Raw genomic sequence first — 55,184 nt, forward strand, 5'->3', positions numbered from 1 at the left:
TATAAGTTATTAGGATTAATATCTCAATAAATTTTCAATAATCTCTTAATAATCTCATGATTATTACAGGATTATTACGCGCACAGATCCGTTCATATGACAACTATTCTTTAAAAAAAAATGAAATTAAGTTTCCATTACATTTAATGACGATTCGCTTTTTCTCGCCTACTTTAAATGAATGACGACGGATGAACTTTAAGGTTGTTAGTTAATTTGTATATAATATTTATGAAATATGTTCAGCCCCCCGTGGTTGGGGACCGGAGACAGTGTGCCCACGTATTTTAATTAAATTTGCTAATAAATAATGTAATATAAAATATGGTGCTACATACTTACCATATAATTCTCATCATTTATATATCTAATGCATAAATTTTAATATTTAATTAAAAAATCATTATCACATGTTCATGAATAAATTTATTCTAATAAAGTGTTATAAATATAAATTTAAAAATTTTGATGTTGGATATGTAAATATATAAGAATTGTTTAAATAAAAAACTCTATTAAAAATATTTGAGTTGCGCAATTGAATATATCATAAGTATAAGAGATTATTATTTGATTTGATAAGAAACAAAGTTTATAAAGTACAAAATATGTCATTAGTTGTTGGTGGCAACATATTTATGATGGTGCATGTACATTAAAAATGTGTTAGCATGAATCGCAAGGACATCCCACGAATTGTGGAAGTGATGGCGTAGCCTTGCTAGACTTGTCAAGGATGGTCGAGGACCATAAACTCAGTCGGCAAACACCCAATGTAACGAAAAAAAGTATAGTTCGGACGGATAAAGGATAAATAATCCCCTGAGGAATCTCCTTGCTAGATCTAGTCAGACAAAACAGGCTCCATCCAGCCCAAATAGACCAAGGACGTGAAAACACATTCTCCAGTTTCGGAGCGGCAGACAGAAACCCTCAGCGAGCAACTGCTGGAGGGATGCCCGACCTCACTACCACCCGGCTTAATAGTAGCCCGGCTTGATAAACTCTTAGCTTGATAGACACCCGACCACATTCAAGGAACTCAGGGCAAAATTTATAAATAGTTTGAAATAACTCTCGTATCTAAAAATCTTAAGGGTACTGTTTGTAATTGTATAAGAACCTATCACTATAAATATGGTGTCCCTTTAATGAAGACCAGCAGACTGTGGAGCCAAAATCGCCTGAATGTATCTGAAAAATCTAAGATTGTTAGCCGTGGCGCCAAGATCGCCTGACTGAGCTGAGGCTGAAGACCAATAGACCGTGGTGCAAAGAACACCCAACTTCACTTGGAAATTTGAAGTCTGCTAGTCGTGGCGCCAAAATCGCCTGGCTGAGCAGACATTGAAGACGAATAGACCGTGGCGTCAAGATCGTCCGAATGTACATGAAAAATTAAAGATTGTCAGTTGATGCACCAAGAATGTTGGTTGAGCAGAGGTGACGAGCAGCAGACCATGCGCCAAGATCGCCCGGTTACACCTGGAAAGTTAAAGACTGCTAGTTGTGGCGCCAAGATCGCTTGTCTGAGCAAAAGCTGAAGAATAGCAGACTACGCCAAAGATCACCTGGCTACACCTGGAAAGTTCAAGACTGCTAGTCGTGGAGTCAAGGTCACCTGACTGAGCAGAAGTTGAAGGCCAACAATTCGTGGCGCCAATATCGCCCGACTGCACCTGGAAATTTGAAGATTGTTAACCATGGAACCAAGACTGCCCAGCTGAATAGAGGCTGAAGACCAACAGTGTGGTGCCAAGATAGCTCGGTTGCACCTGAGAAAATTGAAGACTGTTAGTCGTGGAGCCAAGATCGCCAGGTCAAACAGAGGTCAAAGACCGGTAGACCACTCTGCCTCATAAGATCACAACAATGAGATATTCTGATCCAAACTGATTTCATGAACCTCGACCATAAAACAAGACGATACAACAGGATAGTGTTGCAAAACTCGCAACCTACTCAACCCATACATTCACATGTCCACAAATTATCTCAGCTAGAGAGGAGTCGGACGTAAAACAAAATAATAATAATAATAATACGTTGAAAATGAGATGCGAGAAAACTTTCCTTTTCATTTCCTAAAAAAACAAAAGTACTCCCCTTCTACATGAGTATTCATCGGGCCGACTTAGCCGGACGACGTTAAACAAATAATAATAATAATAATAAAGAGGAAAAAGAAAGAGAAGGTAAATAGTTAAACATGTGCATTCATGCAACAAATTTAGACAGCCACAGGCCTATTACGACTGTCGATTCTCAGTCCCCTCGGACTTATCCACTGCATTGTCGTCAGAATCTAAGAAGAGTAAAGCAAGGTTATTCATATCACCCCAACACCTTGGCCTCAAATTCTTGGTTATTAGCTGTCAAAATGGCAATGGTTTGCTCAAGTTCCCCAACTTTAACCTCTAATTCCTGGGTTGAATCTTTTAATCTTTTTTGCATGCACCTGTGCTTTAATTTTACCTACCTTTTTCCTTTAGATACCTTGACCATCATCTGACTGACTGACTTCCTTTTCTTTTCCTCATGTATCAGAGCCTTTGCGTGGTAGTGAGACACAGAGAGGGCGAAGCTGTTGCATCTATCTAATGTTTCGCACAACTTAGGAAAGACATACCCGCCAAAATAGAATTTAGGCTATTTGAGCACATCTCCTCGACCAAATAGCCAGGAAGGTTGTTCCCTCTCTAAAAGTAAGGCCACTGAACCAATTTTGTTGGGCGCCAATCATCAGATACCTGCCCCCGAACTCCCAAAGACATTGCTTGTCTATCCATCCAAGGAATCCAACTCGGAGGTGATCCCTCAGTCTCGGGTAAAGGAGAAAGTGGTGTCAGTTCCTCTTCTTTGAACCCTTTCCATTACCCCAATCGACCTTCTTCAGAATTTTCTCCTCAGAAACACGGTGACCTCTAGAAGCTGGAATGCCTCGCTGAGCGACATACCTCTCCCACGGGTTGATGTATGCAACGCGCGTCCCCCCTTTCTCATCTTTCCTAGTCAGTCATATGCAACTCCTGAGTCCCCCAAAGTTTGTGATAAAGTCTCACGACATTCAGCCAAGGTGTTTGCGGAAACCCCCAAAAAGTTAAAAAAAAAAAGGATGGGAAATAAAATATGAGAGGAAGGGTGAAAAAGATGCAATTTTTTTAGCAGGCTTCAGCGTCAGGCTTTCTTGAATTTTTTTCTCAGGCATGTGGTGGGTTTGTCTCTCCCCATAGGATTCTTTGCCTTGGGTCTCCTCTCCCCTGCCTTCACCGCTTCCATCCTCCCTTTCTTCTTCTCGTCTGACTCCTCTTAAAGGCTCTAGGTCATGTCCCTAGAAATACAGGGCCACATGAGCATGTTGACAATATCTCAATCTGTGAATTGATAAATGGAGAGCTCTCTTCCTCAGATCATTTGTGTGAACACAAATATGATATAGTAGCAACTTCAGCGTCGCCACTTCTTTGGTGATTGGTTGGACACAAATCCCCTAGTCGAGGCGGGATGTAGCAATCACAAACTTAGACCCAGTTCTTCAGCTTGTTCTCGACCCCGACCATACGAAGCTTAAGGTCATACAAGAACAATGTACAACCATCACAGTCGACCATGAAAAAAAAAATGAGAATAACTCGATCGACCAAGGTATTTCAACTCGCTGCATGTAAATGACAAAGGTCATTATGATGGCAAATAGAGTTCAGTGTGATTTGAGCAGGGATGATACTGTAACTACTGAGAATTGACCTCTTCTCACTGCAAAATGATTGCCACAGCTAGGGTTGTTAAAAAAACTCATTGACACGAACAACTCATGTTCGCCTCGTTAAATGAGCCAAACAAAAACAATTTTCTTAAGCTTGATTATAAACGAGCCGAACATGAACAACTCTTTGTTCGCTCGTGCTCGGCTCATTTTAGCTCGCAATAAAAAAATCATATAATTATTTATATAATAATATATCATATATATATTTATTTATATCTAAATTTAAATCGCAACTCTGTAGTAATGTGGTTATGTGTATCCTTTTGCATATATTTGGTCTAAGATCGAATCCAACACTCTACATCTATTTTTTCCAATTAACTTTAACTAGTCAATTTTGAGTTGAACACAATCCAAATACGAACACACTATTTACGAGCAAATTTCAAGCATGATCCAATCTCAAACATGAGCAATTTTGAACAAGCCGAACAAGAGCCAAGCCTGAGCTTGCTCAAGCTGGGCTCTTTTACAGCCCTAACCACAACCCGTATCTGAATTGGTCGATGTAAACAACCAAGTTATCTCAATAATTTACTGATAAGCTTTCCCATTTAATAGTCACATGAAGTGTGACATCCAGGTCAAAGGTAAGCAGCTTGTATAGGGTTATCATTTACCTATTCCAAACAATGATCAACACGATAGAAGAGTTGACACTAAAAAATTTAGATGAATACCAAGGAAGATCACACGAACAGAATGAAAGAAATGATACCATAAGAAGAAATGAATCATACAAGGAACTAAAATCTTTTATTGACTAACTTATAAAATACAGACGAAGTTGAAATGCCACGAGGACTGTGCAGTCTTTTCATTGCATCAATGTAGGAGAAAAATGTTAAATCAAAATTCAAATATCAATGAACCAATAAAAATAAATATTAACATAAATATTAAAATATTGAACGACAAAATGAGACATACATGTGCATGTTAGTTTGCAAGGTAAAACACATTTACATTTAGGCCAACCATTCACAATTGTTCAACCGGAAAGAAAAAAAATTACAAAATTGTCAACCATTGTCTCAGCCAAGACATACCGCAACTGGGACAGCCGTATGAACATTAATTTTCTCCGTATCCTAACCTTATCTTCCCTATTCGTTTCAGAACACAAACGGAGAAGTGAAATCTGCTCCCATATGTTAATGAATTCGGCTCTCAAACACGACAACTCCTCTTGCAAGGCAGCCTAACGAACCCGAACAGCTGTCAGCTCCTCCACCAACCACTCTATTTGCACGTCACGAGGAAATACACACTCTTGAGTAAATGAAATCAGAAATAAACCAAATGGTTGTAAGACATTGGTTATTCTCACTAGACTCACTAACTCACCACAGAGTGGCCCTACAGAGCTCATGGGATCCTGACGATTCCAGAACCCATAACGACCCCAAAGTTCGAGATCTCCCGCTCAGTAGGAGGTGGAGTCTTGGAGCCCTCACCAGAGGACAGATCCATCATTCAGTACAGATCAAAGGTGGTGAAGGAGAACACTTTTCCTCCGATGTCGTTCCTCACCAACAAAAGTTGACAAGCAAGACAAGTGGGCCTGATCAACATCTCTGAAGGTAAAAGGCCCGGGGCTGACTCTCGACCTTACACCTTCCTCAAAAATTGAATAATGGGAGAAGAAGCATTCTGATAGTCCTGATCAACATCTAGAGGATCACTTCCCAAGACACGATGTTTTTTTTTCTGGGAACCAGCCTCCTCCACCAGATAACTCTCTATGAAGCAGCCGTTGTTTGAATTGGAAGATCCTACTTCCACCACAAGGTCAAGAGCTTTTAAATCATTGATGGTACATTTTCTGGACTATTTGTTCTTAGATCTTGACCTCGCCCTCTTCTTTATGGTCTGAAAAAGAGAAGCATAAGCATCCTTGACAACTGACTTAGAGAGTTTCCTGCCCTCCATGCTCTGCGTGTTAAAGTTGTGGAAGACAAATCTGAAAAAACACCCAAAAGATAAGTACTCACGCCACATATATATATGATGTTTTTTTACACGAAAATCAAGAAGTAATTACTTATTATGCATTTAGTAGTCATGAATAACACAAATGTGGTTCAAAAATTAGATTTCTTTGTCTTTATCGCAGTTGTCGCGATCAAGGAGCAAGAAAACCAGAGAATTTTAATATGTACATAAAAAATATGTCAGCACAAATCACAAAGACAACACATGAATAACAGAAGTGATGGCGTAGCCACGCTGGACCTAATATGGAAGGTTCAGGACCACAAACTCAACAGACAAAACCCCAACATACCAGGAAGAAAGTACAGCTCATACAAATAAAGGGTAAATCATTCCTTGAGAAATACCCTCGCCAAAGCCAGTCAAATGAACCAGGCTCCAACTAGCCCAGATAAACCAAGACATGAAAACGCATCCTCCAGTTCTGGAGCAGCTGACAGGAACCCTCAACTTGGGCTGTCAGAAAAGCCCGTCGTTTGTGAACAACTCGTGTTCGACTCGATAAGTAGTTCATGTTCGATTCGTTCGTTAAACAAGTGAATCAAACACGAACAAGTTTCTTTAGTTTGAATTACAAACGAACCCAACACAAACAAGAAGTTGTTTGATCATATTCAGTTCCTTCTAATTCGAAATAAATAATTTGTTAAAAATTAATATGATCATAAAATTTTATAGTAAAAAAATATGATATATTTTATAAGAAAATTTTAAATAAAAATTTTATTAAATTATTATAAAAAATTTTAATTCTAAATTATCTGAAATTGATCTCCACCATTTTTTTGATAATTTTTTAACAAATAATTAAATTTATTTTTTTAAAAATTTTTTTATCTCATTTCGAACCGAACACGAGTAATTCGAATTAAATTCATAAAAATCGAACCGAACAAGAACACACATTTCATAAACAATTTCGAACATGAGTCTTCAAACAGATTTAATTTCAAACGAACCAAATACAAACATGAGCTTTGTTCGCTCATGTTTTGTTCGTTTACACCCCTACCCTCAACGAGCAACCGCATGGACATATGACTGACCTCACTACCGCCTTGCTTGATAACCGCTCGGCTTGATGGCCGCCCAGCCCAATGACCGCCCCGCCCATCCAAGGAACCCAATAGCAATATTTATAAATAGCCTGAAATACCGTATCTACGAATCTCAAGGGTACAATATGTAATTGTATAATAATGGATCCCTATAAATAGATGATCCCTTTCATGAATAAGGGTTATGCAATGTTATGGGTCAACGCTGTGCTATCTCTCTCACCCACTCTCTCTTTCGATCTCAAGTACTCTATTCCTTAAATGTGTCCCTCTGACAAATCTGAATTCAATGGTGCACATAATGAGCATAAGTGCTTCATAAACGTAACGTACCTACAAATCCATCATGAAATGATGGTTAGAGCTTTACCTTTCGAATAAAAAATTCTTAGAGGAGAATATAGGTTGATTATCACAAAATAGATTATTTATTAACCAAGATTTGGCTTGATGAATATCATCATCAGAATGAGGTCATAACTCATCATATTTTCCATTAATATTTGAAAAAATAAATTTCTCTGCCAAACTTGAACAACCAAACAAATACTTATTTAACAAATTCTCACACCAAAATTTCTTACATTTTAACCTCATCTCTCCATGGAGGATCAATCAAATGGTGAACTTCTAGCATTTGTACTTTGGTGAAGAGGGGCAGTTAATAACCCTTAACATTCATCTTTAGAATAAAGGAAAACAAATATAGGGATGATTCTTTTGACCTGACTTTTCTTCATAATCTCCACAAATTGACTAGCCATAAGAAATGCCAAACATTTTCATCGCAAAATTATACCTTTATCAATCTAAAATTCTGACTTTTGTTAAGCTATTATTCATGTATGGTCCTGTACCATAACGGTCTAGGAAAAATGAGGAATTAGGTCTTTATTATAATAATATATTAGCAAAGTTTGCGCAGCGTACTCAAATCAGTTGGTCGGGCATCTGCTTGTCAGTTGCAAGTCACCTCTGGTCTAGGGGTTGATTCTCCCTGTGTAAGGTGTGGCACCCGAATTATAGGCGCATGAGAGATGATCGGAGCTTGTATCATCTATATATATATATATATATATATATGATACGAAAGATTGAATTTAGACGAACAAGATTTGAAGCCCTTTCTGCCAAGCCAAAATTTTGTAGCCTTATTCAGAACTGATTGGATTAGACCATTGATGACCTCATAACACAAGTCAAAGTTGTCCACCACTGAAATTTCAACAGCCTGCAACTCCATTAACAGAGCTTTTCTGAAGACCACATAATGAAATTTTGCATTCACACTGATGCTGTTAGAAAGAAGACCGTTGGGAAGGAAGATTCACGTGTATACCACTCAATTCCTATGTATTTACATATCGACACCTAAACTTCAATTTTTATATATTTATCACCTTATATGTGCATGAAAATAAGTATTTCATATTTTAAAAGTTAAAATGATGTTATTTTGATGGTATATGAAAGATTTAGGTGGCATAAACGCTTTAAAAGCAAAGTATATGTTTTAAATATGTAAAATATAGGAATTGGGGGTTATATATGTAGCCTCTTCTAAACTTCCTTATACTGTCATTCAATTGCAAATTTTCTAAGCCATACTGAAGCTGAGCAGTGCTGAAATGTGCAGCAGACAAGAACAATTGTCTGAAACTCTTGAAAAAAGCCCAACCTTATTGATAAATAAAACAATCTTATACCAAATTCATTAATTCATGAAAGACATAAGCAGTCTAAAATGCTTGATATCTTTGGATATAACTGATAACCTTACAAAAACTGATAAAACATGTGATGAAAACATTGAGATTCTAAGAGTGATTTTTCTCAACCAGAGATGGTTTGTTCGTCTTGTTCTTGTTCGTTAATCCAAGTTGCTATGGCTAGAGTGTGGCGTCCGCCGCCGGCGACAAGCTTCACGAACCATCGGCCATTGCTGTCGCCGCTGCATTCGGGAGGGGGTAGGTTTATCGGTACTTCCATGGGGTGACCGGTGGTAACCTTACGGCCATATCCCAGTCGGCCATGGTCTCCACGCCCAAACTAAAGAAAAAAAGGATGATAAATTAGTTGAAGGTATCGAAATTAATGGAGATCGGAGTTTGGAAATTAGAAACATTTTTTTTTTCATGTGCTGTGAAACATGAAAATATGACACTAAATAGGACACAATGGAGAAAAATGATTCATGTAGCCGACCCCACGTAGTGGGATTAAGGCTTTGTTGTTGTTGTTGTGCTGTGAAACATGATTAGAGATATTGTAGTATTTGATGCATGAAGAATAAAGCACTTAATGTGCTTAAATTCATCCCGATTCCATCTGTAGTTCAAAAATCTTACAAACCAATAATAAAGACTACCATGGGAGAATTTTTTATTTATTTTGTACCGATGAAATGCCAAATGCCTTTTTTTTTTGGGGTGGGGGTTGGGGAGGATTTACATACACTCAACAAAATTTCTATTTATTTACATATCTAATATCAGATCAAAAATATCACAATCATGATATTTTTAAAAGTTAAATACACGTTTTTATGCACATTTTTACAACACCAATATGTTATCAATGTAAATATCAAACTTTGGGTGTTAGGCATATAAATACATAAGAATTATATGATGTCTGTAAAGTTCCCTTTTTGTAGCAAGATATACAAACATACCACTTAATTCCTAACTATTGACTTAGATGGCCCCTAAACTTCAATTTTTCACATATATGATACCTTACCTATGCATAAAAGACGTATTTCACATTGTAAAAGTTAAAATAGTGATATTTTTTATGTAATATGACATATTTGGGTAATATAAATGTAAAATTTATAATTCAGGAGTTAGGTATCTAAATACAGAAGAATTGGGTGGTAAGCAAGTAAATGCCCCTTCTTTTAATTCTTCTGAAAGTGTTCCCAAGCCTGGCTGGTGCCAAACATAAAGTTTGCTACAGATCAACAAAGCTTCATATATACCAAACGATGGTTAAATTTATAATTTCTAAGCCATGTGGGAAATGCTAGAAATATAAAACTCACCGAAAACATTCTCCCATCACGAGTCAATGCAACAGAATGGGTTCCTCCGCAGGACATCTGTGTAGATCCATCATAGTTAGCGTAACTAGTCCAAAGTTTCTTGTAGAATGACTAGCACAGAAAAGCAAGCGAGTGGAACAAGATTTGCCTATAATTTGATCTTCCATGCATCTTGCATTTAACTGGGGTTGATTGATATAAAGATGACAGCGAATTTGACCCAGCTTCCAAATCAAAATTTTTCATTTTAGTATGACCTTAAACTTGACTCATACATATATATATATATAATACATATATATATATACATATATATATCTATATATGTATATATATATATGTATATATTAAAAAAGGAAATTGATATTTGGCAGGGGCCCAAATATCGATTTCTCATGCGCTTTTTGGTCCCATGATGAGAACCCGCGCCATGTGCCTAAGATTTCAGAGCCCTCGCACTATGGTGCGATCGAAACCTTGACCTGAGGGGACCTACAGTGACCCCACCACCAACAGGCCAAGGCTTGCAGCACAAACTTGACTCATATATATATAAATATAATTTGAGAAATATACATAAAAATTTAGTTTAGATGAAACTATTCCTCATGCATGATTGGACTACCTGTTTAGGCTCATTGCCTAAAGAAATTGGTTTAAAAGGGCAAGGAGGAGCAGGAAAGCCAAATCCATAAAACTAGCAATTTTCACCATAAAAATTTCATCATCCACAGCTAATAAAAAGAGAGCAAATTCTAAATGATCAATTCTACAGTACTATAACTTTTTCGAATTATGTTCGAACATTGCCCAAATCTTGCTCAACGGTCCTCAATCTTGCAAGAACATTACTAAAATCTTACTTGAACCATTCTTGAATCTTAACGAAAATTTTAAGAATTATCATATTAACGAAAATTTTGAGTATTTGCTTAAAATCATAATTGGAAAAATATATTAGGGTTATTTTATAATTCAAAAACAAAAACACATAAATTGTTTTTAGTGAAAACAAACAACTGAAACATTAGTAACAAAAAAAAATAAATATTTGATTTAAAAAAATCATATTTATAAATTTTAAATCAGGATGTAAATATACTTTTGTGGAATGTAAGATCCTTTCATGTATTATAAAATATATATTTATATTTTGCTAGACAACAAAATAATAGTAAGAAAAATTATGAACAAATCTTTTTCCAAAGTAAAAGAAATTGTTTTGCAATATAAATTATATCATTCAAGTCATTTAAATTTAATTTATTTAGTATATTTCTGTAATAATAAGAATATAAAATAATAATAATGATTATTATTATTATCTGAAAAAAAATATATTGTAGGAAATGAGGTCTCCTTTGAGTGAGATCGCACCGTTGATGGCTGAGAAAATATTTTGTCCAGACACTGCACGTGGACAATCAATCACTGGCGGCCACGTCGCCATACACATTAATTAGCGGTGGGCGACGTGGCCACCGATGATTGACAATATTTTTTCGCTCATGGGAGCGTTAAGATGAGGATTTTTCCCGTCTTATTTCATTCGAACTCACGCACACAAAGAGTGAAGGAGAGTACAAGAGAGACGGGGGGAAAGTGAGAGCGAGAGAGTGAGGTAGAGGAAGAAGAAAAGGTGACGAATGAAGTGTTTGGGGAAGAGGAAGAAGGAGAAGGAGGAGGTTACCTGTAATTAAGCCAAAGAGATAGGAGGAGGGAGCTCGTGCGGCATTTTTATGCATGTAGACGGCTAGAGCAGCCCTACCCGAGCAAAGAAGAGGGAGGGAGAGGCAATCGTCCCTAACCGAGCCGTAGAAGGGAAATAAGAGCTTGTGCGGCTTGTTGGAAGCTCGATCGAGAGCTGGAAGAGGAAGGAGGTGGGGGGTTCTCCCTCTCATGCAACTCATCAAGAAAGGAGGAGGCAAGCCATCCAACTTGTGTGGGTTGCAGAGGAAGGAGGTGAAGGAGGAGGTGAAGGAGGGGCTTGAGCGGATGTTTGAGCCTCGACCGAGAACTGAGCGAGGAAGAAAAGGGGATTACAAAAGCTTGAGTGTGAGAGCTCTGCATGTGTGAGGAGTGCACGATACTGTTGAGGTGGATAATATATTTTTATTTTGCAATAGTTCCATTTATTTATGCATGTTTTTACTATTCCAACTTTTATTTCTTTTAAAATGCAATGCTTCTTTTTAAATATTGAATGCAAGTTTTCTTTTAAAGTTTAAATGCAAGATAAAATGAATAAAATATGATATATGCATGCATATGAGAGTCACCCCTAGATGGTACTAGTAGGGGAATGCATTTTACCCGTGCACGAAATGAAAATGAAAATGAAAATTAAAATGGAAATAGAGATGGAAATGACTGCCTACCTTTATGGTGGATTGAAAAAAATTAAACTTGTATTTTTATAAAGTAACGTTTAAACGACGACTCTCAATTATGAAGTGTAACCTAAATAAATGAAGGGAAATGAAATTTGTTTTATTTATTGCTCTCTTTTACTGCACAGTTTTTACTGTCATCACACTTTTACAAAGATATTTAAAAATGAGAATTATTGTAATTAAGAACATTTACCTAATGACTGGTTTTAACTCAAACCATAGTTGTTAACATTTTTACAGGAAAACTGGTTGTAGATTAGATGTACTCTAGGAAACATGTATACAAACATCGTGGAGCGCAAGCTCACAAGTATTGTAATTTAGTTCATTTTTTATTTAAGTGTAAACTTTTAAATATGAACAATCAATTGTAAGAATATATTTTATGAATTAGAATGACTCTTTTGTAATCTGGATTTTATTTTTGTGATGAAATAAAACTGTTAGATAGATTTTCTCCATCCGATCGTTAGCTGCCGCCCTGGGATTTCCAAGCTCATCGGGTCAGGTCGTGACAAAAGTGGTATTAGAGCCCAGTTAGAGATAGTAAAGAAGTGATCATAAAAGAGCAATTAGGAAAAACAGTAATATTTATTAAGATAGTTAAAAAAAGTGATTAAATGTTTATGTTAATAATTTAAAATTATGTTTTCTCATGACAATTGATTTCGATCCGGAGGTTACAAATAAAAATGATAGAGATGTAAGAGTGTTAATTATCAGGATCAAATGACTCTAACACATACTGATACTCCATCTAGTGGTGCTAGCGTCTCTATGAAAGCGCTTACTCAGATGATGGTCGTGGTTACACGACTTATTCAGAGTTCTCAAACCCAGGCTAGTGGAAGTGGCCAGCTCAGCTAGATAAAAATCTGAAGTTGTTCCAGGACATGCGACCACCACTATTCTCAAGAGCAGGAGGGTCAATTGAAGCGGAGAACTGGTTGTTGAGGTAGAAAAAATCATTGAGGGTTTTTCATGTCCTCAAGAGAAGAAGGTCACATTAGCTACTTTTGCTTTGAAAGTGGGAGTTGAGAGGTGGTGGCAGGGCCAACTTCAACAGAAGTTTGGCGGACGACCCAAAAGTCAAATATAGCGGGAGGACTTTGTGAAGATTTTTTGTGATTAGTTCATTCCCCTTTCAGCCAGGAGTCAGATGCAGGATCGGTTCATCAGACTAGTGTAGGACGACCAATCCCTTATGCAATATGAGGCTGAATCTATGATGTTATCCAGCTATGCGCCTCAGTTGATCCCAAATGCCGAAGAAAAGTGTCACCGATTTCTCACTAGATTGAAGGATGTCATTCGATAGCCTTTAATTCCTGTTGACATTGAGCATTACTCAGTTCTTGTGGAGAGAGCGAAGAGGATAGAGATTGATTTAATGGCTACGCAGAGGCGTAGAGATTTTCAAAAGAGGAAGATGAGATGACAAACCAAGATCGGGACATACCACCCAATCTAGACAGTCTAGTATGAAGAAGTCTCGACCCAGTCGCAACGAAGCTAGTAGTGGAACTGGCAGTAGTAGCAGCAGTATGATTACTTGTGCCAAGTGTGGAAGGGACATAGAGAAGAGTGTTTGTCGGGCACCAACACATGTTTCTGGTGCCATCAGCCTGGAATATGGCGAGGTCATGCCCTACCTTAGGACAGAGACCTCAGGTTGATGTCAGGGCTAGTGTTCTGCCTACTTAGAGGACTTTTGGAAAGCGGAGGACAGTGGAGTCGGCAGGATCAGCTTCAGCTCTGAGTCAAACCCGTCAGAATGTGCAGCCACGAGTATATGCACTGACTCGACAGAAAGCAAAGGATTCATCTGACGTCATTACAGGTATTTATTTATTTTAACAGATTTGTCAAATCTTTATTTATATTGCGAGACTCATTTTTTGCTTAGTATGGGTTTTATATTTATTCAAAACAATTTGGTCTGAACCTTATTTGATACTGGAGCATCTCATTCATTTTTCTCTGAAGAGTTTGTGAAGTCTGAAGGATTGGAAGCTTTTAGAATGCTCGATGCCTTAAGTTCTTCTACCTAATGGGTCTCGCATAATGGCTGATGGAAGCTGTTGTGTGAATCTGACCATCTGCGATAGAAGCTTCAAGGCGAATTTGGTAGTACTGCCACTTACCGAGTTCGAAGTGATTCTAAGGATGGATTGGTTATCCAATCATTTCACAAATATTGATTGCTCTAAAAAGATAGTTAAATTAAGCATCCCTGGAAAAAAAAATAATTCAAGTTTGTGGGTAATTGAGAAATCATGTCTATGATGATATCCAATTTAAATACATGCAAATTGTTAGCAAGAGGGTATCAAGGCTTTTTAGCTCAATTCATCGATATTATGAAAGAACCAAAGAAGTTAAAGGATACGCCGCTGATGGTGAAGGAGTATCCAGAAGTCTTCTTAGATGATTTTTCAGGTTTGTCTCCAAGAAAAGAGAGATTTTTCAATCGATTTAATACCACGTGCAAAACCAGTGGCGAAAGCACCTTATAGAATGACAATCAAGGAGCTTCAAGAGTTGAAGATCCACTACAGAACTTATTGGAGAAGGGGTTCATCAGGCCAAGCACTTCCTATTGGAGAGCTCTAGTGCTTTTTATTAAGAAAAAAGAAGGGAGTTTAAGGCTATGCATTATTACTGAGAATTAAACAAGCTCACAATCAAGAACAAGTATCCTTTGTCAAGGATCGATGATCTTTTGATCAGTTAGAAGGAGCTTCGGTGTTTTTCAGGATTGATCTGCGCTCAGGTTATCACCAATTGAGAATTAAATAAGATGATATCACAAAAACAGCTTTCAACACCAGATATAGGCATCATGAATTTGTTGTAATGCCTTTTGGGTTGTCAAACATACCTACAATCTTTATGGACCTGATCAACAGAATATTCAAACCATTTTTGGATAGATTTGTGATAGTCTTCATCGATGACATTAATCTATTACAGTGATGAGATTCATCATGCAGATCATCTTCATACTGTTCTGTAGACGCTAAAGAACCAATTTTATTCTAAGTTGTCAAAGTGTGATTTCTAGTTGAGGAGCATAGCATTTTTGGGGAGTATCATTAGTAGTGAAGGTATCACAGTGGATCAGATTAAGGTTAAAGCTATAACTGATTGGCCCAAACCAACCACTGTTACAGAAGTTCGAAGTTTCTTGGGTCTAGCTGGTTATTACAGGAGATTCGTTGAAGGGTTCTTGCAAATCGCAATGTCTTTGTCCACATAGACTCAGAAGGCGGCGAAATTTGAATGGACGTATCGCTTTGAGGAAGCTTTCCAAAATTTGATGATGTGTTTGATGACAACTCCAGTTTTAACTATCCCCTCAGGAGTAGAAGGCTTCCAATTCTATAGTGATGCATTTTTAAGAGGACTTGGGTGTGTTCTTATGCAATATGGGAATGTAATTGCTTATGTCTCTAGACAATTGAAGAGTCATGAGAAAAATTATCCGACACATGATTTGAAACTTGCAGCAGTTGTATTTGCTTGGAAGATATGTGAGCATTATTTGTATGGTGTCAGGTGTAAAGTGTTCACTGATCACTAAAGTTTGAAGTATATTTTCACACGAAGAGAGCTGAATTTGAGGCAAAGGAGATCACTGCAGCTATCAAGGATTATGATCGGGATAGACAATATCACCTAGAGAAAGCAAATGTTGTAGCAAATACGCTAAGCAGGAAGGAAAGTGACAGTGCTAACTGGGTAATTACATAGCAAGAAGAACTGATTAAAGATGTGGAGCGTTTACAATTATCAATAGTGGCGCCAAATGATGAAAGTTTTTTTCTGAATATAAAGCCAAAGCGCCCATGGGCGTTTACAGAAAAGGGGAGCCTTTGCGCTTCCTTTGGGCGCTCAAGCGCCCATTTTTTGCGCAGACAAAGCAGTCGATGCTTAAGCGCCGGCCTTGGGTACTCAAGCACCCGGCTTGCTAGGTGTGATCCCAAGAGCTTGGCGCTTAGGCGCCCAAACTTGGCGCCTAAGCGCCAGTGCAATTTCTCCGCTTTCTAGGTTTTTAAATCAATTTTGAGCAGTGTAATGATGCTTTGCGTGTAGGTTTTCCTTCGATGTTATTCAACAAGTTCCTAATGAAGGAGAAAAGAGTTAGAGATCAAGATTTATAGAATCTTGGCATGTTCTTTTCGCGTAGGATCGAAAGGAAAGATTGTAGAGCGTCCTGTAAATTTCTTCGTTTGAGTGGGGAGAAGAAACCTATGTGAGTTCTTTATAAAACTAACTAATTTTCATAGTGAATTTATGGCGGTATGACTCCATAGTTTTTCCAGTTCTTGGGTTTTCCCACGTAAATTCTCGAATGTTTTTTTGGTTGTTTTGATTTTACTTCTATGCTTAAATTTGTTTCTCCAGTATTCTCGAATCCCGTGATCCTATTCCGTTGTGCCATTGAGAATTGTTTAGAGGATTCTCAACAAAACTAGTATCAGAGGAGGGCTTGATTTGAGTGGAAGCAATGGTCAAAGAAGCAAGGTTCAAAGTGAAGAAATTCAATGGGATGAACTTCGCTTTCTAGAAGATGCAGGTGGAGGATTTACTGTATCAGAAAAAAATTGTACTTTCCACTACAAGGAATCATAAAAAAGCCTGAGTCTATGCCTATGGAGAAATGAAAAGTGTGGGATTAAACGACACTAAGTTTGATCAGGTTAACACTTTCCTAATCTGTTCCATTCAACATTATGAATGAGAAAACTACAGTGGATCTCATGGCGGCATTGGCTAAGAAGTACGAAAAATCTTTTGTTTCTAATAAGATTTTTCTGATGCAGAAATTTTTCAACATGAAGATGGTGGAAGGCGGTTCAGTGACAGAGCATCTCAATAACATCAACACAGTGACGAGCTAGTTGTGATATGCGAGGATGAAGTTTGATGATGAGATCAGAACACTGGTTATACTATCTTCTTTACTAGAAAGTCAAGATGGTTTGGCAACGGAGGTGAGCAATTCTTCAGGGACTTCGATGTTGAACTTCGATGATATTGTGGGTCTGATGTAGAATGAAGAAGTTTGTACAAAAACAATGAATCGTGAATCTTCAGGTTCTACGTTGAATGGTGATAACAGAGAAGTGAATCTGGGCAGGAATACAGGCAGCAGCAAATCCAAATCCAAGAAAGGAAAGTCCAAGTCAAACAGAGGAGAATGTTGGATATGCGATAAGAAGGGCATTTCAAAAAGAACTGAAAAGCTTCAAGAAAAGCTAGTGGTGGAGTACAAGAAAGTAGTTTCTCTGGTAATGTCTCCACAGGTAACATCTAAAATAACTCCTAGTGTTATCCCTAATCAGCACTGAATCATGGATAGTGGATTCAGGTGCCCCTTTCATGCTTGCCCCAATAAAGACGTATTCAAAAACAAAACTCAAAGTGATCTAGGAAAGTTTATTTGAGAGATAATAAGGCTCGCACTATAATAGAAAAGGGTGATATTGATATCAAGTTGTTGAATGAAACGATCTGTAAGCTTAATGAAGTCAGTCATGTTCCTAGTTTGAAGAGAAATCTCATCCCCTATGAGTCAGCTGGCAAGTTAGGACTCGTGTCAACTTTCATAAGTGATTCATGAAAGGTGATCAGGGGGCATTAGTGATTGCTCGGAGGAACATTGAAGACAACCTTTATTTGTTTAATGAAATGATTGATTTCATTGATGTGACTGAAACCAGGGTGGATGCAGGTCTGTGTCACCGTAGGCTTGACTATATGAGTGAAAAATGTATGAAGTCTCTACTTTCTAAAAATAAACTTCAAGGTTTGAAATCAGTTAAATTGTATTTCTATGAAGACTATATTTATGGAAAACATAACAAAGTTTATTTCTCCAAGGGCGTGTCAGTGGTGAAATCAAAGAAACTTGAGTTAGTGCATACTGATGTATGGGGTCCTACTCCAGTTTAGTCCATTAGAGGTTCTCGCTATTTTGTCACATTCATTGGCGATCACATGAGAAAGATATGGGTTTATTTCTTAAGGCAAAATCAGATGTATTTGAAGTCTTTAAGAAATGAAAGACTATGATAGAAAATAAGACAGACTTGAAGTTGAAGTGTCTCAGATTAGATGATGGAGGTGAATACCGTGATCAGAAGTTCAGGAAGCTTACTGTCCCAAGGACACCACAACAAAATGATCTAGTTGAGCGCATGAATAGAACAATCACAGAACGTGTTAGAAGCATGAGGTTGCATGCATGTTTGTCAAACAGTTTTGAGTTGAAGCAGTTATCACTGCAGTTTATTTGATTAATCGTAGTCCGTCAGTATCTTTGGAGGAAGGCTTACCTGAAAGCCTGAAGTTACAAAAAGGTAGGTCTATCTCATTTAAGAGTTTGGGTCTTCTGCAGATGTACATGTTGATGCAGGTTTTAGAAGCAAGCTTGACTCGAAATCTGTCAAGTACACCTTCATTGGATATGACTCAGATGAGTTTGGATACAAATTCTGAGATTATCAGAATCAGAAATTCATCGGTAGTAGCGATGTCACTTTCAACGAAATGGAGATTTACAAGGACAGAGTTAGAACTCATGACAGTCCGTCAGCTATTTCTGAAAATTCTAGATATGTGGAGATAGATGAAACTGGTGATCATGAGGTTGGATAAAAAAGAAGTGTTCAACCAGAAGGAGCACTGAAAGTTCCTCAAACACCTGCTATAGAATTTAGAAGATCCAGCAAAGTGAAGCAACCCATACAAAGGTATCACTATTTGTTACTAACTGATAGTGGTGAACCAGAGTGCTTTTATAGGGACACTCAAGTTGAAGATTCAAGGGAGTGGGAGCTCTCCATGGATGAAAAAATGCAATCTTTGGAGTCAAATCCGACATGGAATTTGACGGTACTACCAAAAGGCAAAAGAGCACTGCATAACAAGTGAGTCTACATGCTGAAAGAGAAGTTAGATGATAGCAAGTTAGATGATAGCAAACGCTACAAGACAAGACTTGTGAAGGGTTTCCAGCAGAACGAAAGAGTGATTTATAAAGAGATCTTCTAACTAGTGGTGAAGATGACGACTGTAAGGGTTGTGCTGAATCTGGTAGCAATGAAAGGTCTACATCTGGAGCAGATGTATGTAAAGACAATTTTCTTATATGAAGATCTGGAAGAGGAACTGTACATGGTGCAACCATAAGTTTACAAGGTGTCAGACACAGAAGGTTTGGTCTGCATATTGAAGAAGAGCCTCTATGGCTTGAAGCAGACCCCAAGAATGTGGTACAGGAGGTTTGCAGGTTCATATTAGACAATGGGTACTTGAAGTGTCAGATAGACCACTGTTGCTTCATCAAACACTTTAGTAAATATTTTGCTTCTTTTGCATGTATATGACATGTTGATTCTATGGGAAAAAAATAAAAAAAAAATTAGGGACTTGAAGTATCAGCTATCAAGTGAGTTCGAGATGAAAGATTTAGGTCCAACCAGAAAGATCATCGGGATGAATCAATAGGGACAGTAGTGCAAGAACACTAAAGTTGTCTCAAACAGAGTATGTTAAAAAGATCTTATAGAGGTTCAACATGTAATTCTGAAGTAGAGCAAGCACAAATGAAGAGAATTCTGTATACTTCAACAATTGGAAGTTTGATGTGATGATTTGTATCAGATAAAATATTGCATATGCAGTTGAAATAGTCAGCAGGTACATTTATTGAGAGGCGGTAAAGTGGATTCTCAAATATTGGAGAGGAGCAGTCAGCAGAACACTTTGCTATGGAAGTGCAAGGATCAGTCTAGAGAGATTCGTAAATTCAGGTATGGCAGGAGATGTGGACAATAGAAGTATAATGGGGTATATCTTCACATTGGGGAGCACAACAGTGAGTTGGGTTTCCAGGTTGCTGAAGATCGTTGCACTTTCTATTACGGAGGTCGAATATGTTGTTATTACTGATGCTAGCATGGAGATGGTTTGACTACGGAGTTTTATGGCAAAATTGGGCAAGTAGCAGGGGACTGAAAAACTAAACAGTGATAATATGATGGGATTCATCTTGCTACGAACGTTGATTTTCATGTCAGGATGAAACACATCCAGCTCAGGTATCATTTCATTCGATCTTTTCTAGAAGATTGACACTTATTTCTGAAAAGATATGTACAGATGAAAATCCCATGGATATGTTGACGAAAGTGATAATTGTTGAGAAATTGAAGCTGTGCTTAGCTTCAGTTGGGTTTCATAAAATTTTGAAACTGGGGGTGAGCCACACCACGACACGTGACCATGGTACGTGATTATGAAAGTGATTCATATGGAGGTACATGTACAGAGGATGGGTGTTGGGTGTCATTGTCTCCAAGTGGTGGATTGTTGTGCATATGGAGCCAATGCACCCCAAGATCCCAACGCCTACGCACCGGGTTTGGGCGACAGAGAGGGGGCGACTTTACGCACCCTTTGAACACTCACGCGCACATATTTTTGGCGTTGACTAAGCAGCCGACGCTCAAGCGCCCGGTTTGCTAGGAACAATCCCAAGAGCTTGGCGTTTAGGCGCCAAATTTGGACGCCTAAGCGTCCAGTGCAGTTACTCTGCTTTCTAGGTTTTTAAACCAATTTCGAGCAGTGAAATGATGGGTTGTGTGTAGGTCTTCCATTGGTGTTCTTGAACAAATTTCTGATGAAGAAGAAAAGAATTGAAAAAGAGGATTTCTGGGATCTCGACATGTGGTTTTCGCGTCAAATCGGAGAAGGAAGATTGTGGAGCGTATTGTAAGTTTCTTCGTGTGAATGTGGAGAAGAAAATTGTATGGGTCCTTTGTAAAACTATTTAATTTTCATAGTGAATTTGTGGTGGTGTGACTGTTGATTTTTCCTATTCTTGGGCTTTTTCAAGTAAATTCTCATGTGTTTTTCTGGTTGTTTTGATTTTGCTTCTATGCTTAAATTTATTGTTCCTGTTTTCTCGAATCCCGCGATCCTATTCCGTTGTGACATTGAAAATTATTTGAAGGTTTCCCAACAAGTTTCACTCTATTGAATCAAATGTGCATTCAAACAGCTTTGAAGGACAGAATATGAGATGCATTGCCACATGATGCAACGTTTCGAAAAACATTCAACTAGGTGAATGCAGGGCAATTGGAGAGATATGAGATTGATGAAGAAAAGCTCTTGAAGTACAACGATATAATTTGTATTCTTGATGTGAATGGTTTACGCAAAGAAATCTTGCATGAGGCACATTATTCGAAATATACGATACATCTAGAAAGTAAAAAGATGTATCAAGAGCTTAAGGGTTTATTTTGCTGACCAGAGTTGAAGCGTAGTATAGCTGAGTTCGTGGCAAAGTGTCCTATTTGACGGATGGTTAAGCTGAGCATCAGAAGCCTAGTGGGTTGTTGCAACCTTTGCCTACACAAGAGTGGAAATAGAAGGACATTGTTATGGATTTTTTTGTGACGGGGTTACTGAGATCAAGGCAGGGTCGTGATGTTGTATGGGTGATTATTGATCGTCTACCAAGTCTGATCATTTCATGCCTATCAGACATATAGAGGAGAAGTTGGCCAAAATTTATGTTGATGAAATTGTATGATTGCATGGAGTCCCACAGTCTATTGTTTCAGATCGAGATGGTAGATTCACATCCAGACTGTGAGGAAAGTTCAAGAGGCTTTGGGCACTCGACTAACATTCAGAACAGCTTTCCATCCCCAAACAAACGATCCATCAGAGAGAATGATCCAAATATTGGAAGACTTGCTTTGACTTTGTGTTCTTGATTTCGGTAGAAACTAGGAAATACACATATCTGTGATAGAGCTTGCCTACAATAACAGCTTCCATACCAATATTGCTACGCTCCTTATGAAGCCCTTTATGGACGAAAATACAGGATACTTGTTTGTTGGGTAGAAACGAGTGAAAGAAAATTAATTGACGTTGATTTAGTTAATGAAACAACTGAGAAGATTTGGTTGATTCGTGACAAACTGAGAGCATTCCAAGATAGCCAGAAAAAGTATTATGATGCTAAGCACAATTGTAGAATTTGAAGTGGGAAGCGGTTTGGAAAATCTAGAAAGTTGAGTCCATGATATGTTGGTCCTTATGAAATCATGAAGAGGATTGGGAAAGTGGCATACAAGGTTGCACTACCAACACACATTTATGGGGCAATAAATATAAGAAATTAAATATTCAATCATTTTAATAAGTTGGAATTTAAAAAGCAAAGTACTATGAAGCAATAAATATTCATTCATTAAATAATAATAGGAAAATTTACATACGCAGCACACCATTCTTATTTATTTACATATCTCACACCTAAACTTACATATTTATAAATGAAAGCTTAGGTGTGAGGCATGCAAATACATAAGAATTGTGTGCTAGGTACGTAAATACCTCATAATAATAATATAATTCATTAATTAATATTTATTTATTAGATATTATATGACTATAATTAAAATCATCAAATAAAATTAAAATGAAAAGATAGAATTTGATATGGAGGAAAGCATAAGCCACTTTTAAAATAGCAATAAGATTGGCTTTTCGCATTTTCACTATTACGTCGTTTCAACTTTTCTTGAATTCATTAATAAATATTTATTCATAAATTAATAAGAAAAATAAAATAATCAAATTTTTTCTAAGCTGAAATTTTAAGAACTATGGATTATGAATAAATATTCACTAATTAATTATTAATAATATAATTTATAGATTTATACTTATTTATTAAATACCAAATCATTAAAATTGAAATTATCAAATCAAATTAAAATGATAGACTATAATTCAATATAGAGAAAATCAAAAGCCACTTTTATTATAGTAATAGTATATGAATACTCATTTTGCATTGCATCTGATGTTAACCCGAAATCAAATTTGAGTCAAAAGTGGAGTTCAAAATTGACTCAACTCAATTTCAAGTCCAGTATAAATTTAAGCTACTTTCAAACTAGTTTCCAATTTCAAGATTTTTTTTTAAACATCTCTGCACTTAACCAACAAAAAATTTACCTGAATGATATCTTCTCCGGCTAAGAGTTGGACCTTTTGAGGCACCATTTTGCTACTCTTGTCATCTCCAAACCCAAGCCTCCCATGTTCCCCTCTCCCCCAAGCAAATACCTAAGTGTAATAGAGAAACATAAGCCTTTTTTAACTTAAAAATGCAAGTAAAAGGGTATTAACGCACATTCTATGGCTAAGGTATGTCAAACAAAGCATGAAAGAAAATACAGAAAGATAGATATTTAAGAAACATGCTTTATAGACCGAGTTTACAGGAAACGAATGCAAATATCAAGCATTAACTCAGACTAACATTGACACAAGCAATCAACTCCATAATGCAACCCTTCAGTATTTTTAGAAGTCATTCATTTTCAAATACCTTCATTTTAAAATTAGAAATTTTCATGTTTAAAATAACTTTTGCAGTTCAATAATTATATATACTATTTAGTAACGTTAATTAGTTGGCCCCTTATGTTTTTCATATGCTGCTTTTTTCTTTAAGGATATTCTTAATGCATAAAGACAGACAATCATAAATTGATATCTTCGGTAATTATCCGATTACTTAAAAATTAAGGGATCTTATTTGTCTCACCGTAAGTTGAATTCAGGATATGTAAGATGTTTTCATGTAAAAAAGCACACACGATTCCTAACTCACCAATAATCAGTTACTTCAATCATTCATTTTCATTGAATGAAAACGTATAAAACTAAATTTGAAGTCCGGAAGCAAAGTTGATCAAATCATATTTCCAACATGCCACTTTATTATCAAATTCAAGAACACTAAAGAAACAATAACAAATCACATAGATGAACTACAAAAATACTTAATTTATCGAAGTAAGAAAATCAGACCCAATGCTAGCACAAGGAAATGAATTCCCTCGTATCACATATATACTGCACTTAAAGGAATAACACAGTTATAGTGGTATCACAAGATTGAATAATGGAAAAAATAATTTTTACTGAAAACCAAAATTTTTGAATTACATACCTCGTACCATTATTAATAGAACAAAAATCAGGCTAGTAGATAAGTACATAATCATTCTCAATGTAAACTTAAATTAATTTCAACAGAAAAAAATATGTCCGATTAAAATTGAACTCTCTGATTTAGCCGGCAACTTTTAGAATTTAACTGGGCCTAAAATGTGAAAAAGATCGAGCCAAAATTCAACTAGAGATACAGCCAAACAGTGCTGTCGGATCTTCAAAGACCTTCTTATTTTTTTAATGATGTTTCCTCACCAAATCCATCTAAATTCCACCACCCAAGCAGCAGCAGCACCACATAAGAGCATAAAAAGTGTTTGGTTCAGAGTTAAGTGAATGAAAAAGTTTTTTTTCCTCATCTTAAAGGAATCTAAGTAAAACCAATAAAATAAAGAGTGAAGACAACCTAACATTGTACCTACTTCAATTTTACTTAAAAATTTCAAAGGGTTTTATGCAGAGAAGTATACTCAAATAAATTTCTTAGGAGTCACACGCAAACCAAGCTATTAACAAGTAATCATCAAGGAAACAATATTTTCTTTCTGCTTAATTCCTGCAAACCAAGCAAAGACTACAATAATATTGGCAAATCGAGATGCAAAACAAATAATTTCAACCACCCAACCCCCCTGCAATTTTTAAACAAGAGGATAGATGTTAGAAAGTCAGACATAATTTCATTAACTCTATAATGCAGCCATGATATATTTTCACTTGTCATTCATTTTTTATGAATATGTCCTAAATTAAAAATACAAAAAATTGTGCGTAAAATATTTTTATAGCTTGATAATAATGTATGCTACTCCCTACTTCATTAGTTTTGATTCCATAGGGTTTATCTTAAACTTCTCACTTGCTTCTTTAACTAGGCATTCTCAGGGATATTCCCAAACTGAAGATGCAAAAGAACAAGTTACACCCACCAAAAAAATTTTACAACTTTTAGAAAATCATACAAAGCCCTTTTAATTCTATAATGCAGCCATCATATATTTTCAATCACCATTTATTTACTACGAATATGCCCTAATTTAAAAGTACAAATATTACTTCTTGCTCCTTTAATTAGACCTTTTCAATAGACAAATACGAATTTGCTAAAATTGAAAACTTGGGTCATATTCTTCTGTCCAATTGCTTTTATTTAATTTATTCACTTAATTAAAAAAATTTAGGATTGTTCTTAACAAAATTTAGGTTATTTATTTTTCTCATTAGAGGTTTGCCGATCCCACTTAGTGGGATAAAGTCTCATTGTTGTTGTGAGTGAAATTAAGTATATTTCTTATTAGCTTGACAAACAAAATCTTGAACATGCCTTGGAATTATGATTTCCGACCACAACTTAGGATCTTGGCTATGCTATTGAGCCCCAGTATTTCCTCATGGATTAGCCTTTTCAAGGTTAAAGTTTACCCACAGAACACCCACATTTTTTAGATGTGAGAGAAGTAGTTTAGTCTTTAAAAAAAAAATCAAACTTATTTCCAGCTAACACGATAATTCATCCTTCAAAAATTTAACTGGACATCTATTTTCAAAGAATATACCCTGATAAACTTATCAATTTCCATGTTTAAAACATCTTTTATAAGTTCATAATACTTAATATCATCTAGTATTTATTAGTTAAGACCACTATGTTTTTCATAAGCAGCTTACTTCTAGCTCTTGAATTAGACATTTTAATGTATAATAATGAATACTCTAAAATTGAACTTTTATAATCATATTACTTTTGTCCGCTTTCTTTATACTATTTATTATCTTAATTAAAAAAATTATTTTTGTTTTCAGAAAACTAAATTCAGTGTTTCTCTTAGCAACTTGGCATTGAAAAGCTTGTAACAAGATTTATGGGTTTTAGCTCACCATAGGGTCTTAGGTGCTACTGGACTCCATGTGTTTTCTCTTGAATTAGGCCTTTTGAAAATATTGGAAAAGCAAAAGATAACTCCATCTAACTGAATGTTGAAAACTTGTCAGAAAATCAACATCAAAGATAAAATATATATAATGCTTGTGGATCTGAAAATTCACACCTAATTCTTTTGAGAGTTTATTTTCACAAGTCAAATTTTCAAAAGAAATATCAGATTTTAGATGAGTTACTACCATAAAATTTTACTTGCATTTTAAAAGAAATTTATGAACTGATCTTAGATTTCACATAAGTGTATGTCCCTATAATAGATTATCCCTCTCCATGACAAAAGAGAACTTTTGATTTAGGGTAGTTGATAGACACTAGTGATTGGCTTATAGTAGCAACAGCTTAGGTCTTAGATTAAAGAATGATGCGGGAGACGCTAGTGATTAGCTTATAGTAGCAACAGCTTAGGTCTTAGATTAAAGAATGATGCGGGAGCTTACTGTTATGGCACTGTAGCAACTACAATACTGCAGATGAGGTACTGAACAACTATAATACCGCGATCCAGCCCTACCCTTTCCTTTTTTGCTTCCCTCATATTCCCTTTCTTTTTCTATGATTCTCCTATTTTACTCCTTACCTATTATGTGTCTTTCCTTGTCTATATTTTTCTTATTCTGATTATTACCTATTCTATTTACTAATTCCTATTATAAATATGTTGTTGGTATCCAGATTTTTTATGATTCCAGATTTTTGTTTGTTACCTTTGAGGCGTTCCTTCTGAGGGTTGTATCCGAAGGCAAGGAAGTGTTCGGCTGTAACTCGTCTAAGGTGGTGACCGTCTCCAAGGGTACGGGTGGTGCTCCGGCTGTAGCTCGACCCCGTCGTGATATGTATCGTTCCAAATTCCCCTCCACTTACTCATTCTCACCTCGCCGCCGCCCAATCTTTCGGTATTCTGTTGTCGTTTAGCCCTCCCGACACCTTCTAGCCACCGCATAGGCCTTCGGGCCCCTTGTCCTGTTGTTGTCTATGCTTCCAGTGGTCTTCCAACAGCTACCAGACCTAGCGATCGTGTTCCCGCTGCCCCCTGCCCCCTTCCGGGCTAGTTCCTACTGCTGCCAGCCTCTTCCAGGCTAGTTCTTGCTGCCGCCAGCCCCTTTCTGGCTAGTTACTGTTGTTGCCCAGACCCGACACCTGCTCCTGCTGCTGACCTGTCCACCTCAGACCCTACTTGCAGCTATCCAACCCATCGTTGCCTCGTTCGGTTGTTGTCCAGTCCGCCGCCACCTCTACTACTCTTACGTCGTCGTCACTTGCCATTAGCCTTCTCCCAGCAGGCCACCATTACTTCTACATCATCCAGCTCCGCAGTCACCGTCTGCCAACCACCTTCCAGCACTGTTGTCGCATCCTTCCTCCCCTTTGAGGCCTACTGCTATCCTCTAGCAAGTCGTTTTGTGTTATGTGTTATTTTCTTTCTTATTTTGCAATGTCGTCGTTTACTTATTATTTACTTGTTTATGTTGTTTTATGTTGTGGAGGCATCATTGTATCTTTGATTGAGTCCAGTAATAAAACTGTGTCGTTTGGTCTTGATTTTGGTTAACTCTGGTATCATTTGGTATCAGAGCTAGTCTAACTGCAGTCCTATTCAAGGATTTTCTAACATCAGTCATAACACAAAAATTATCTTTCCTACCAACAAATACCTTTTGCACCACCACATATCCCTAACCCTAATTCTTCCTTGTTGATTTTTAAATCAGCAACCTAAAACCAATTATTTTTACCCTCTTTCACCTCTCAAACCTAAACTCTAGCCATGCCACCAAGGAGATACATGCCCGAACCTACCCAAGAACTACCCTGGAAGAGATACAGTAAAAAAACCGCCAACTTCAGCGAAGGCTTGCAAACATTGAGGATGAAATCCAATGGGAGATTACCCTCAATCGGGATCGGGAGAGTCGAAGGTGAGCCAGGTACGAGGATTTGAATCCCTTCTATAGGGTGGACTTTAGTTATGCAAAGGAACGACCTCGACGCTTTGAAATTCAGTATCAGAGAAGGCCGAGAGATAAACCAACATATGGAGAATGGGAGAATCTAAAGATGAAATGGGAGATCTCCAGCGCTAGATCCTAACAACTTACTATAGACAGGAGATTCAGACACTAGCTTCAGAAGTAGAGAGCCCACTTCATTAGGCGACCATCGTGTTTTACAGACAACGCTCAATCTTAAGGTCTTACAGCCAAATTACACCCGGGAGAATATCCAAGCTGACCTCATCAGAGGAAAAATTAAGTCATAGTGGCGAACATGTGGAACTAATCTGCAACCCTAAATCTTATCCCAGCAGGAAATATTACAAGTGTCACGGATTTGAGTATGTTGAATCAGACTGCACAACCAGCTGAGTGATCTGTTTCACGGAGCATGGCGTTCTTGAAAAATTGAGTAATGATACAGTAGGCACTGAAGACAGTGAGGGACACAAAGCAGGAGGACCAGCTTCCCATTGAAAAGAGAAACGATGATACGTTAGAAGATACAAACTTCATAGAGGATTCTCAATTTTCAACCAACGAGGAAGAGACGTCATCGATTTCAGTTGACCCCAAGATAGAGCTTCCAAGATAACTGTAGCTATTCTAGAAAATAGTGACTCTGATGTAATGGGCATTCCGACAAAGTACGAAATTATGGTGCCTCGAGCTAGCATTTTCCAGACATTGAGAGGAGCATCAGCAGAACTGACCTTGGATATCTAAAAGGATCATGAGTTTGAGAAATCGACATCAGACACAAGCAGCACAGATAAGAGAAATGCAGATTTTCAAATGTATGGAGATTTTCGTGAGTTATCCCTACAGAGGGAGGTCCAACATGTCAGAAGTGGGGTCATTTTGTGTCATGTCAAGAATATTACGTGGGTTTATTCAGAGGTTATTTTCAATTCAGCATAATAACCATCGTCAGATGTCCAAACAAAAGAGAAGAACCCCACCCTAACCTTGTAATGGACCCGAGGAGCTTAACGGAAAGGAAAATTCTTTAAGGGGATCTAGGCCCTATCAGTGAACAAGATGTCTCTCCTGAGAGGTTGCGACTGAGAGAGTTATAGCTTGCTACAAATTTCACACTAGAGTTGATTTCTCCTCCAACACTGGTTAATCAACTACATTCTGCTGAGTTCGAGGAGTGGAAGAAGCAGTTTACAAATGGGATGGCTCAATATCTGATTCGTGAGAATGCTAGTCTATCTACTGTGCCAATGCAAGTTGTGTCAAAAGAGAACGGATACTCTACCAGAATGCGTTGTGGAATGACAACACCTACAAGATCGATCTCCCAAAGGATTGCAATATCTGTGCTACCATCAACGTGCCAAACTTGACTCTTTATACAAGGAACCAGAAGCTTCGACGAAGAAAGTCGAAGCTCACCAAACCCAGGAGTCCTTCGTCGAAGCTCACTAAACCCAGGAGATTGATGTGGGAGCTTACCGTCGCAATACAGTAGCAGCTACAATATTGTGATCCAGTCCTACCCTTTCCTTTTTCGCTTTCCTCCTATTCTTTTTCTTTTTCTATGATTCTCCTATTTTATTCCTTGCCAATTTTGTGTCCTTCCTTTTCTATTTCTTTTTTATTTCGATACTTACCTATTCTATTTACTAATATCTATTATAAATATGTTGTTGGTAGTGTTAAGGTTCAGTTTTTATGATTTCAAATTTTTATTGGCAGCCCTTGAAGCGTTTCTCCCTTCCGATGGTTGTATTCGGCGACAAAGAGGTGCTCCAGCTGTAACTCATCCAAGGTGGTGACCATCTCCAAGGGTCCGGGTGGTGCTCTAGCTGTAGGAGGTGATATTTATCCTTCTAAATTCCCCTTCATCTTCTCGTTGCCATCTCTCCGCCATCCAACCTTCTGGTATCCAGCCTTCTCCGCATCTTCCAACCACGGCACATCCCTTGGGCCCCTCGTCCTGCCGTTATTTGTGCTTACAGCTGCCTTCTAGTAGTCGTCAGGCCTGCCGGTTGTGTTCCCGCTGCTGCCAGCTCCCTTCCGGGCTAGTTCTTACTACCGCCAGTCCCTTCAGAGCTAGTTCATGCTATCGCCAGCCCCTTCCGAGCTAGTTCTTGCTACCGCCATCCCCTTCCAAGCTAGTTTCTGTTGCCGCCAGCCCGTTTTGGGCTAGTTCCTGCTGCTGTCAAGACCTGACACCTGTTCTTGTTGCTACCACCTCTGAACGTACCTGTGGTTGTCAAGCCCACTCCTAGCAGGTCTCCATCACTTCTACGTCATTCAGTGTCGCGGTCACCATCTATCAACTACCTTCCAAAACTGTCGCCGCATCTTTCCTTCCCTTCTGGGCTTGCTGCTCTCCTCTAGCCAGTCGTTCTGTGTTATGTATTGTTTTCTTTTCTTATTTTGCAGTGTCATCATCGTTACTTGTTATTTACTTGTTTGTGTTGTTTTATGTTGTGGAGGCATCAGTGTTTTTTTTCTTGAGTTCAACAATAAAATTGTGTCGTTTGGTCGTGGTTTGAGTTAACTCCAGTATCAAAGAATTTTACCACATTTACTACAAGAGAGGATGCTGGGAGAAATCGTGATGAACTCGATCAAGATCTCATGATTATGTCGCCCCACATTACTGTGAACCCTAGTCTATATAGTTATAGAAGGTAATTGACTCAATTTAACTGAATGGTCCTTCATAGTAGTCATGAGTAATGTTATTCAATGAAATCTTAAAAAACTTGGGATGAATATTTCTCAAAGAGAATACTTTTAAGTCGATTATTACTAATAAGGGTTTTGTGCCCTATCAACTTGCAATTTTAAGCAATGATCATAATTTTAATAGTGTCATTTTACAGCAAATCACTCAAACATAACAATAATTTTTTTGTGGTGTCATTTGGTAACAAATTCACATAATAAAAGAACATGAGTCATGTATTTATTGGCATGAGATCTCTGAAAATAACCATGGAGATACATCTAATATGAAAATGGTTCTTTGTGAGTTAAAGTCATCTTAAGTTTTCATACTCAACAAGTTATTACGAAGTGTTTTAGAAAATGAATGAAATATTGCTTTGCTTCAGATGATGAAATTTCACTCGAATATTTTCAATATAACTAATCAATTTTTGAGATTTATCCATAATTATCTTGACTTAAAACTAGAATAATTTCTGCCGAAATTTGAAGGGATTTTGAAAGTACAAGTCCCTTTGACTAAAATTTTCTGTCAATAAGTACCGCCAGGGTGAAATTGTTTTAAGCATTTGTATTTGTAATTTGAGAAGTTAATTTTTAAAAGCAAATCCCTTCCAGTTATGATGTTTGATAAGTATGTTGTTCATAGGGTGTCTGATGAATTTCTGAACCCTGTGAACACCATCGTTTTACTTGCAGAGGATTGTGGTCATAATTTGTATGTTGCAAACGAAAAGAGCTAAGCCAAGTAGGAGGTTTTCTGAGCTCAACCTTGTTCATCAAAAACTTTTGGGAGGCTGATTTGAGCTATTGTGAAGGTATTCAAGCACGAATTTGTTAACTAAAAGCATATTTGATCTTTATTTGAGCTTAGTTTGAGCCTGTTTATATTGTGATTAATAAGATTTAAACGAGCAGCTCGATTGAAAAAATAAATGAGCCGTATCAAGAATTATCAAGATGAGCTTGGTAAGCCTAGTAAATGAAATTGTGATTAAACAAGTTAATAAATTAGCATTAATTTGTAAAGCTCATCTTGTTCCCTGTTGCTTCTCCGCTGGATGTCATTTCTAGCATTGAGCTTTAATCAAACTTTATATCGAGCCTTGAACAAATTTCCCCACAAGTCTGTTCATAAGTTTTAAACAACAACATTCTTGATCATAAGCAAATCCAATAGCAAGCTATTAAAATAATTAATCTAACAATAAAGCACTTATCAAAGTATTCAAACTTATTTGATTAATCAAATAATCATGAATAAGGTCTAATGGAACAGAGCTATACGCTTGTTGAATGCTCAAATCATTTTGCAGCCCTAATATTTTACATGTCAATTAGTTCATTTAAGCATTCATTAGGTTATAAACAATGTAATCACTACCCCAGTATACGGAGGATCAAGTCTATGAATTGTGTTCGTAATGACATTTTGTGAATATGGCATCAAGTGTTTACACTTAAAAAAAGAAAAACAAATCTTCTTTGGTAAAGGCTTTGAAAGAAAACATATTTACTGAAGGGTAAAACTGTTCCAAGCCTTATCTACTCTAGACCTTAGGAAGTAAAGGATTTAACTTGAAAAGCAGATTTTATAACTATTCCCTATCGATATAGTGGCTTGCTCGAGAACATCATGCTAAATTTGAATTTAAAAGAAAGCACTAAATCTTAAAGAGATTGTACACTTTCAAAATTTCACACATCTCAGAGCAAAGAGATTTAAGCATGCCTTGCAATAGAATTGCATAGTATTCTCTGACATTAAGTTTGCACATTTAGCATGTTAGAAAGAGAACATGTGGATATAATTATCTTTGTGCGCTAAGTTTAATATTCGTATATATACATATAAATACTTCTTAAATTATATAATAATAATTATATTGAGTGAATATTTGTCTAATCTGCTATCTCTTTTTATTGGTAACCTTAATGTTAAAATTCTCATCATATGTCTATTCTTATCATGAAATATTTTTTTTTGCTTGCTTCCCCCAACCATTTGTTCTTAAGTCATGCGCAAAAAGGTGTATTTTATTTATATTTTTGGTAATTTTTCTCATACAACAAGCTTAAGGGACTGGATGATCATTTCAGGCAATTTCGATTATTTGAATATCTAGGCACAGTACATTTTGCACAATGAACGATGATTAAATGATTTTGATTGCGATGGAAATGTTTTGAACCCAACTTATGTGATCTCGCATCCATTGCCTAATGTTTTTATCATATTCAATCAAATTAATTGGGGTGCATTTTTTGGTAATTTTGATGTTTTCAATGCACCAGTTTAGTTTATTTTACAAAAACAGTGATGCTAGAGTATTTTCAATGTATGTGATGCATTTCAAGTAGGCCTTGCAAGATGATACATCCATTGTCCGACAATCATTTATTTGATAGGAACCCAAAGAAAAATCATTTTATTTGATCGAATTGAGTTTTGGTATGTACTCACTCTGAGGTCAACAATGTTGACTTGTATCGGTTGGAAACATGCATTTAATCCAACTTCTGATATAAGTACTTCGTTTGGAAAGGCTTAATACTAGGTTCAAACTTTAAATTTTAATATATGGTTATTTTCTTATGATAAATAAAAAAATAAAAAAACAATCTAATTATTTTATAGAGAATAGGTGCAACATGTAATGTTTAGATTATATTGTGACCAAGAGGACACGGGGTTGAATCATGATGACAAATTCTTCTTTGAGCGCGTGTGAAATACTGCAGCCACATACATGATCTTCTCTTTACACTCCACATTTGCAGGAGCTTCATGCGCTTAGTTCACTGATGCGATTACTTAAACCATAAAATGGAACACAATATAATGACTCATATTTAGTCAATCAACATAAATTTATTTGCTTAGGTTTCTTTCGTTTGCTTTACTACTAAAAAAAACAAAAGCTCAGTTAATATGTTTTACTTTACAGATCACTGCAGTTCTAAATGAAAGAGAACAGCACGGAATATCATATGGTACTGGAAAACAAACCAATAAAAAGCACAAAAATACCTAAAAGGCTTAATGTCACAACTTAAGCTGGTTTTTTAAGTATAAATTTACTAGCTGATTATGAAAGGGAAGTATCTCTCAACTTTGGGTTCAGATAAATAGCAGAAAGCCTACCTCTCCTTTCTTTGTTATTGCAATAGAATGCCAACCACCACCAGCAATGTCTATCTGTAAATTTTAAATGTAAATGCGCTCAATAACAAGAATTAACCGATGTTCTGAATAATTTTTAAAACAACAGTCAAAAGCGAATGCAAATGGGAGACACTAGTAAAAATGAATGTAAGAAAGGCACTCGTACACCACACCAAAAAAAGACATTAAAGGAGGAAACAGATGGCAAGTGCATTATACTCGTAGATGTTGCTGCTGCTTCATAAACTAGATAATCAACTGTCATAAAGAAGTAATAGTTCTTATTAACTCTCAAACATCGCACAGCTAGAAAAATTGCAGTGCCAAAGAAAAGCAAACGTGACCATTAATGAAAAAACTGTATCTTCTTAGCATTGAGCCTAAACATCCCATTTAACAGCTGATGTAGAGCTCATGGAGGTAGATACAAACTTCATTGATTGTAAACTTTATGAGGACACTAGCATGGTTAATCTTAAGCAACAATGATTCCGTGGGCATGATGATCGATATTTAATAAACACACAGTCTAGAGTTGTAATTTTTTTAGGGAAATTTACATGCTTTAGATCTCTGCATGAAAAGCTCCATTGATAAGAATAAGTGATAATCATTGGACCGATAGCAACTCCTCTAGTAAAGGCTACTACAGCAGATTGACCAAAATGAGGATCCCAAATTGAGCAATAGTTCTTACATGTAAAGGGAACTGTATTCATGACTTTCCTTGCCAACCTACACGAAATAGATTTCAGGATGTCCAGAAAGATTATTGCAAACTGCCCAAATTTCGAAGCAAAAATTTTTGATATAGATGTTCTTCGGTAATATCATCATGACTCTGTTGGTCATGTATAGTAACAATACCAAACCAAATATGACGAGTAGTAGGGTCCTATGCTAAGCCTTGACTAAATCTTGAGAATCTTGATGTCATAATGCATTTCAAATCCTCGTAGTTATTATCCTACTGCAATAATTCTTGCTAAAAAAAATGTCAATGTGCATTTCACTTTTAAAAACTCGTAATAGTGCCATCTTTGGTGTGATATTAAATATTAGAGTGATATGTGTGTAAATATGAAATTTTAGGTGTGAGATACGTAAATGCATAAGAATTATGTGTTGTGTATGTAAATGTCCCTTGAAAATTTCAAGCTGTGGCATATGTCCCTACTTTCTTAATGAAAATTATCCAATTAACCTCCCAGGACTTCTACTCCCTCTTTTCCTTCAAAAACAATTTAAGAGGGAAGAGCTTCTTGTAACAGAATCAGCCTACCAGCTTTTATTCTTTCAACTAGGCAAAAATTCTACTAGGCACAAACAGGCCACAACCTCACATAATAAACCAATTTTCTAAGATTTTTCATGTAGAAATTTTAGTCCATTTTTAATATATTTGGAATAAATTGGATTTTAGTCGAATACCAAATATACTGCAAGATTGAAACTTTGCTTTCTGCCCACCCCGGCTACAGCCACTGCCTCCAATTAGCCATAGCCATCCCCACTGGCCACCGACCACTGCCACCTATCATTATCCCTAGCTACCAACCACCATCGTCGAGATATAAATTGAATTTATTTTACTTGGAATTAAAGAAAAAAGTGATTTCTTGCATTTCCTTTATACTCATGTACTTTAGTATTCTACACTATTCCTTTTGTACTATGCATTTCTTTTTCAATAAAACAAGTAGCCAGTAATACTTCCGTTTTCAACTGGCTCCAAGTTTCAGATGAAACTCAAAATTTGAACCCCAAATTCATAAACCTGAACAAAATCACTAAAACTCTTGACTGCTTCTCAAAGTTCAAATAAGTAATACAATAAGACCACCTTAAGTTTTATGTGCATTGTAACTAGAATCTCAATTAGATAATTCTCTTTGTTTCATACCTTCAACATACTTTGTATTGTAATATTTTATAATATAAATGTAAATAAAACCTTAACAAAATTGGATCATAAATTGCAAAAACTATCAGAACAAAAAAATGCTATAATGGGATCAAAGCTGACATTTAAAACCTTACTTCAAATCAAACTAATTATCAATTTTTTTTCCTTCATATAGAGCTTGCATTCATTTTATTCATATTTCATTTTTCCATTTTGTTGATAGGGAGGATCAAGAGCTATGGATAGTTTATCTCCGCAGATATCTACCGATCACAAGTTTGAATCACAGAAATATTCACTCTAAAATGATGGATAAGACCGCATACATGTATCTCCCAAGACCTTATATTGGAAGAAAGCCTCATTCACTTGGGTCTTCCCACACAAATTTTTGCAAGAAAATTTATGTAAATATTGCTAGATCATTTATTATCACAACCAAGTATGATAAAGATACAAATATGTTTTAATAATCCTGCTAAAAAATTTAAATCTGTACACACTACAAAGCAATTCTACATCATTTAAGATTCAGTAGAAAACGTGATGCAAACTTCCAGTGTCATAGTGACACTTTAAATTTCAGATGAAAGTTATCGGCAACCTCTTTCCTCAATGCTTTAGAACTCAAACAAACAAAAGGAGAAAACGAATGATGACTTGAGAAGCTCATACTTACTAATGCAAGCCCGGATAAGCCCTGCACAGGAATAGGTTGTGATCTTGGCTGAGTGTCCCCAGTTCCAAGCTGACCATATTCGTTGTTTCCCCAAGCCCACAACCTGCCATCTTCTAAGAGTGATAAATTGTGGAAGGCACCAACAGCAATCAATCTAACCCTTTCAAGTCCTTGAACTCGCACAGGCATATAAATCTGCTTGCTATAAATCATATGGCATCAGTAAGTTTTACAAAATTTTAAAAATCATACAAGCAAAAGAATTAAAAAAAGGAGCATTTACTTACATACCGCAAAGTTATGTATTTACATATCTAACACCTAAACTTTAATATTTATATTCATAGCACCGAAATCCTTAATATCATATCAAAAATTACACTTTACTAACTATTTAAAAGCCAAATGCAGCATTTTATGCATAGGCTTATAGCCCAAATGTGATATAAACGTAAATATGAAATTTTAGGTGCTAGAAATGTAAATCCATAAGAATTGTGTGGAATGTATGTAAATTTGCCAAAGAAAAAAACTCAGGTAAATTATTGATAAAAAGAGTGAAAATTAATATAAGAAGAGTCTTCTCATGAATTGCAGTTATAGCCACTAGAAAGGAAAAGATGCATACATGTCTCCAGGAGGCCAAGGTTGACCCCATGTCCAAACATGACCATCTTGTGTTAGCACCACGGAATGAGTACCCCCGGCAGCTACCTTAAATATTTGCAGCAAATTAGAAAAATAGCAGAAACAGTAGAAATCAATGCAAAGTCAAATGGTAAAAACTTAAAAACTGTATTGAATCTGTGCATGTACAGAACCAAAATCCAGGAGTGTGCGGTGTGAAACTTGTGCAAACTTTTCTGAAACTAAAGTCTAAAATCAATCTACTGCGAGTTGCTTGAGGTTCCTCAGAGAAAAAACAAGTGTAGAAGATAAAGTTCTTTCTGCAAAATGAAAGTTTCTTAGCTCTGGTTTGCTATCTAGAGTAAGACGGTTTATCATTGAAAAAATCATTTGCAGATTAAAAGGTGTGCAGTACCTTGAAATGCAAACTAGCAAATAAATTCTTCTTCCAATTAACAAGAATTAATTCATCCTTCTAAAAGAGATCCTCCCAAGGAAAGATATTTTCAAGTAAACCTTCCATCTATATGATTATGGCGTTATTCTCTGATCTAATCCTTCTTTTGCCTTGCATCTCTTCCAGATTCTGGCGCATGGAATCAATCCCTTTTTTAAGTGTGTGGAGTATTCCTTCAGTGGTGTTACTTACTGAGCTAATACAAGTATTTTTGTTTATTCATGGAGTAAAGTAGAATTGACTGTAGTTAATAAAAAAAACCTGTAATTGTTCTTAAAAATGAAAACTGGACCAGTTGAGCTTGTTCCAGGTACCTGTCGCACAGAAAGCTGGGGCGCACACCGTTGAGGGATGGTAATGTCCCTCCTCAAAGCCTTACTGCCATCTTCTTTCCTCTCCGGCTCCTCTCCACACTGTCCATACTCATTTCCTCCTAGAAAATGCATAAACAAAGGCATCATTGAACCATGATCTATACTTAAAAATAGCAAAGCACTAACATGCATCATTACCCCAAGCATATGCTCTCCCCTGGTCATCCACCGCAAGGCAATGCCACCCACCTATGGCTGCCTGCAAAAAATCGGGAATTAAAAACAAATTAAACAAATAGGCATACTAAATTTTACAAGTGGGACATTCCCACATGTTTCGTTGACACACCTGGACAATATTAACATCATCAAGTGCCTTAACGAGGCTGGGAACACTCTCAGTTTTTGTCTCGGGTGGATGGCCCAGAGTGCCTCTCTGATTCCATCCCCATGTAAAAAGCTGCTTCAATAGGGCAATCCAATTGTAAGGATCTCAAGTTGATGTAAAATCACGCGGGGAGCGAGAGAAAGAGAGTGAGTGGATGAAAGAGAGAACCTTTCCGTCATTGCAGATGGCAAGGGAGTTGCGGCTTCCGGCGACCACGGCGGTGAAATCACGGCCCTCGACGGCCTTCACACTGTAGACCCAATCCTTATCCTCCCAGTCTCCCATACCCAACTGCCCGTCTTCCCCAGATCCCCTGCAACATTTGAGCGAACAATCTTACACGAGGCAAAGCAGAGTTCGACAGCACTATGGTTAGGTGAGAAAAAGAGCGACAAGTAGAGAACGTTGAGGACCAGGCAAGGATTAAGGAGCGGGATGAGGGCTCGGAGGCGGCCATGGATGATTGATGAAGCTTGATTTAGGAAAGTGAAGAGGAGAGGGACTGGATACTAGCCAAGTGCCGGCAAAAAATTACTTTCAAAGGAGAGATTTTTCTTAGCCCGCTTTTTTTTCTATAGAAATATTTGGAGGTATTTATCATTTAGCTCTCAATTTTAGAAAAGAATATTAAATTAAATTGTTTGGGTTAGTGATTTTTAAACTAATTTCTTTATCCAACTAAAGGAATATTTACATGCTTACCTCTCAATTATATGTAACACCTAAATTTTAAACTATAGGGAATAGTACATTTTATTATGATAGTGGAGATCATGACAACAGGACTCTAAAAAAATTTATAATACAGACATATAAAATGCTAAGTTATGAATAAGACTTTGGCATTTGGTCTTTATCAGAAATGATAAGAGGCTGTCATGATAAAAACAGAATAATTTGATTATGAAAAAAAAATTATTTTACTTAGCAAAGGAGCAAAAGTACTAAGTTGTGAATGATACATTAACAAAAATTCTTTAGAATAAATTATAAGTCTATTTTATGATATGAAAACAAAAAGAATCAGTTATATCTGAAGATGAAGCTTTCTCATTTTCAATACAAAACATAAATACTTATGAAAGAGCACTTAAAAACTTTCGATGAGAATTGTTCTAACGCAAAATAAAAAAAAAATCTTAATATTGAGATAAACAATAAAATAATGATATTATTTTTCTTAAAGTTTGTGCTTATATATGATTATTTAACCACATTTTACTATATACAAAAAATGAGATTAAAATTAGTCTAATATGTAATGAGTATGAATGGAAGAACCAATTTAAATATAAAGAACTACATATGAAGCAAAATTATATTCAAAGGTAGGACGTACAATTAAATTAGCAGCAAAATGGATCTCATTCAAATTCAGATTGAGAATGATCATAGAGACGAAGAATGAATGTGTTAATTTTCACTAAAAAGGTTATTTGAAAAAGCATTGTTTGAATATGGAAAAATCAAATATAATAGTGGATTGAAGACCATCAATGAAAAAAAATAAAATTCATCGGTAGGCAACACACATGAAAGTTGTATTTTATACTTTGGAGGTTTCCATTACTTGTGTCCAATTTGTCATTGATTTATAAGTTCTTAGAAATTTGGCTTAGGAGATATGCTAATAGAAAACAATAATATTCATCAAACAAATGTTATGGGGATAATATCTGAAGCTGCAAACTGGTATAATTAGATGGCTTACAATTTCTAGATCTAAAAAAAAAAAATCCAATCACTAGTTTTTACGAAGTGAACTTTCAAGGTGGTGTTCTAAAAGTGATAATAGGAGTGCTTTTGTCCATGAAGAGTGCTTAAAAGAGAAATTTATAACTTTTTTATATAGAGAAAGAGTCATGAGAAAATCAAATGTATGCTCCAATTAATGATTCATTTTTAACTTCTTAACTATGAAATGTGATTTGGGTATATTGTAGGGAAGGCTATATATAACTTGTAGTAGAAAAGTTTATTAAAAGATACTAAGTGTTGAAAACTTGGCTTATGCGCGCATTGTGTGTTAGTATAAAAAATTAATTCAAGTTAAGCATTACAATCCATCATGCTAAGGGGACACTAGAGTACATAAACATTATTATTTAGAGCCTCTTAAAATGTTTGGTTAGGAAATTGATGATGGTTTATTCTCTTTGTTGATGCTAAGTTATGAATAAGACTTTGGCATTAGGTCTTTATCAGAAATGATAAGAGGTTGTCATGATAAAAATAGAATAATTTGATTATGAAAAAAAAATTATTTTACTTAGCAAAGGAGCAAAAGTACTAAGTTGTGAATGATACATTAACAAAAAATTCTTTAGAATAAATTATAAGTCTATTTTATGATATGAAACCAAAAAGAATCAGTTATATCTGAAGATGAAGCTTTCTCATTTTCAATACAAAACATAAATACTTATGAAAGAGCACTTAAAAACTTTCGATGAGAATTGTTCTAACGCAAAATAAAAAAAAAATCTTAATATTGAGATAAACAATAAAATAATGATATTATTTTTCTTAAAGTTTGTGCTTATATATGATTATTTAACCACATTTTACTATATACAAAAAATGAGATTAAAATTAGTCTAATATGTAATGAGTATGAATGGAAGAACCAATTTAAATATAAAGAACTACATATGAAGCAAAATTATATTCAAAGGTAGGACGTACAATTAAATTAGCAGCAAAATGGATCTCATTCAAATTCAGATTGAGAATGATCATAGAGACGAAGAATGAATGTGTTAATTTTCACTAAAAAGGTTATTTGAAAAAGCATTGTTTGAATATGGAAAAATCAAATATAATAGTGGATTGAAGACCATCAATGAAAAAAAATAAAATTCATCGGTAGGCAACACACATGAAAGTTGTATTTTATACTTTGGAGGTTTCCATTACTTGTGTCCAAATTGTCATTGACTTATAAGTTTTTAGAAATTTGACTTAGGAGATATGCTAATAGAAAACAATAATACTCATCAAACAAATGTTATGGGGATAATATCTGAAGTTGCAAAGTGGTATAATTAGATGGCTTACAATTTCTAGATCTAAAAAAAAAATCCAATCACTGGTTTTTACAAAGTGAACTTTCAAGGTGGAGTTCTAAAAGTGATAAGAGGAGTGCTTTTGTCCATGAAGAGTGCTTAAAAAAGAAATTTATAACTTTTTTATATAGAGAAAGAGTCATGAGAAAATCAAATGTATGCTCCAATTAATGATTCATTTTTAACTTCTTGACTATGAAATGTGATTGGGGTATATTGTAGGGAAGGCTATATAAAACTTGTTGTAGAAAAGTTTATTAAAAGATACTAAGTGTTGAAAACTTAGCTTATGCGCGCATTATGTATTAGTAAAAAAAATTAATTCAAGTTAAGCATTACAATCCATCATGCTAAGGGGACACAATAGTACATACACATTATTATTTAGAGCCTCTTAAAATGTTTGGTTAGGAAATTGATAATGGTTTATTCTCTTTGTTGATGATTTCTCGTTATTTGTTTGCATGTACATCATGAAGCACAAAAAGTAAAGTTTTAAATATTTTTTCTTGATGTGAATTTGTTGGCATCACTTTTTGATGTTATGTGTTTGGGATGTCCACTTAAATGCTACGGGACTATATTCAGTCTCTCGTAGTTCGAGACATTCATTTAGACCTCCTAGTAATTATTTTGAGCACAGAATTAGGGCTGATATTGATTCATCCCTACCTGGGAGAGCTCATCACTGGGTGATGATAATTCTAATTTGGGACATATTTAATGCCCATGTTAATATTTAAAGACTATATTTCATCTATTCGGAGCCTCCTGTGATTGGAACGTGTAAAAAATTTCTTTTACTGGCACTCTAAGTGCAGCAGACCGACGTGACCACATCAGGAATAGGCTTGGCCACGCGTTACCCTTGGTGTGACCACCCTTAGCCTTTCTATGGGCTGCGACACTCTTAAGATGGCGTGACCACTTCCAAAGTAAGTGTGACCACACCCTCTGCTTACGTCGCGACACAGGGTGCGATGCCTTTAGCATGGCGTGACCACTCTTGAGGATGGCGTAGCCATGCTGATAAACAAAGAGTTCAGCATAACTATGTCGAACTTCGGGTGTGACCATGCAAGTTCATCCTATTTGTGTGTTTCGCACTATTGGTCCGTAAAAATCTGCCATTAATCATTGGATAAAGAGCTTATATGTCAGCTCTTTTGTCATTTTGGGGACAAACCTAAAGGATGAAGAAAGTTTTGCCATATTTATATGTTTTTTTTTTTGAAGAAGTGGCTAGGCAGCATCGATCTCCCGGATATCATAGCAGATGCATGGTTAAGCAAGTAGGACATCGTATGGAGAGAGATGGAACTTATTTGGTTGTGGAGAGCTTGGGAAGAAGCGAGAGAGAAATTTTTGGCTTTACCAACCCAGACGTGGTATAAGTCCTTTGTGGGAGTATTTTTCAGCTTTGTAGCTAAACCCCTCTTTTCTCTCCATTTCGTTGGCTTCCATGTCATTTCAACAAGTATAAGTCCCACAACTTTGAGCTCTACCTTTATAGGGTCATAGGACTTAGAGCTTATTTCTTTTGACCTTAAGGCTATTGGGGTTCCCTTGGATGATGCAATTCATGGATTGCTGACAATGGGTCTCTGGTTGGGTTGGGTCAACATCTTCTCGACCAGATAGACTTAGGGCCTTCGTAGCTGAGGATGATAGATTCATGGTTTCCTGACCTGGATCCCTAACTACCTCTAACTGTTTAGGGATTCTAACTCTCCTTTGTTGAGCCCTTTTGAATCATGTCATTCCTTTGACACTTCATTGATATCGTCTTGACGACCTCTATTATCGATGGATCGTCGCTTGTTTGGGATACAGTGATACACCCACTACCCTTATGGTCCAGTTAGGTATTGAAATATATGGATGCTCATGTTGAGTCAACTTGATTATTTTTCAGGCCTTGCTCATCAACATGTTGTAGTTCGTTTATGGATATGAGGGATTCACTTTTCCATGTGGCTCGATATAAGCTTTCAAGATGGCGAGATGCTACAAGTTAAAATAATCATCTTTTTGGTGATCTATCCACCAATTATCATGATAATATAAGTAAGACCCATTTTATTGAGAGTATTATTGCATATCCCCTAAGATATAATTAACTAAAGGTATATATTCCTTTGGGAGTACTCTTGACCTCATAACAAAAATTTTCTTTTTGGCTATGATTATGGGTGGCTTATGTAACAATTTCTTCACGAATATTATGTTTCAAGGAATTTCAAACTAATTTATTTTTGGACATATACTCTTGATCTATCACACGAGGATTACCATACATAAGTTTTCTTTTTAAATTTGTTTGTCTATTTTCATTGTATATTCTTCTTTTCGATTCCTCTCCTTTTCGAGTCATTTCTAAGAGCGAGATTTATATAAAAAAGAAAATAATACGATGATATATAAAAAGACAAGCTGATGACTCTGAGTTGTTAAAAAGAACGAAAGACAAAATGAAATAATAGAAACCTAGAAAATAAGAAAAATTAAGAGGCTTAAATCTAATAACAAAAGTGATTAAATCTCAATTTTTTTCAAAGTATCTATAACATGAGAGAATAACTAAATATTTTATTATATCAACCATTCCATAATGAAATGGTTAGATGTAGCGCATGAATCATATCTTAGTTAAGGTTCAGTGCATGTTACCCTGGTCAAAATTAAGTAAGGGATTTTTGGTAGAAGCATTTAATCTTATGCCTTTAAAATTATTGATAAACTCGTTATATCATTAAATGGAAAAAATTCTATAAGTGGTATGGTGTGAAAATCCCATTTTAATTATAATTGCATTCGTGTATTCAAATGAAAAATAATTAAGATTATAACTTATATCTAAGAAATTTATTTTTATAAGATTTAGCAAATGAGTTAATCATTTTACTTGTGAAATTATAAATCAAAGATAATTTTATTAAGTCATGGTGTTGTCATTATTAATTATAATATGTTGATTTAAAAAAACTTTATAGAAAAAGAATAAAAAATCAAACTCTCATTAATTGATAGAGTCTAAGATGCATATAAATCTTGAAGAAACTATAAATCATCTTAAAGATGAATATGATAATAAAAATAAGAAGAATCAGATCATCACTACAACTAAAATGAAATTATAATTCAAATTTATTGTCATAAATAAATTGAAGATAAATATGTAAATAATTAAAACCTACACTGAAATAGTAACATACAAATTTTCAATTATTAGACTCAATATAATTACAAAGAGGTTATACAAAATATGTAAAAAGATAAGAGAAAGACGACAATGTGGTGAGAAGACACAGTTGCCCCATTATAATTAGGTTTGGAAGTTGATTTCTAAAAGGTAAAAAATTAATTGGCTACAAAAGAGTATTTTACAATAAAAATGTGCTTTAAGCAAATATAATATTAGGTACAACTCTTAATTAGTGGTAAAATGATATGCTTAAAAAAATAAATAAATTATTTTCATTATATGTTAGAAGTTTATGTATTTTAAAAACACTAGTTTCAATTATGTAGTGTAATCACATACAATCTCATATTGATGTATAAAATGCATTTTTTTAATGAAACTTTGAAAAAGGTGATCTATACGCCTCAACTGGAAATATCTAAAGTTTAAAGACATGAAATTTGAGCTTTTAAATTAAAAATTTCACTATATATTTTAAAGTAGTCATGACAACAGTGATATATATAATTTGATAGATTTATGACAAAATAAAGGTACAAATATAGTTAGTTTAATCAATATATCTACTAGAAGAATCTTTGAGATGATATATTTACTTATTTATTTATCTTTATATGTTGTTAATAGGTTGATAGTATTTATTATATTGAATTTATTTATTTTATTTTATATATTTTCTCATAAAAAATTAGATTGTGCAGAATCAATAAGGGAAGGAAGGAACTCTTTAATCCTACAAGAAAGCATTTTACCAACAACCTTATAAAGTGTGTTCGAAATCATAAAAAAAACTATATTTAGAAACACAACCATCATTAATCATATAGGGATAATGGCAATTGTAGAATATTTCATTCATTCAAAAGTTGAGTTGTAACAAGAAAATGTTTAATAGCTTTGATGAGATCTCCATTGATAATATGTCAAGCTTTTTTGAAAATTTTTTATGAGAAATGATCTCACAATACCAAATAAATCTTTCTTTAGTTGTACTCCTGTTTAAACTTTGAGTCATGCACCTAATATTTTAGATAATTTCTTATGCAATTTCTTCCTCTTTGTTATTAAATGTGTTGCTTATTATATTTAGCATGAGAGGATTATATTTATTTTTAACAGTCATCGATTCTCAATTACCAAAAAAATGTAATGAAATATCAAGGTCATTAAATTGAAAAGCAAGAAATGGAACATTGGAAGTTTCATGCCTCATGTGGCATACTCATTATATTTCTAATCATAATATGCATTGTTAGTGTTGGTCTTAGGCTGATACTACAACATAGTATCTTGGTGTTCTTATTATTGCCTTTATTTTTAGAATATTTTTCTCTTTCATCTTTCAAGTTTACTGTTTGGATATTAAGTTTCTAGAGCAGGTTGTATGTTTGAACAATCCATAAGTTTAACACAACCCTTTAAATTTTATATTCACAGGTACTCAAGATACTACACTGATCTTGTATGGGCAGTGAAGAATCCATTATTGTTTTTTCTTATATTTTTTTAGCCTAGGCTTCATCTTTTGCATGTTTTACTATTTTTAAGATGTCCCCACTACAATTTTTTTTTCATTTTCTTAAAGTATTAATTTGAGCTATATATTTGAAATCATCTACGACTTTGTAACTTATTTTGGTCTTCCATGCAACATTGTATTGTGTTTCTTGAGAGCCATTATTTTTCTCTTAGTTTTATTGGATGGAAAAAAAGATCTTTGAAGATTCATAATTCACGCTTTCAACTATTTTGTTGCCATTATGTGGCAAATTACAATGACTGCTTTAACAAATATAATATCATGTACAAGTCTTGATTACTGGTAAAATGATATGCTTGAAAAAATGAATAGAATATGATAAATTTTTTCATTGGTTGTTAGACATTTATATATTTAAATATCACTAGCTTCAATTATGTAGTTTAATTATAGACAATATGAAATTGATGTAATTTTTTTTTTCTATGCAACTTTGAAAGAGGAGATCCATATGCCTCAACAGGAAATATTTAAAGTTTGTAGACATAAAAATTGAGCTTTTAAATTTAAAATTTCACTATATATATTTTAAAATTTCCATCTAAATAATGGTATATAATTTGATAGACTTGTGAAGAAATAAAGGTACAAATATGTTTAGTTTAATCATTATATCTAATCAAAGAAACTCTAAGATGATATATTTATTTATTTATTTTTATATGCTGTTGATATATTGATTGTATTTAATATATTGAATTTTTTTATTTATTTTTATATCTCTTCACAAAAATAAAGTAAATTTTGTAAATATAATGAGGGAGGGAATGAACTCTTTAATTTTACAAGAAAATAATTTAGTACCAATCTTAAAGAGTGTTCTGAATAATAAAAAAATTATAGTTAGAAACACATTCGCCTTAAATATTGTAGAGATCATAGTAATGGTTGAATATCTCACTCTGTTTAGAAGCCTAGTTGTTGCATGAAAATGTTTATTAGCTTTGATGAGATCTCCATTGATAATACCACATGCTTTAAAAAACATTTTGATGAGAAATGATCACACAATGCCAAATAAATCTTTCTTTATGGTTAGCTGCTCTCTTCTTAAAATGTTGAATCATGCACCCACTACTTTAGATAATTGCTTATGCAAATTCTTCTTCTAAGTTGTTCAATGTATTTCTAATTATTTCCAACATGAGAGGAACCATATATATTTTCAACAATCATAGATCCGCAATTTTTTAAAAAAAATTTGTGATGAAAATATCAAGGTCATTAAATTGAACAGCAAGAATTGGAACAATGGAAGTTTCATGCCTCATGTGTTAGGTTCTTTGTATTTTTCATCATAAAATGAATCATTGGTGTACGTCTTAGGTTAAAACTACAATGTTGTATCTAAGTATTCTTGTCATTGCCTTTATTTTTAAGAATATTTTTCTTTATCATATTTAAAGTTTATTGTTTGGTTATTAGGTTTATGGAGTGGGTTGTATGATTAAACTATTCATAAATTTAACATAGCGCTTTAAATTTCATATTCACAGGTACTAAAGATAACAAACTGATTTTGTGTGGGCTATGAGGGAATCCATGATTAATTTTTGTTGTATTTGTTGGCCTTGGCTTCATCAATACTATTTTTAAAATGTCATCACTACAATTTTTTCATTTTAGTTGACTATTAATTTGAGTTGTACATCTGAAATCATCCATGACACTGTAACTTAGTTTGGTCTTCTATAAAACTTTGTGTTGTGTTTCTTGAGAGCCATTGACTATATCTATTTTATTGGATGGAAAAATAGGGATCTTTGACGATTTATAATTCATGCTTTCAACTATTTTTTTGTCATTATGTATTACAATGGATAGTTTTATCTTGTTTAAATCATGATTAGTGGTGAAATAATATGATTGACAAAATGAATAGAAAATGATAAAATGTTTTCATTGGTCGTTAGACGTTTATATATTTAAATATCTAGCTTCAATTATGTAGCTTAATCACATGCAATCTCAAATTGATGTATAATTTTTTTTTTAAGAAACTTTGAAAAGAGGAGATCCATAGGCCTCAACTCAAAATATCAAAAGTTTGTAGACATAAAAATAAACTTTTAAATTAAAAATTTCACAAAATATTTTAAAATAGTTATCAAAATAGTGGTATGTATTATTTGATAGACTTATTAAGAAATAAAGGTACACATAGAGTTAGTGTAATCATTATATGTACTCGAAGAAACACAAAGATGATACATTTACTTATTTATTTTTTTTATATGTTGTTGATATGTTGATAGTATTTAATATATTTAATTAATTCATTTATTATTGTATCTTTGCCCATGAATAAAGTGGATTGTGCGGAGTGAATGAGGTAAAGAATGAAATTTTTAATCCTACAAGAAAGCATTTTAGCAAAAATCTTATAAAGAGTGTTGCAATCATAAAAAAAATATTGTTAGAAACACACCACCTTAATCTTTTAATGATAAGGGTCATGATAGAATATTTCACTCTAATTAGAAGTCTAGTTGTAGCATATAAATTATTAATAGCATTGATGAGATATCCATTGATATAATAGTGGAAGCTTTTTTGAAAATTTTTTGTAAGAAATAATCACACAATGCCAAATAGATCTTCTTTATGGTCGAATGCACTCTTCTTTAAACTTTAGAGTCAAGCACCTAGTATCTTAGATAATTGCCTATGCAAATTCTTCCTCTTAGCTATTCAATGTGTTGCTTATTATATCTAGAATGAGACCAATCATAGATCCCAATTAAAATATCAAGGTCATTAAATTGAAAAGCAAGAAATGGAACATTAGAAGTTACATGCCCCATGGTTTTATTATTATTGCCTTTATTTTTTAGAATGGTTTCAATGTCATCTTTCATGCTTACTGTTTGACTGTTTGGATATTAGGTTTCTAGAGTGAGTAGTACATTGGAAGGTTAAACTATCCATAAGTTTAACACAACCTTTTGATATCTCTGGAATATTTTATATATTTTTAAGATGTTGTCATTACAACTTTTCTTCATTTTAGACGACTATTACTTTGAATTACAATCACTCCACCCCTAAAATATGACGAAATCTTAACCAAACTTTGCAAAGGTAACATTGTCATGCCTTGATTTTTAAAGAGGTAAAATATAATACCTCTTGTCGGTGTGGGACTTATACTTGAGAGGTTCACAAGCACTAAATGGTGGTGGGACTCCAAAACCTTATTTTTATATTTATTACATACTCAACATCTTTCATTTCATAGAAAAATATCACTATTTTATTTTTTTTTAATTCTGAAATAAACTTTTACATATATAGATAATGTGACAGGAATGTAAAAAATTAAAGTCCAGGTGTTAGATATATAAATACATCAAAATTGAGTTGTACGTATTCAAATCTCCTTTTTTTTATTGGGAAACTCTATCCACCATACAAATTAGATTTTTAATTATATTTTAGTTAATAATATAAAGAATTAATTAAATATTTAATTCATTCTAAGCTTATTTTAATTAAACTAAATTCTAATTTTATTTATATTTTATATTTGTTTTTAAGTCAACAATGCATTTTAAACGATCACTTAGCGAGCTTGTTAATGATGATAAACGAGTTAAGCAACAATATGTTCAAATTTGTTCACATAATAATCGAGTAATTAAAAAAGTTTTCAAGCTTGTTTAATTACCTCTAAACTAGCTTAGTCACGAGTAGCTTGTTCGATTACTTAATTATATTGACATTTATGAGACAAAAAAAATATGTTTGAAAGAACAATGTAACAATTTTAATGTTTAAAATAGTTACATATTTATGTGAAAGTCAATAAAACATTCATTTAAATGCACTGATATATAATTTCATTATTGATAAATTTATATCAAGCAATTTAATAAGTTCTTATATCAATGTGTAAGAATTGTTTTTAGAAGATAAATTGTTCATTCTACAATAAATATAGAAAATCTAACCTTTTTATCAGTCTTTTGAGTTTTAGTAGGATTAATTGTGGTTGATAAACCATCACAAATTAATGTTAATTGATTTTCACCAAAAAAATGTAAAATGGGTAATGATGACCCCAAGCCTAAATGAAAATGGTTCTTGAAGTTTTTGAAAAAGATTATTTTGTGCTCCATCCTTAAAAATTTTCTGACTTCGTCACTGACTGACTGTGAATTTCACTACAAAAAAGCGTCAATCATAATTGTGGTGATTGTGGGGAGAAGATTCTAAAAAAAAAAAAAAACAAAAGTATGAGGAGAATATTTTCATAAGAATATTTATTATCTGTTCATACGAGTCATCTCATGATTCTTATTCATGTACTTAAATATTCTATACAATAACAATTATAAGGAGTCTTTATTCTACTAAGTGGGATTTAAATATTTTATAGCAAGTTCAAAATTTTGAAATGTACAAAATATTTTCTACCAAAATGTTCTTATTTGTGTAATTCAAAAGCCACATTCCCTAACATATAAAGAAAAATCTAAATAAATATATATTCATATTTGATACCGTTTAGGTATATTTACATACATAATGCCTAAACCTCAAGTATTTACATCTCACACAAAAATTTAGATATTTATCTACATACCTATGCATGAAAAGCTGAATTTGAGTCGTGAATAGTATAAATAGTGGTAGATTATGAAGAATTTGGGTGGTATAAATAGTGGTTTAGTCATGGTGGAACTATATGAAGAATTGCATTATGCTCAACATGCATAAGAAAATTATTGAAAAAATAGAAATTATGTGGTGCGGTCCATGACCTACACCCACAGAAGAAAAGCTATGAATGTTTTATTAAGCAAATGTGTAAGGTTACATAGCACTATAACATGAACCAAAAACAGAAACTGCAAGTAATCAAACTGTAGCTATTACATATGAATTTACTACTGCAACAATTACAAGCCACGTCACAAGCTGCTGCAACGAGAAAGCTAATTCCATGCAGCGAATCAAACTGTTGTAGCTAATCAAACTACAGCCATTCAAACTAATGCCAATAAAAAGGAGCAGCTATTCAAACTGTAGCTAATAGAGAAACTGCTTGAGTTTGCATCACAGAATATGCTGCAAATTCCATCATAGAATTAGAAGCTAAACAGTAATTGAAGCAAATAATCTCCACGGCGTTGCAATTAATAAATCAAAACAGAAATACAAGTACACGATAGAATTATGTGGTTCGATCAATGACCTACAACCACAGAAGGAAAGCCACAAATGTTTCATTACGGAATTGTGTAGGATACATAGCTATGAAACTACTGCAGCAATAACATATGAAACTGCTGCACAAAATCCTTAAACCCGAAACTCAAATACATAAGTCTTGAACTGCTGCAGGTAGTACAACTAAAACCAAAAATCCCTATACAAACTGCTATATCAAAAACATAAATCTTGAACTGCTGCTGCTAATAACATAGCCATACACAAATATTCTGCAGATCAAACAACATCAACAAAACAGAAAACATAAACTGCAGCATCAAAACAGAAAGCTAAGCTAATAACAGAGCCATTACATGAACCATGAATCGTAGCCAATAATAGAGTCATTGACTGCTGCAGCTAATGATAGAGTCATTGACTGCTGCAGCTAATAACAGATCCATTACATGAACCATGAACCGCAACCAATACAAACTGCTGCAGCTAATTCAGATAATTCGCAAATACAAACTACTTCAGCAAATACATGATCCATGAATCGTAACCAAACCATGAACTGCAACCAATACAAACTACTTCAACAAATACATGATCCATTAACTGCAGCTAATTCAAATATAAATAAACAATGAAATCACTCCACTTCACAGCTAAACTGCAGCCAATTTCTTCTCTTAGTACTCATTTGAAATCACTCCATATCACATCATCTCCCAAAAAACTTCCAAAACATGCAGATGGGGTAAGGAAAGAGGAGAACTTATAAGCAAGAAATGAAAGAGGAGGACTTTAAGGTTTACAGATCTATCGGCAACCATAACAATCGCAAATGCTCACGACCACATTTTCAAAATGAATGCAACAATGTTTATTAGACACATTCATCAGTTGATATACCACCTTTCCACCTCCTCCAGATCAATAGAAAAATTTTGCCGCGCAGTATATAGCAACGAAAAATCAACCCTAAATTTGTTTATGGCGAAACAAATGACTCCTAAACCAACATTCCCGTGCCAAATAATGACACACACAACAGAAATTGCAGAGAATGATAAGAGAGAATGGGAAAAAGAAAAATCATTCTTTCCAATGCCACATCCAGAAACAAATCACCGTAGAGAATGATAATAGAAAATCATTTCGCAGTAGAAGGCATTAGGGAAATACCACCTTGACGAGGTAACGATCATGATGAGGGTGAAGAGCAGAAAGATCGAAGAGGGAGGGGGCGAGGGAGAGCAGAGACGAGAAGGACACAAGAGTAATTGCTTAACCTAACGCGAGCAACGAAAGCAAGACGCGGTGATAGTCTCGTGATCACCCCTATTAACAAAATAACGACAAGCGGATGACAACAGTAGCAGATCACACGACAAAGACGAAGACCAAACACGAAGCACCCCCAAACGGGCCCTTAGGTAGATATGAAGATTTAGATATGGGATATATAAATACGGAAAAAAGTATGTGCCCCCTTAAATTTTTATATGCTCTGACCAATTTTCATTCCGGTTTATAAAACCGGTTTAAGCAGATCACAAGATATCATGAGACACTTGTCTTATCTATTAGCTGTATGTACATGACTTCCAACGTGAATAATTTTTGGGGAATTTACATACATACCAACCAATTCTTGTGTATTTATATATCTAACACTTATTATTATTTTTTTTTTTACATTTTCAGATAACATGAAAATATAAATTGCAGATTTTTTCATAATATATATTGTAAGAATGAAAATATAAATATAAGAAATGTAGATACATAGAAGCTTTTTCGTATATGTATAATGCCAAAAAATGCAACGTCGCCTGAGAGATTCGAACTCTCGCGGGGAAACCCCATGTACTTAGCAGGCACACGCCTTAACCACTCGGCCAAAGCGACTCATCCATTCTGTTTTGGACGACAATTTTATTTATTTATATTTATTTTGGAACCCGAATCGAAAATAAAATACATTTATGAAAATTTTGAATCAACAAGCTTCGCTCAGTTTCAAGTTTGTTAGGTACGATTTATGCATCAGATAAGGGATAAATACTAGAGCGGAACGGAGCAAATCAGCTGAACGGAAGCATCTGTCCAATCAGAGGAGTTTCATTATATGGGTTGGGGGTGCGGGGTCAACGCCCCTGCGGTATGGTACAAGAGTAATTTTGTAATTATATATTGTACGTCAGAGCTATATATATATATTGTATTTTGTACATTTTTCTGAATTGAAGAAAAAACTGCCGCTCTGCACAAAAGGATGTGGACATCTTTGCTGAACCTAGATAAATTTCTTTGTTTTCTTCTGAATTTGTGTCGATTATCACGTTTCTTTGCCCTAAAATTCCGAACAAGGTTGTGGGATTTTATTTATTTTGGATATGGTGATCATTCAAACTCAATTACTTTTGAATTCTACATTTTGTTTTCCAACAATACATTCAGGAGTAAAGGTCTAAACTTTGGTCTTTCATTTTGGATATAATTTCAAAGAAAAATGAGGAATTATTTTGGAACCTATGGTTCTAATTTTCTAGATCAACCGAATCTCTTACATAGGGTTGTCAAGACGGTTCGTTATTCGTGAACAACTCATGCTCGACTTGTTAAGAAACTCGTGTTCGGCTCTTTCGCTAAGTTAATGAACCAAACACGAATTAAGATTTCTTCGTTCGTGTTTGGCTTGTTTTGACTCGAAATACTACTCATCAGTCATATATATATATATATATATATATTGATACGTCACTAACAAATTTTTATCATCCATCACAAATCTCGAGACAACCTTTTAAGTAAGAAACATTCGAAATTCAATTAAGAGTCATCCAGAGCTTCAGTAAGGTTATAGTCAAGCTGACTGGCTCGATGAGACGGACCCAATGATATAAAATCATTAAACCACTTTTTGAGGATTTTTGAACACATTTGGAAGGTCAAATAGATGTCGAATCTAGCTAGTTCATAGTCGAATCGAGCGTCTCGACAAGACGAATCCAACGAGCTCAAGATTGCTCAATTCCGACATCATTAAGGCACTATAATGTCCATCAAACGTCATCCGATCAATGGAAATTTTCCGGATCGTCCGATCAAAATAGTTCATATTCCTGTATTAATTGCACTAAAAAAATTATAAATAAAACTGTACCCCTCACATGAGGGGGAGACTTGGGAGAGAACTTGAGGCTTTGAAAATGAGCTCAAGCCCAACATCATCCTTGCCATCGTCGATCGTCGTCGACCACCACCAATCATCAGTGACCACCGCCGATCGCCATCGACCAACGTCGATCACTGCTGACCTCTGTCGACCACCGCCGACCGTCCTTGACTGTCGTAGACCATTGCCGATTAATGTAGACCACCGCTAACTGGACACCATCAGGTGACGTTGCAATCTGAAAATCTTGTAACTTTTTCCCGTCTGTGAGACAAGGGGTCTCTGTAATCATCAAACAATATTGGATCTTCATAACTGGGTCAGTCATCGTGGTTTTCCCTTTCAAGGTTTTCCACATAAAAATTTATAGAATTGTCTCTGTTTGTTTCTCTTTCATCTGTGTGTGTGCTGAATTCTCGTACAATGCTAAGAAAATAATCTGTTACTCTACCGCCGCGGATTTTCTAGCACGCATCATATATATATATATATATATATATATATATACACACACACACACACACACACACATTATTCATATTTTTGTATATATATAA

General features: G+C 34.9%; 1 protein-coding gene and 1 non-coding gene across 2 annotated transcripts; both read right to left on the minus strand.

Moving 5' to 3' along the window:
- Positions 1-8,479: 8,479 nt before the first annotated feature.
- Positions 8,480-39,027, minus strand: LOC110028558 (ultraviolet-B receptor UVR8-like). The gene is made up of 11 exons (XM_020730458.1): positions 38,890-39,027; positions 38,645-38,789; positions 38,438-38,548; positions 38,287-38,347; positions 38,089-38,207; positions 37,319-37,404; positions 36,691-36,892; positions 34,085-34,138; positions 23,314-23,424; positions 9,869-9,925; positions 8,480-8,871 (listed from the first exon to the last, which is right to left on the minus strand). The coding sequence occupies exons 1-11, from the start codon at positions 38,931-38,933 to the stop codon at positions 8,656-8,658; spliced, it is 1,206 nt and encodes a 401-aa protein (XP_020586117.1). The 5' UTR covers positions 38,934-39,027; the 3' UTR covers positions 8,480-8,655.
- Positions 39,028-53,275: 14,248 nt separating this feature from the next.
- Positions 53,276-53,357, minus strand: TRNAS-GCU. The gene has a single exon. It is a non-coding gene; the product is annotated as a tRNA-Ser (tRNA).
- Between the last annotated feature and the right edge of the window lie 1,827 nt (positions 53,358-55,184).

The sequence above is a fragment of the Phalaenopsis equestris genome, unplaced genomic scaffold (genome assembly GCF_001263595.1).
Source record: "Phalaenopsis equestris unplaced genomic scaffold, ASM126359v1 Scaffold000513, whole genome shotgun sequence".
NCBI classification, from domain to species: domain Eukaryota; kingdom Viridiplantae; phylum Streptophyta; class Magnoliopsida; order Asparagales; family Orchidaceae; genus Phalaenopsis; species Phalaenopsis equestris.

What these genes read in the sequence shown, in the direction of transcription:
- LOC110028558 (XM_020730458.1), bottom strand. Translation starts at nt 38,933, where the DNA reads ATGGCCGCCTCCGAGCCCTCATCCCGCTCCTTAATCCTTGCCTG. An exon ending in CCCAGCTTTCTGTGCGACAG is followed by an intron (nt 37,405 to 38,088) that starts GTACCTGGAACA and finishes CAAATATTTAAG; the next exon opens with GTAGCTGCCGGGGGTACTCA. An exon ending in GCTTATCCGGGCTTGCATTA is followed by an intron (nt 34,139 to 36,690) that starts GTAAGTATGAGC and finishes TAAAATTTACAG; the next exon opens with ATAGACATTGCTGGTGGTGG.